The sequence below is a fragment of the Coregonus clupeaformis genome, unplaced genomic scaffold (genome assembly GCF_020615455.1).
Source record: "Coregonus clupeaformis isolate EN_2021a unplaced genomic scaffold, ASM2061545v1 scaf0897, whole genome shotgun sequence".
NCBI lineage: Eukaryota > Metazoa > Chordata > Actinopteri > Salmoniformes > Salmonidae > Coregonus > Coregonus clupeaformis.
The window spans coordinates 86,283-158,371 of NW_025534351.1; the positions used below are offsets into that span (position 1 = coordinate 86,283).

General features: G+C 46.1%; 1 protein-coding gene across 1 annotated transcript; it reads right to left on the reverse strand.

The window, feature by feature from the left end:
- Positions 1–33,235: 33,235 nt before the first annotated feature.
- On the reverse strand, positions 33,236–54,828 carry LOC121530688 (sorting nexin-18-like). The gene is made up of 3 exons (XM_041835846.2): positions 53,422–54,828; positions 52,452–52,921; positions 33,236–34,566 (listed from the first exon to the last, which is right to left on the reverse strand). The coding sequence occupies exons 1-3, from the start codon at positions 54,462–54,464 to the stop codon at positions 34,313–34,315; spliced, it is 1,767 nt and encodes a 588-aa protein (XP_041691780.1). The 5' UTR covers positions 54,465–54,828; the 3' UTR covers positions 33,236–34,312.
- Positions 54,829–72,089: the final 17,261 nt, after the last annotated feature.

The window sequence follows — 72,089 nt, forward strand, 5'->3', positions numbered from 1 at the left end:
AAAGAGAGACACCACAACACTACATAAAGAGAGACGCCACAACACTACATAAAGAGAGACACCACAACACTACATAAAGAGAGACACCACAACACTACATAAAGAGAGACACCACAACACTACATAAAGAGAGACACCACAACACTACATAAAGAGAGACACCACAACACTACATAAAGAGAGACACCACAACACTACATAAAGAGAGACGCCACAACACTACATAAAGAGAGACACCACAACACTACATAAAGAGAGACGCCACAACACTACATAAAGAGAGACACCACAACACTACATAAAGAGAGACACCACAACACTACATAAAGAGAGACACCACAACACTACATAAAGAGAGACACCACAACACTACATAAAGAGAGACACCACAACACTACATAAAGAGAAACACCACAACACTACATAAAGAGAGACGCCACAACACTACATAAAGAGAGACGCCACAACACTACATAAAGAGAGACGCCACAACACTACATAAAGAGAGACGCCACAACACTACATAAAGAGAGACGCCACAACACTACATAAAGAGAGACACCACAACACTACATAAAGAGAGACCCCACAACACTACATAAAGAGAGACACCACAACACTACATAAAGAGAGATGCCACAACACTACATAAAGAGAGACACCACAACACTACATAAAGAGAGACACCACAACACTACATAAAGAGAGACGCCACAACACTACATAAAGAGAGACACCACAACACTACATAAAGAGAGACGCCACAACACTACATAAAGAGAGACGCCACAACACTACATAAAGAGAGACGCCACAACACTACATAAAGAGAGACGCCACAACACTACATAAAGAGAGACGCCACAACACTACATAAAGAGAGACACCACAACACTACATAAAGAGAGACGCCACAACACTACATAAAGAGAGACGCCACAACACTACATAAAGAGAGACACCACAACACTACATAAAGAGAGACACCACAACACTACATAAAGAGAGACGCCACAACATTACATAAAGAGAGACACCACAACACTACATAAAGAGAGACACCACAACACTACATAAAGAGAGACACCACAACACTACATAAAGAGAGACACCACAACACTACATAAAGAGAGATGCCACAACACTACATAAAGAGAGACGCCACAACACTACATAAAGAGAGACACCACAACACTACATAAAGAGAGACACCACAACACTACATAAAGAGAGACACCACAACACTACATAAAGAGAGACACCACAACACTACATAAAGAGAGACACCACAACACTACATAAAGAGAGACGCCACAACACTACATAAAGAGAGACACCACAACACTACATAAAGAGAGACACCACAACACTACATAAAGAGAGACACCACAACACTACATAAAGAGAGACACCACAACACTACATAAAGAGAGACACCACAACACTACATAAAGAGAGACACCACAACACTACATAAAGAGAGACACTACAACATTACATAAAGAGAGACACCACAACACTACATAAAGAGAGACGCCACAACACTACATAAAGACACCACAACACTACATAAAGAGAGACACCACAACACTACATAAAGAGAGACACCACAACACTACATAAAGAGAGACACCACAACACTACATAAAGAGAGACACCACAACACTACATAAAGAGAGACACCACAACACTACATAAAGAGAGACACCACAACACTACATAAAGAGAGACACCACAACACTACATAAAGAGAGACACCACAACACTACATAAAGAGAGACACCACAACACTACATAAAGAGAGACACCACAACACTACATAAAGAGAGACACCACAACACTACATAAAGAGAGACACCACAACACTACATAAAGAGAGACACCACAACACTACACAAAGAGAGACGCCACAACACTACATAAAGAGAGACACCACAACACTACATAAAGAGAGACACCACAACACTACATAAAGAGAGACACCACAACACTACATAAAGAGAGACACCACAACACTACATAAAGAGAGACGCCACAACACTACATAAAGAGAGACACCACAACACTACACAAAGAGAGACGCCACAACACTACATAAAGAGAGACACCACAACACTACATAAAGAGAGACACCACAACACTACATAAAGAGAGACACCACAACACTACATAAAGAGAGACACCACAACACTACATAAAGAGAGACGCCACAACACTACATAAAGAGAGACGCCACAACACTACATAAAGAGAGACACCACAACACTACATAAAGAGAGACACCACAACACTACATAAAGAGAGACACCACAACACTACATAAAGAGAGACACCACAACACTACATAAAGAGAGACACCACAACACTACATAAAGAGAGACACCACAACACTACATAAAGAGAGACACCACAACACTACATAAAGAGAGACACCACAACACTACATAAAGAGAGACACCACAACACTACATAAAGAGAGACACCACAACACTACATAAAGAGAGACACCACAACACTACATAAAGAGAGACACCACAACACTACACAAAGAGAGACGCCACAACACTACATAAAGAGAGACACCACAACACTACATAAAGAGAGACACCACAACACTACATAAAGAGAGACACCACAACACTACATAAAGAGAGACACCACAACACTACATAAAGAGAGACGCCACAACACTACATAAAGAGAGACGCCACAACACTACATAAAGAGAGACACCACAACACTACATAAAGAGAGACACCACAACACTACATAAAGAGAGACCTAAGAACAACAACACAGCATGGTAGCAACACCACATGACAACACAGCATGGTAGCAACACCACATGACAACACAGCATGGTATCAACACCACATGACAACACAGCATGGTAGCAACACCACATGACAACACAGCATGGTAGCAACACCACATGACAACACAGCATGGTAGCAACACCACATGACAACACAGCATGGTAGTAACACCACATGACAACACAGCATGGTAGCAACACCACATGACAACACAGCATGGTAGCAACACCACATGACAACACAGCATGGTAGCAACACCACATGACAACAACATTGTAGCAACACAACATGGCAGCAGCACAAAACATGGTACAAACATTATTGGGCACAGACAACAGCACAAAGGGCAAGAAGGTAGAGACAACAATACATCACGCGAAGCAGCCACAACTGCCAGTAAGAGTGTCCATGATTGAGTCTTTGAATGAAGAGATGGAGATAAAACTGTCCAGTTTGAGTGTTTTTTTGCAGCTCGTTCCAGTCGCTAGCTGCAGCGAACTGAAAAGAGGAGCGACCCAGGGATGTGTGTGCTTTGGGGACCTTTAACAGAATGTGACTGGCAGAACGGGTGTTGTATGTGGAGGATGAGGGCTGCAGTAGGTATCTCAGATAGGGGGGAGTGAGGCCTAAGAGGGTTTTATAAATAAGCATCAACCAGTGGGTCTTGCGTCGGGTATACAGAGATGACCAGTTTACAGAGGAATATAGAGTGCAGTGATGTGACCTATAAGGAGCATTGGTGGCAAATCTGATGGCTGAATGGTAAAGAACATCTAGCCGCTCGAGAGCACCCTTACCTGCCGATCTATAAATTAGGTTGCCGTAATCTAGCATGGGTAGGATGGTCATCTGAATCAGGGTTAGTTTGGCAGCTGGGGTGAAAGAGGAGCGATTACAATAGAGGAAACCAAGTCTAGATGTAACCTTAGCCTGCAGCTTTGATATGTGCTAAGAGAAGGACAGTGGACAGTCTAGCCATACTCCCAAGGACTTGTATGAGGTGACTACCTCAAGCTCTAAACCCTCAGAGGTAGTAATCACACCGGTGGGGAGAGGGGCATTCTTCTTACTGAACCACATGACCTTTGTTTTGGAGGTGTTCAGAACAAGGTTAAGGGCAGAGAAAGCTTGTTGGGCCCTAAGAAAGCTTTGTTGTAGAGCGTTTAACACAAAATCCGGGGAGGGTCCAGCTGAGTATAAGACTGTATCATCTGCATATAAATGGATGAGAAAGCTTCCTACTGCCTGAGCTATGTTGTTGATGTAAATTGAGAAGAGCGTGGGGCCTAGGATGGAGCCTTGGGGTACTCCCTTGGTGACAGGCAGTGGCTGAGACAGCAGATGTTCTGACTTTATACACTGCACTCTTTGAGAGAGGTAGTTAGCAAACCAGGCCAAAGACCCCTCAGAGACACCAATACTCCTTAGCCGGCCCACAAGAATGGAATGGTCTACCGTATCAAAAGCTTTGGCCAAGTCAATAAAAATAGCAGCACAGCATGATGATTTCAGTTCAGGATTAATCAAAAGGAAGCAAATGTTTAAGGCATGATGTCAGCAGACTGATTTATGTTCAGAATATATTCAGGGCTAATGACGCATAATGATGAGGTTTAATCTGATATATGCAGATATATAAACAAAAACAAGCTCGATATAACACTATGTTGTCAAATTAGTGGATTCGGCTATTTCAGCCACACTCAATGCTGAAAACTGAATAAAATCAAGCACACAGCCATGCAATCTCCACAGACAAACATTGGCAGTAGAATGGCCCGTACTGAAGAGCTCAGTGACTTTCAACGTGGCACTGTCATAGGAAGCCACTGTAGTGTATTAGGATTATGTCTTTGTTAATGGTTTTAAGTGGAACTGAAAGAATGTTGTTTATGTTAGGTCAAAAGTAGCCATTTTTAGGGTGACGCCCCAGGGGAGACCGGTGATTGGACCGCAGAGGGAGCAACCCATATTTTTACATTGTTTATAAGTATATGCTGGAGGCACAGGGGGCCAGAGCAGCCATTACAATTGGAGGACACTGCTCTCCGGATGTCATGACATCTGTCACTTATGCTGAAGCTTGTGATATGAATAAACCTTATGATCCAAGTTCAGTATGAGCAGACTCCTTTGTTTATCAGCAATAATTGCCAGCATTTACTCGATACGACACCACCTTTCCAATAAGTCAGTTCGTCAAATTTCTGCCCTGCTAGAGCTGCCCCCGGTCAACTGTAAGTGCTGTTATTGTGAAGTGGAAACGTCTAGGAGCAACAACGGCTCAGCCGCAAAGTGGTAGGCCACACAAGCTCACAGAAACGGGACCGGCGAGTGCTGAAGCGCGTAAAAATCGTCTGTCCTCAGTTGCAACACTCACTACCGAGTTCCAAACTGCCTCTGGAAGCAATGTCACCACGATAACTGTTTGTCGGAGCTTCATAAAATGTGTTGCATGGCCGAGCAGCCACACACAAGCCTAAGATCACCATGCACAATGCCAAACGTCGGCTGGAATGGTGTAAAGCTCGCCGCCATTGGACTCTGGAGCAGTGGAAACGCATTCTCTGGAGTGATGAATCATCATCTGGCAGTCCGATGAACAAGTCTGGGTTTGGCGGATGCCAGGAGAACGCTACCTGCCCCAATGCATAGTGCCAACTTTAAAGTTGGGTGGAGGAAGAATAATGGTCTGGTGCTGTTTTTCATGGTTCGGGCTAGGCCCCTTAGTTCCAGGGAAGGGAAATCTTAAGGCTACAGCATACAATGACATTCTAGATGATTCTGTGCTTCCAACATTGTGGCAACAGTTTGGGGAAGGCCCTTTCCTGTTTCAGCATGACAATGACCCCCGTGCACAAAGTGGTTTGTCGAGATTGGTGTGGAAAAACTTGACTGGCCTGCACAGAGCTCTGACCTCAACCCCAATCAAACACCTTTGGGATGAAATGGAACGCCGACTGCGAGCCAGGCCTAATCGCCCAAAAACAGTGACCTACCTCACTAAATGCTCTTGTGGCTGAATGGAAGCAAGTCCCCTGCAGCAATGTTCCAACATCTAGTGGAAAGCCTTCCCAGAAGAGTGGAGGCTGTTATAGCAGCAAAGGGGGGACCAACTCCATATTAATGCCCATGATTTTGGAACGAGATATTTGACTAGCAGGTGTCCACATGCTGTACTACATGCAGTGTCGTACAGAATAGACTTCATACAGACCAAGTAGCCTGCCAATTAGCAAGCACGTACATCGATAGATATATGAATTATTTATGTTTAATTAAATATGAGTGAACTGCCTGGGGTAGTAGCAGATGCCAGACTGAGCTTTCTTCCTTTCTCTCTCTCTGTTCAGTTACATTCCAATATGGCTAATTAGCATAACTGGGCGAGATACAACAATATTGCACAAACAGTATTAGACAGTAGTAGTAAGACAATAGTAGTAAGACAGTAGACAGTAGTAGTAAGACAGTAGACAGTAGTAGTAAGACAGTAGTATTAAGACAGTAGACAGTAGTAGTAAGACATTAGTAGTAGTAAGACAGTAGACATTAGTAGTGAGACAGTAGACAGTAGTAGTAAGACAGTAGTAGTAAGACAGTAGTAGTAAGACAGTAGACAGTAGTAGTAAGACAGTAGACAGTAGTAGTAAGACAGTAGACAGTAGTAGTGAGACAGTAGACAGTAGTAGTAAGACAGTAGTAGTAAGACAGTAGACAGTAGTAGTAAGACAGTAGACAGTAGTAGTAAGACAGTAGACAGTAGTAGTAAGACAGTAGACAGTAGTAGTGAGACAGTAGACAGTAGTAGTAAGACAGTAGACAGTAGTAGTAAGACAGTAGACAGTAGTAGTAAGACAGTAGACAGTAGTAGTAAGACAGTAGACAGTAGTAGTAAGACAGTAGACAGTAGTAGTGAGACAGTAGACAGTAGTAGTAAGACAGTAGACAGTAGTAGTAAGACAGTAGTAGTAAGACAGTAGACAGTAGTAGTAAGACAGTAGTAGTAAGACAGTAGACAGTAGTAGTGAGACAGTAGACAGTAGTAGTAAGACAGTAGTAGTAAGACAGTAGTAGTAAGACAGTAGACAGTAGTAGTAAGACAGTAGACAGTAGTAGTAAGACAGTAGACAGTAGTAGTAAGACAGTAGTAGTAAGACAGTAGACAGTAGTAGTAAGACAGTAGTAGTAAGACGGTAGACAGTAGTAGTAAGACAGTAGACAGTAGTAGTAAGACAGTAGACAGTAGTAGTAAGACAGTAGACAGTAGTAGTAAGACAGTAGACAGTAGTAGTAAGACATTAGTAGTAGTAAGACAGCAGACAGTAGTAGTAAGACAGTAGACAGTAGTAGTAAGACAGTAGACAGTAGTAGTAAGACAGTAGACAGTAGTAGTAAGACAGTAGACAGTAGTAGTAAGACAGTAGACAGTAGTAGTAAGACAGTAGACAGTAGTAGTAAGACATTAGTAGTAGTAAGACAGTAGACAGTAGTAGTAAGACAGTAGACAGTAGTAGTAAGACAGTAGACAGTAGTAGTAAGACAGTAGACAGTAGTAGTAAGACAGTAGACAGTAGTAGTAAGACAGTAGACAGTAGTAGTAAGACAGCAGACAGTATTAGTAAGACAGTAGTAAGTAGTAGTAAGACAGTAGACAGTAGTAGTAAGACAGTAGACATTAGTAGTAAGACAGTAGACATTAGTAGTAAGACAGTAGACAGTAGTAGTAAGACAGTAGACATTAGTAGTAAGACAGTAGACAGTAGTAGTACGACAGTAGACAGTAGTAGTAAGACAGTAGACAGTAGTAGTAAGACAGTAGACATTAGTAGTAAGACAGTAGACATTAGTAGTAAGACAGTAGACAGTAGTAGTACGACAGTAGAGAGTATTAGTAAGACAGTAGACAGTAGTAGTAAGACAGCAGACAGTATTAGTAAGACAGTAGTAAGTAGTAGTAAGACAGTAGACAGTAGTAGTATGACAGTAGAGAGTATTAGTAAGACAGTAGACAGTAGTAGTAAGACAGCAGACAGTATTAGTAAGACAGTAGTAAGTAGTAGTAAGACAGTAGACAGTAGTAGTAAGACAGTAGACAGTAGTAGTAAGACAGTAGACAGTAGTAGTAAGACAGTAGTAGTAAGACAGTAGACATTAGTAGTAAGACAGTAGACAGTAGTAGTAAGACAGTAGACAGTAGTAGCAAGACAGTAGACAGTAGTAGTAAGACAATAGTAGTAAGATGGTAGACAGTAGTAGTAAGACAGTAGACAGTAGTAGTAAGACAGTAGTAGTAAGACAGTAGACAGTAGTAGTAAGACAGTAGACAGTAGTAGTAAGACAGCAGAGAGTAGTAGCAAGACAGTAGACACTAGTAGTAAGACAGTAGACATTAGTAGTAAGACAGTAGACAGTAGTAGTAAGACAGCAGAGAGTAGTAGCAAGACAGTAGACACTAGTAGTAAGACAGTAGACAGTAGTAGTAAGACAGCATACATTAGTAGTAAGACAGTAGACACTAGTAGTAAGACAGTAGACAGTAGTAGTAAGACAGCATACATTAGTAGTAAGACAGTAGACAGTAGTAGTAAGACAGTAGTAGTAAGACAGTAGACAGTAGTAGTAAGACAGTAGACAGTAGTAGTAAGACAGTAGACAGTAGTAGTAAGACAATAGACAGTAGTAGTAAGACAGTAGACAGTAGTAGTAAGACAGTAGACAGTAGTAGTAAGACAGTAGACAGTAGTAGTAAGACAGTAGACAGTAGTAGTAAGACAGTAGTAGTAAGACAGTAGACAGTAGTAGTAAGACAGTAGACAGTAGTAGTAAGACAGTAGACAGTAGTAGTAAGATAGCAGATAGTAGTAGTAAGACAGTAGTAGTAAGACAGTAGACAGTATTAGTAAGACGGTAGACAGTAGTAGTAAGACAGTAGTAGTAAGACAGTAGTAGTAAGACAGTAGACAGTAGTAGTAAGACAGTAGTAGTAAGACAGTAGACAGTATTAGTAAGACGGTAGACAGTAGTAGTAAGACAGTAGTAGTAAGACAGTAGACAGTAGTAGTAAGACAGTAGTAGTAAGACAGTAGTAGTAAGACAGTAGACAGTAGTAGTCAGACAATAGTAGTAAGATGGCAGACAGTAGTAGTAAGACAGTAGTAGTAAGACAGTAGACAGTAGTAGTAAGACAGTAGACAGTAGTAGTAAGACAGTAGTAGTAAGACAGTAGACAGTATTAGTAAGACAGTAGAGAGTATTTATTGGGGGTGGAACCAGGGATTTCATCATAGGTACACGTCAACTATGACAGACAAAATGAGAGAAAAAAATCCAGAAAATCACATTGTAGGATTTTTTATGAATTTATTTGCAAATTATGGTGGAAAATAAGTATTTGGTCAATAACAAAAGTTTCTCCATACTTTGTTATATACCCTTTGTTGGCAATGACACAGGTCAAACGTTTTCTGTAAGTCTTCACAAGGTTTTCACACACTGTTGCTGGTATTTTGGCCCATTCCTCCATGCAGATCTCCTCTAGAGCAGTGATGTTTTGGGGCTGTCGCTGGGCAACACGGACTTTCAACTCCCTCCAAAGATTTTCTATGGGGTTGAGATCTGGAGACTGGCTAGGCCACTCCAGGACCTTGAAATGCTTCTTACGAAGCCACTCCTTCGTTGCCTGGGCGGTGTGTTTGGGATCATTGTCATGCTGAAAGACCCAGCCACGTTTCATCTTCAATGCCCTTGCTGATGGAAGGAGGTTTTCACTCAAAATCTCACGATACATGGCCCCATTCATTCTTTCCTTTACACGGATCAGTCGTCCTGGTCCCTTTGCAGAAAAAACAGCCCCAAAGCATGATGTTTCCACCCCCATGCTTCACAGTAGGTATGGTGTTCTTTGGATGCAACTCAGCATTCTTTGTCCTCCAAACACGACGAGTTGAGTTTTTACCAAAAGTTCTATTTTGGTTTCATCTGACCATATGACATTCTCCCAATCCTCTTCTGGATCATCCAAATGCACTCTAGCAAACTTCAGACGGGCCTGGACATGTACTGGCTTAAGCAGGGGGACACGTCTGGCACTGCAGGATTTGAGTCCCTGGCGGCGTAGTGTGTTACTGATGGTAGGCTTTGTTACTTAGGTCCCAGCTCTCTGCAGGTCATTCACTAGGTCCCCCCGTGTGGTTCTGGGATTTTGTCTTGTGATCATTTTGACCCCACGGGGTGAGATCTTGCGTGGAGGTAACGAGTGGAGGACAGAGGAGCCTCTTAAAGAAGAAGTTACAGGTCTGTGAGAGCCAGAAATCTTGCTTGTTTGTAGGTGACCAAATACTTATTTTCCACCATCATTTGCAAATAAATTCATTAAAAATCCTACAATGTGATTTTCTGGAGAAAAAAAATTCTCATTTTGTCTGTCATAGTTGACGTGTACCTATGATGAAAATTACAGGCCTCTCTCATCTTTTTAAGTGGTAGAACTTGCACAATTGGTGGCTGACTAAATACTTTTTTTCCCCACTGTAAGTGCACCTTGTTAATATGGAAATGCAAATCTAGCTTCTATTACAAATCTACCAAGGCAAACCTCAATAACCCGACGAAATGATGGAAAACCATTAAATCCATGAACGCTAACACGGACTCCTCTGGTCTTCCGCTGAAATTGACCTCAAATTCAATGGATGACAAGAATAAACTGCTTGACATGTTTAAAACCTCTTAAGGATCGTACCTTTTTCTTTCAATTTTCGCCTAAAATGACATACCAAAATCAAACTGCCTGTAGCTCAGGACCTGAAGCAAGGATATGCATGTTCTTGGTACCATTTAAAAGGAAACACTTTGAAGTTTGTGGAAATGTGAAATTAATGTAGGAGAATATAACACATTAGATCTGATAAAAGATAATACAAACAAAAAAACATGCGTTTTCTATTTTATTTTTTGTTGCATCATCTTTGAAATGCAAGAGAAAGGCCAGACAGTGATGTAGGAATCTAGGTATAATTTAGATTTTGTCCACATGATGGCAGCATTGTTTGTGCAAAGTTTCAGACTGATCCAGTGAAAAATTACATTACTACACAACATTTTGAATCAAATCTGCCAGGAGTTTTCCCAAATTTTCAGAATTGGTCAATTTATACATTTTCAAGTACATAACTATAGAGAACATACTAAAAATGCTATGGTAATATAAAATGTATGTTTACACTCTCCCAGGAATGTCATAAATGATGGATCATAAGCTTCCCTACAGTAAATACACTAACCTTCACACATCTAGATGGCTGGAGCCAGAGACAGCAGGGGTTTCAACTGTAGAATCAGAGCAAGATTACTGAATGTAAGTACATTATTTACCTTCAGAGGTGAATGTATCAAACCAGTTGCTGTGGCAAAAGGGTTTTGTTGTTGTGCCCTCTCCTCAAACAATAGCATGGTATTGTTTCGCTGTAATAGCTGCTGTAAATTGGACACTGCAGTTAGATTAACAAGAATTTAAGCTTTCTGCCCATATGGTCACACCCTGATCTGTTTCACCTGTCTTTGTGATTGTCTCCACCCCCCTCCAGGTGTCGCCCATCTTCCCCATTATCCCCTGTGTATTTATACCTGTGTTCTCTGTTTGTCTGTTGCCAGTTCGTTTTGTTTCGTCAAGCCTACCAGCGTTTTCCCCCTTGCGCCTGTCTTTCTCAAGTTTTGACCATTCTGCCTGCCTGCCATTCTGTACCTTGTCACTCCACCCTGGATTATTGACCTCTGCCTGCCCTGACCCTGAGACTGCCTGCCGTTCTGTACCTTTTGGACTCTGATCTGGATTACTGACCTCTGCCTGCCCTTGACCTGTCGTTTGCCTGCCCCCTGTTTTTGTAATAAACTTTTGTTACTTCGACACTGTCTGCATCTGGGTCTTCTCCTGAAACGTGATATATATAAGACATGTCTATGTCCCGGAAAGTTGGCGTTGTTTACAATTCTAGTCACATATTGAGCAGCAACCGTCCTGATATAGGGACACCGATATTGAGGTTAATTAGCATTTTGCTAAAGCTGGGTATTTATTTGATAATGAACTCCTTCCTAACATCTCAAATGAAGCTGTGAATGAAACTGCCGCATGACGGCCTATGCTTAATCTATTTCATTTGACAGAGATTGAGCTTTCAGAAGTTGTAAAGGCACTCAAATCTATTGATATTAAGAAAACGGCTGGCCCGGATGAATTAAACCCCATATATTCAAAAAATTGGTGCAGTGATCATTGCTGCCCCTCTCACTCATATATTAGATATTTTATTAGTGAGTAATACCATTCCAAAAGTCTGGAAAGCAGCCTACGTCACCCCTTTACATAAGGCTGGAGATCCGTCCCAGTTGGATAACTATCTTCCCATATCTAAACTGTCTGCACTGGGAAAAGTTTTGGAAAAACCTGGTGAACTCACAGTTGAAAGACTTTCTTTACAATAACTCAGTTTTATCTCAATTCCAGTCAGGTTTTTAGAGCCAAGCATAGTACAATTACTGCAGTAAGTAAGGTTGTATGTGATATTCTAGATGCTCAGGACAAGAAACATCACTGTGTTTCACTTTTTATTGACTTATCGAAGGCCTTCGACACTGTTGACCATGCCCTGCTGTTGTATCGACTAAAAAAGGTTGGTTTAAGTGATCCTGCATTGGATTGGTTTCAAAACTACAATTCTGACAGAACACAGTGTGTAGCACAGGAGGGTATGAAATCTGAGTTTCGAAGGCTTACAAAAGGAGTTCCCCAGGGCTCAACTTTAGGTCCGAACCTTTTTACACTGTATATAAATTACATAGGGAAGACTGTTGACTCTGCAAATCTCCATCTGTTTGCTGATTACTCAATTATTTATTCTAGCGCATCTAATATTGAGAATGCTCTTCAGGACTTACAGTTGGATTTTGATGTTATTCAAAGGCAGCTTTTTTAATTGAAACCTGTGCTTAATGCAATGATTTTTAAAAAAAAATGGTTTTCTCTTCCCTGAAAGTAAACAGATGGAGTCACTTTCAGATTTAAACTATAAAAGGCCAGTAAATGTATAGGGTCACCTCCCATAAGTATCTTGGGATTTGGTTAGATGAAAAGCTGAATTTTAAACAGCACATTGATAACTTGACCAAGAAACTGAAGTTGAAATTGGGTTTCTATTTTAGGAACAAATCTTGCTTTTCAATGTTAGTCAGAAAGGTCTTGTTCAAAGCACTTTATCAGTGCTGGATTATGGTGATAGTGTCTATATAATAATAATAATAATAATAATAATAATAATAATAATAATAATAATAATATGCCATTTAGCAGACGCTTTTATCCAAAGCGACTTACAGTCATGCGTGCATACATTTTTGTGTAGGGTCAGGGCAGGCAGAGGTTTTTGTGTAGTTTGTGTTTTTATATGCCTAAGCAAGTGCCTTAACAACTCTGGACACAGTGTATCATTGTGCTATAAGATTTATTACAAAAGCTTTGATCACTCACCCATCACTGTGATTTGTGTGCTATGGCGCAATGGACCTCTCTCTACACCAAGAGGCTAAAGCACTGGTACACTTTTGTGTACAAAGCATTGATAGGACAACTCCCTTTGTATCTCCGTTCCTTACTGACCCGATCAGTCTCTCAATACAGTCTTTGTTCACAGTCGCTGCTGTCCTTGTCTGTTCCTAAGGCTACAACTGAGATGGGGAAACACTATTTTTCCCATAATGCCCCTTCATCCTGGAACATGCTTCAAAAGATATTAAAGTTCGGGGAGTTAGTGTCCTCGCCTGTTTTTAAGACTCTGATCGACAACACTGTTTGTGACAGCTGCAGTTGTTTCTAATCTTCAATTGTATCTGTAACTTTGTCTTTTGTATTTTGTATTTTTCTGTAATACTTTATGTACACGCTGCTATTTCCCTGTTTTGCCTTCTTGCCAGGTCGCCCTCGCAAAATAGGTTTTTAAGCTCAATGGGTCTTACCTGGTTAAATAAAGGTTAAATCAAAATAAAAAATTAAGACAGTAGACGGAGAGATCTATGAATATGAAACTATGAGTTACATTTAAATTATTTATGTTTAATTAAATATGAGTGAACTGCCTGGGGTAGTAACAGATGCCAGAAATGAGTTTTCTTCCTTTCTCTCTCTCTGTTCAGTTACATTCTAATATGGCTAATTAGCATAACTGGGCGAGATACAACAATATTGCACAAACAGTATTAGACAGTAGTAGTAAGACAATAGTAGTAAGACAGTAGACAGTAGTAGTAAAACAGTAGACAGTAGTAGTAAGACAGTAGACAGTAGTAGTAAGACAGTAGACAGTAGTAGTAAGACAGTAGACAGTAGTAGTAAGACAGTAGACAGTAGTAGTAAGACAGTAGTAGTAAGACAGTAGACAGTAGTAGTAAGACATTAGTAGTAGTAAGACAGTAGACAGTAGTAGTAAGACAGTAGACAGTAGTAGTAAGACAGTAGTAGTAAAACAGTAGACAGTAGTAGTAAGACAGTAGACAGTAGTAGTAAGACAGTAGACAGTAGTAGTAAGACAGTAGTAGTAAAACAGTAGTAGTAAGACGGTAGACAGTAGTAGTAAGACAGTAGACAGTAGTAGTAAGACAGTAGTAGTAAAACAGTAGACAGTAGTAGTAAGACAGTAGACAGTAGTAGTAAGACAGTAGACAGTAGTAGTAAGACAGTAGACAGTAGTAGTAAGACAGTAGTAGTAAAACAGTAGACAGTAGTAGTAAGACAGTAGACAGTAGTAGTAAGACAGTAGACAGTAGTAGTAAGACAGTAGTAGTAAAACAGTAGACAGTAGTAGTAAGACAGTAGACAGTAGTAGTAAGACAGTAGACAGTAGTAGTAAGACAGTAGTAGTAAAACAGTAGTAGTAAGACGGTAGACAGTAGTAGTAAGACAGTAGACAGTAGTAGTAAGACAGTAGTAGTAAAACAGTAGACAGTAGTAGTAAGACAGTAGACAGTAGTAGTAAGACAGTAGACAGTAGTAGTAAGACAGTAGACAGTAGTAGTAAGACAGTAGACAGTAGTAGTAAGACAGTAGACAGTAGTAGTAAGACAGTAGACAGTAGTAGTAAGACAGTAGACAGTAGTAGTAAGACAGTAGACAGTAGTAGTAAGACAGTAGACAGTAGTAGTAAGACAGTAGACAGTAGTAGTAAGACAGTAGACAGTAGTAGTAAGACAGTAGTAGTAAGACAGTAGACAGTAGTAGTAAGACAGTAGACAGTAGTAGTAAGACAGTAGTAGTAAGACAGTAGACAGTAGTAGTAAGACAGTAGACAGTAGTAGTAAGACAGTAGACAGTAGACAGTAGTAGTAAGACAGTAGACAGTAGTAGTAAGACAGTAGACAGTAGTAGTAAGACAGTAGACAGTAGTAGTAAGACAGTAGTAGTAAGACAGTAGACAGTAGTAGTAAGACAGTAGACAGTAGTAGTAAGACAGTAGACAGTAGTAGTAAGACAGTAGACAGTAGTAGTAAGACAGTAGTAGTAAAACAGTAGACAGTAGTAGTAAGACAGTAGACAGTAGTAGTAAGACAGTAGACAGTAGTAGTAAGACAGTAGTAGTAAAACAGTAGTAGTAAGACGGTAGACAGTAGTAGTAAGACAGTAGACAGTAGTAGTAAGACAGTAGTAGTAAAACAGTAGACAGTAGTAGTAAGACAGTAGACAGTAGTAGTAAGACAGTAGACAGTAGTAGTAAGACAGTAGACAGTAGTAGTAAGACAGTAGTAGTAAGACAGTAGACAGTAGTAGTAAGACATTAGTAGTAGTAAGACAGTAGACAGTAGTAGTAAGACAGTAGACAGTAGTAGTAAGACAGTAGACAGTAGTAGTAAGACAGTAGACAGTAGTAGTAAGACAGTAGTAGTAAAACAGTAGTAGTAAGACGGTAGACAGTAGTAGTAAGACAGTAGACAGTAGTAGTAAGACAGTAGTAGTAAAACAGTAGACAGTAGTAGTAAGACAGTAGACAGTAGTAGTAAGACAGTAGACAGTAGTAGTAAGACAGTAGACAGTAGTAGTAAGACAGTAGACAGTAGTAGTAAGACAGTAGTAGTAAGACAGTAGACAGTAGTAGTAAGACATTAGTAGTAGTAAGACAGTAGACAGTAGTAGTAAGACAGTAGACAGTAGTAGTAAGACAGTAGACAGTAGTAGTAAGACAGTAGACAGTAGTAGTAAGACAGTAGACAGTAGTAGTAAGACAGTAGTAGTAAGACAGTAGTAGTAAGACAGTAGACAGTAGTAGTAAGACAGTAGACAGTAGTAGTAAGACAGTAGTAGTAAGACAGTAGTAGTAAGACAGTAGACAGTAGTAGTAAGACAGTAGACAGTAGTAGTAAGACAGTAGACAGTAGTAGTAAGACAGTAGACAGTAGTAGTAAGACAGTAGTAGTAAGACAGTAGTAGTAAGACAGTAGACAGTAGTAGTAAGACAGTAGACAGTAGTAGTAAGACATTAGTAGTAGTAAGACAGTAGACAGTAGTAGTAAGACAGTAGACAGTAGTAGTAAGACAGTAGACAGTAGTAGTAAGACAGTAGACAGTAGTAGTAAGACGGTAGACAGTAGTAGTAAGACAGTAGACAGTAGTAGTAAGACAGTAGACAGTAGTAGTAAGACAGTAGACAGTAGTAGTAAGACAGTAGACAGTAGTAGTAAGACAGTAGTAGTAGTAAGACAGTAGACAGTAGTAGTAAGACAGTAGACAGTAGTAGTAAGACAGTAGACAGTAGTAGTCAGACAGTAGACAGTAGTAGTAAGACAGTAGACAGTAGTAGTCAGACAATAGTAGTAAGATGGTAGACAGTAGTAGTAAGATGGTAGACAGTAGTAGTAAGATGGTAGACAGTAGTAGTAAGACAGTAGACAGTAGTAGTAAGACGGTAGACAGTAGTAGTAAGACAGTAGACAGTAGTAGTAAGACGGTAGACAGTAGTAGTAAGACAGTAGTAGTAAGACAGTAGACAGTAGTAGTAAGATGGTAGACAGTAGTAGTAAGACAGTAGACAGTAGTAGTAAGACAGCAGACAGTATTAGTAAGACAGTAGACAGTAGTAGTAAGACAGTAGACAGTAGTAGTCAGACAATAGTAGTAAGATGGTAGACAGTAGTAGTAACACAGTAGACAGTAGTAGTCAGACAATAGTAGTAAGATGGTAGACAGTAGTAGTAAGACAGTAGACAGTAGTAGTAAGACAGTAGACAGTAGTAGTAAGACAGTAGACAGTAGTAGTAAGACAGTAGACAGTAGTAGTAAGACAGTAGACAGTAGTAGTAAGACAGTAGTAGTAAGACAGTAGACAGTAGTAGTAAGACAGTAGACAGTAGTAGTAAGACAGTAGACAGTAGTAGTAAGACAGTAGACAGTAGTAGTAAGACAGTAGACAGTAGTAGTAAGACGGTAGACAGTAGTAACAAGATAGTAGTAGTAAGTCAGTGAGGAGAGCTGAGGAGAGCTGATTCCTTTAGCTGTAAACACAGAGATACACTAAACTGGCAACGTCGCAGGATATGGGAGCTCCCATTTTCCCTTTATATCGTTTTGTTTCTCTGGAATTGTCTCATCTAACAAAATGTTTGGACTCATTTAACCTTTAACCTGCTCTTCATCTTGCAAAATCACTAAACCTTTAGATATGCCAGCTGGTGTGTACAGCTAAAGATCCTCATTTAAACCACGCTTTCGGTTGTCGGTGACACATATCGACTTGATTTACCCACAGTGACAGTAAAGTCAGACATCCACAATAAGCTGCCTGATCTGATGGATGTAAGGCATCTGAAATGCTCCAATGTGGTTTGAGCCACTATTTTCCCTCCATTACTTTGAAACTACACAGGCAAAGTATACCGAACAAAAAAATTAAATGTGACATGTAAAGTGTTGGCCCCATGTTTCATGAGCTTATATAAAAGATCCCAGAAATGTTCCATACGCATATTTTTTATCATATTTTGTGCACAAATCTGTTTACATACCTGTTAGTGAGCATTTCTCCTTTGCCAAGATAATCCATCCACCTGACAGGTGTGGCATATCAAGAAGCTGATTAAACAGCATGATCATTACACAGGTGCACCTTGTGCTGGGGACAATAAAAGGCCACTCTAAAATGTGCGGTTTTGTCACACAACTATAGTTTTGAGGGACTGTGCAATTGGCATGCTGACTGCAGGAATGTCCACCAGAGCTGTTGCCAGAGAATTTAATGTTAATTTCTCTACCATAAGCCGCCTTCAACGTCGTTTTGGGGAATTTGGCAGTACGTCCAATCAGCCTCACAATCGCAGACCAAATGTAACCACGCCAGCCCAGGACCTCCACATCCGGCTTCTTCACCTGCAGGATCGTCTGAGACCAGCCACCCTGACAGCTGATGAAACTGTGGGTTTGCACAATCAAAGAATTTCTGCACAAACTGTCAGAAAATGTCTCAGGGAAGCTCATCTGCATGCTTGTCATCCTCACCAGGGTCTTGACCTGACTGTAGTTATGGTTATGGTATGGGCAGGCATAAGCTCCGGACAACAAACACAATTGCATTTTATCGATGGCAATTTGAATGCATAGAGATACCGTGACGAGATCCCTCGGCCCATTGTCGTGCCATTCATTCACCGCCATCACCTCATGTTTAAGCATGATAATGCACGGCCCCATGTCCCAGTTCTTCTTTGGCCTGCATACTCACGAGACATGTCACCCATTGAGCATGTTTGGAATGCTCTGGATCAACGTGTACAACAACCTGTTCCTGTTCCCGCTAATATCCAGCAACTTCGCACAGCCATTGAAGAGGAGTGGGACAACATTCCACAGGCCACAATCAACAGCCTGATCAACTCTATGTGAAGGAGATGTGTCGCGCTGCATGAGGGGCAAATGGTGGTCACACCAGATACTGACTGGTTTTCTGATCCCACGCCCCTACTTTTTTTTTAAAGGTATCTGTGACCAACAGATGCATATCTGTATTCCCAGTCATGTGAAATCCATAGACTAGGGCCTAATGAATATTATTTCAATTGACTGATTTCCTTATATGAACTGTAACTCAGTAAAATCTTTGAAATTGTTGCATGTTGCGTTTATATTTTTCTTCAGTGTATAATTGACGCTGCTTGCTGAGCTGCTCCTCTTCGTCTTCCTCATACAGAGACTGGAACCTGACTGATGTCACGACCTCCACCGAGGCACACACACACACACACACACACACACACACACACACACACACACACACACACACACACACACACACACACACACACACACACACACACACTGTCACGACCTCCGCCGAGGCTGCCTCCCCTCCTGGTTCGGGCAGGTTTCGGCGTTCGTCGTCACCGGAGTACTAGCCACTGCCGCTCCATTATTCATCACTCCATTTGTCTTGTCTTGTCAATTACACACACCTGGTTCATATCCCCTCATTAGTCCGTGTATAAGTGTTCCCTCTGGCCCCCTTGTCTTTGTGGGTGATTGTTTTATGTGAGTTGAGTGTAGCTCGGTGGAGCTACCCGTACCTTGTATTGCCGGGGTAGATTGTTCCCCTGTGCCTATATTTTGTTGGAGCTATCCAGCGCAACCGTGTACGACGGAATACACTCTGTTATTCTGTGATTTACCCTCCTGCGCCTGACTCCTTCTAATCACACTCATCACAACCGCCCTCCTGAAAACAAAAGCTACATTTTCTTTCCTATTGTTTAGCCTCTATGACATGCCATTGCCTTCCTCGTGACTGAGAATGACAACAGAATAGGAAAATAGACTTGGACTTGTGACATTTTCTTGTGACAGGACATGGTTAAGACACAGCTGACCAAATTCCATTGGACCGGAGGTAGAAAGTGTGTCAAAATGCCCCCCCAAGTGTATTACAGGAAATGCCTTCCAGATGCCTTGCAACCGCAGGGAAACAAATGTGACACAATGCAACTATATAAAAGTTGGAGCCACAGAGAAGGGGGATGTTGATTCTGTACTGAATGCCAGTAGAAAGCAGTTTAGAGTACTTCAATCATAAATACCGGGCCCATGTAAGATTCAAGCAAGACTGATGGAATTGTTTAAACAGATTTTTCCAGTTGTCATGGCATTTCCTAAGAGTGTTGTTCAGTTTCTGTATGTTTCCTTTTGGGCTCAGAACTGCCCCTGGATTCTGGAATTTATGTGAAGATGCCCTAAGATAAGAACTTCTGTGAAAGCCCTTGGCCTGAATTCCTCCCCAGCCGCTCTTCTCTTCCTCTCTTCTTCTTCACCACACAACAACGAGACTAGAGCTATGTCAGTTTGCAGAGCCATGATAATCATGGTTGTAGTTTAGCCTGCTGTAGGTGTATAGAACCTCAGCTACAGTGAGGGAAAAAAGTATTTGATCCCCTGCTGATTTTGTACGTTTGCCCACTGACAAAGAAATGATCAGTCTATAATTTTAATGGTAGGTTTATTTGAACAGTGAGAGACAGAATAACAACCAAAAAATCCAGAAAAACGTATGTCAAAAATGTTATAAATTGATTTGCATTTTAATGAGGGAAATAAGTATTTGACCCCTCTGCAAAACATGACTTAGTACTTGGTGGCAAAACCCTTGTTGGCAATCACAGAGGTCAGATGTTTCTTGTAGTTGGCCACCAGGTTTGCACACATCTCAGGAGGGATTTTGTTCCACTCCTCTTTGCAGATCTTCTCCAAGTCATTTAGGTTTCAAGGCTGATGTTTGGCAACTTGAACCTTCAGCTCCCTCCACAGATTTTCTATGAGATTAAGGTCTGGAGACTGACTAGGCCACTCCAGGACCTTAATGTGCTTCTTCTTGAGCCACTCCTTTGTTGCCTTGGTCGTGTGTTTTGGGTCATTGTCATGCTGGAATACCCATCCACATGACCCCGTCCATCGTCCCTTTGATGCGGTGAAGTTGTGCTGTCCCCCTTAGTAATAATATAATAATAATAATAATAATATGCCATTTAGCAGACGCTTTTATCCAAAGCGACTTACAGTCATGTGTGCATATATTTTTACGTATGGGTGGTCCCGGGGATCGAACCCACTACCCTGGCGTTACAAGCGTCATGCTCTACCAATTGAGCTACAGAGGACCACCATAATGTTTCCACCTCCATGTTTGACGGTGGGGATGGTGTTCTTGGGGTCATAGGCAGCATTCCTCCTCCTCCAAACACGGCGAGTTGAGTTGATGCCAAAGAGCTCGATTTTGGTCTCATCTGACCATAACACTTTCACCCAGTTCTCCTCTGAATCATTCAGATGTTCATTGGCAAACTTCAGACGGCCCTGTATATGTGCTTTCTTGAGCAGTGGGACCTTGCGGGCACAGCAGGATTTCAGTCCTTCACGGCGTAGTGTGTTACCAATTGTTTTATTGGTGACTATGGTCCCAGCTGCCTTGAGATCATTGACAAGATCCTCCCGTGTAGTTCTGGGCTGATTCCTCACCGTTCTCATGATCATTGCAACTCCACGAGGTGAGATCTTGCATGGAGCCCCAGGCCGAGGGAGATTGACAGTTATTTTGTGTTTCTTCCATTTGCGAATAATCACACCAACTGTTGTTACCTTCTCACCAAGCTGCTTGGCGATGGTCTTGTAGCCCATTCCAGCCTTGTGTAGGTCTACAATCTTGTCCCTGACATCCTTGGAGAGCTCTTTGGTCTTGGCCATGGTGCAGAGTTTGGAATCTGATTGATTGATTGCTTCTGTGGACAGGTGTCTTTTATACAGGTCACAAACTGAGATTAGGAGCACTCCCTTTAAGAGTGTGCTCCTAATCTCAGCTCGTTACCTATATAAAAGACACCTGGGAGCCAGAAATCTTTCTGATTGAGAGGGGGGTCAAATACTTATTTCCCTCATTAAAATGCGAATCAATTTATAAAATTTTTGACATGCGTTTTTCTGGATATTTTTGTTATTCTGTCTCTCACTGTTCAAATAAACCTACCATTAAAATTATAGACTGATAATTTCTTTGTCAGTGGGCAAACGTACATCATCAGCAGGGGATCAAATATTTTTTTTCCTCACTGTATGTACTTGTGTTATTGTTTGCATTAGAAGTGTTATTTTGCTATGTGTGATGGGGATGTGAGGATGCAGATCTGGGAAGAGGAGACACACTTCCTGTTTGTTTGCACCTGTAAGTTCTTGTTCACATGTACATTTTTATATATGGTGTGAAAAAACATATTATTAAAAAAAATAAATATATATATATATATATATATATATATATATATATATATATATATATACATACACACAGTACCAGTCAAAAGTTTGGACACACCTACTCATTCCAGGGTTTTTCTTTATTTTTACTATTTTCTACATTGTAGAATAATAGTGAAGACATCAAAACTATGAAATAACACATATGGAATCATGTAGTAACCAAAAAAGTGTTAAACAAATCAAAATATATTTTATATTTAACATTCTTCAAATAGCCACCCTTTGTCTTGATGACAGCTTTGCACAGTCTTGGCATTCTCTCAACCAGCTTCACCTGGAATGCTTTTCCAACTGTCTTGAAGGAGTTCCCACATATGCTGAGCACTTGTTTGCTGCTTTTCCTTCACTCTGCCGTCCGACTCATCCCAAACCATCTCAATTGGGTTGAGGTCGGGGGATTGTGGAGGCCAGGTCATCTGATGCAGCACTCCATTACTCTCCTTCTTGGTAAAATAGCCCTTACACAGCCTGGAGGTGTGTTGGGTCATTGTCCTGTTGAAAAACAAATGATAGTCCCACTAAGCCCAAACCAGATGGGATGGCATATCGCTGCAGAATGCTGTGGTAGCCATGCTGGTTAAGTGTGCCTTGAATTCTAAATAAATCACAGACAGTGTCACCAGCAAAGCACCCCCACACCATAACACCTCCTCCTCAGTGCTTTACGGTGGGAAGTACACATGCAGAGATCATCCGTTCACCCACACCGTGTCTCACAAAGACACGGCGGTTTGAACCAAAAATCTGTTTTTGTTGTCTAATCAATCTGGTCCCAGTTCTGTTTGTCCTGCCTCGCCAACTCCTATCCTGGTCCCACGAGACAAACAGATCTGGGCCCAGGCTATTGATTAAACACCAACAGATCTGGGATCAGGCTAGAGAGAGAGAGGAACTGTGTCCTAATGAGCTGGCACGGAGGGTGCATTCTACCGCAGCATACATCTCATAATGACTGAATCAGTCTCGAGATCCCTTCCTTAGATTACTCTGAATTCCCGCCCCACCCTGCTATTCAATGGTCCTGCTGTGAGCCAGAGGAGGAAGTGGGGAAATAAGCTGAGAACAGGAGCTCAACTTTGGTAAGGGAGCGGGCCGTGGCTTTTACCGAATTGTAGACTAAACGCCTGTTTCGTGGTGTGAAGAGTGTACAAACATAACCTCTTGTGTGTGTGTGTGTGTGCGTGTGTGTGCGTGTGTGTGCGTGCGCGAGAATCGCACAAGCCCATTTTGTCGTCTCGGGTGTCTCTTTGCATCGAACCCTCACCACCTGCAGTAGTGCTGCTAGAACACACAGGAAAGGATTCCCCAATCTTCCTCTACGGCTCTCTACTCACTCCCTCAGAATGCCCTCAGACGTTTTAAACGCCAAAAGCCACTGTGATATTGTGACAGCCTTTTCCTGCCATCGCCAGAGATGATCAAGGCCTCCCAAGACTCATTATAGTCAGGAAGTGGAATGAGGAAGAAAACAGAGTCTTTGCATTCCAAATGGCACTCTATTCCCTTTATAGTGCACTACGACTAGGGTCCATAGGGACGGTAGGTAACTTAGTGGTTAAATGACTAAAATGTAAATGTAAATAGGGGTTCTGGTCAAAAGTAGTGCACTATGTAGGGAATAGGGTGCCATTTGGGACTCTAGAGCAAAGATATTTCATCATCCTCACTCTCATATCTATCTTGCTTTATTGAAAAGGGAGGAAGTAGTGATTTCCTTTTAAAAAGGAAGTCCTCAGTCGTTTAATGGAAGTGGTGTAGCATGTGTATTGTCAGTGAAGGTGTTACTGTATAAGAATATGATAGGCCTAACATATGGAGTTAACGCTGGGATAGAGGAGCTGTGTTGGAGCCAACAGACGGCTGCAGTGTTGGAGCCAACAGACGGCTGCAGTGTTGGAGCCAACAGACGGCTGCAGTGTTGGAGCCAACAGACGGCTGCAGTGTTGGAGCCAACAGACGGCTGCAGTGTTGGAGCCAACAGACGGCTGCAGTGTTGGAGCCAACAGACGGCTGCAGTGTTGGAGCCAACAGACGGCTGCAGTGATGGAGCCAACAGACGGCTGCAGTGATGGAGCCAACAGACGGCTGCAGTGATGGAGCCAACAGACGGCTGCAGTGTTGGAGCCAACAGACGGCTGCAGTGTTGGAGCCAACAGACGGCTGCAGTGTTGGAGCCAACAGGCGGCTGCAGTGTTGGAGCCAACAGGCGGCTGCAGTGTTGGAGCCAACAGGCGGCTGCAGTGTTGGAGCCAACAGGCGGCTGCAGTGTTGGAGCCAACAGACGGCTGCAGTGTTGGAGCCAACAGACGGCTGCAGTGTTGGAGCCAACAGATGGCTGCAGTGTTGGAGCCAACAGACGGCTGCAGTGTTGGAGCCAACAGGCGGCTGCAGTGTTGGAGCCAACAGACGGCTGCAGTGTTGGAGCCAACAGACGGCTGCAGTGTTGGAGCCAACAGACGGCTGCAGTGATGGAGCCAACAGACGGCTGCAGTGTGGTATGCTCCCACATCCTCTGGACTCCAGACCTGGGTTCAAATAGTATTTATTCTATTTCAAATACTTTAGTTGCTCTTGATTGAGCTTGCCTGGCACAAGGGAACCAATCGGATACTCTAAAAAGTGCAAACCCCGCCCATATGTCACGTTCAGGCAGGCTCCATCAAATGCTCAGTGTTTGAAAGATTTCAAATACTATTTAAACCCAGGTCCGCTGCACTCAGGGCAGACTGGGGCCATATCTACAGCTTCTCAGATAGTCTTGCTATTGTTATTTCAATAACATGTCCTATTGTTACTTCAATAACATGTCCTTTTGTTATTTCAATAACATGTCCTATTGTTATTTCAATAACATGTCCTATTGTTATTTCAATAACATGTCCTATTGTTATTTCAACGATGTGTCCTATTGTTATTTCAATAACGTGTCCTATTGTTATTTCAATAACATGTTCTATTGTTATTTCAAAACATGTCCTATTGTTATTTCAATGGCATGTCCTATTATTATTTCAATAATATGTCCTATTGTTATTTCAATAACGTGTCCTAGTGTTATTTCAATAACGTGTCCTATTGTCATGGCCTCTAAACCTTCCAGTCTAATGGACCCTATTCCAACTAAACTACTGAAAGAGCTACTTCCTGTGCTTGGCCCTCTGTTGAACATAATAAACCTCTCCCTATCCTCCGGACGTGAACCAAACTCACTAAGAGTGGCAGTAATAAAGCCTCTCCTGAAAAGGCCAAACTTTGACCTTTTTCTTTTTTTTCTTTTTCTACGAATTGGCCTATATCAAATCTCACATTCTTCTACTTATTTTTATTTTTTTACAGCTGTTGCTTCTGAAGACATGAAACGCTCCAGTCTGGTTTTTAGACCCCATCACGGCACTGAGACTGGCACCCGTGAAGGTGGTAAATTACCTTTTAATGGCGTCAGACCAAGGCTCTGCATCTGTCCTCGTGCTCCTAGGCCTTAAGTGGCACTTTCGAAACCATCGATCACCACCTGTGTTTCAGACATCAGGAAGTGGACGGCGGCAAATGTTTTACTTTTAAAAACTCGGACAAAACAGAGATGCTAGTTCAAGGTCGCAAGAAACAAAGAGATCTGCTGTCGGATCTGACAATGAATCTCGATGGTTGTACAGTCGTCTCAAATAAAAACTGCAGGGGCCTCGGCGTTACTCTGGACCCTGAACTCTCTGTTGACGAACATATAACAATTATTTAAAGAGCAGCTTTTTTTTCCCCATCTTCGTAATATTAAAAAAAAATCTGCAACTTTTGGTCCAAAAATGATGCAGAAAAACGAATCCATGCTTTTGTCACTTCAAGATTAGACTAGTATGTTTTCACGAACCCACTACACAAGGAAACTGACACCATGTAATAATGCTGCAGTATGACTCAACAGATAGTCATACTGATACCAATAAGATCTTAAAATACCAACAAATACCAGGTCAGGACCAAAACATCACAGTTTATGCCTGTCTTATTAAAGAAGACTTCCAAGCGCATATTATTATTTTTTTTCTTCTCTTTCTGCAGAGTTCATTCTGCTGGAATGTGAGGAGTTTGCTCGTACTCAGCAGATTCCTCACGGAAACAGGCTCTGGTCTGTTTTCAATTACTGCCCGTCTGTTGGGCCTCTGCTGCTCTTTGATGGGCCACTAGCCTCAGAGAGGTACCTTGGACAGATCTAGGATCATTCTGGGAGCTCCACACTACCCTTGGTCAGGGACGCTGGACACAGAGTCAGCAGATCTAGGAACCCAGGATTGTATTCATTAGGGCACACCAATAGCAAAACATTTTGCGGCGAAAAAAACGAGTGTTTCTTATTGGACAAGTTTAGCCACTCCCTCAGACACTGGGTTCATGTTTACGATCCAAAACGGCAGGCCACAATATCGGTACAGACCTTTCTTTGACCCCATTCTGTTTTATGGAAATTACACGCAAACTTTCTACTACATCAACACGTTGAGTCAACTTGGAGCAGTCCTACAAGAACTGAACACATGGTCACCGTGGCAAATAGCCCTTACAGCCAGACTAAACACACGGATTGACTGGACATTATCGCTCCTTCACTCGGTTTCCCCTGAGCTCTACTTACCATGTACCAGCCGGGACCGGGAGACTCATGGGCGGCGCACAATTGGCCCAGCGTCGTCCAGGGTAGGGGAGGGAATGGCCGGCAGGGATGTAGCTCAGTTGATAGAGCATGGCGTTTGCAATGCCAGGGTTGTGGGTTCGATTCCCACGGGGGGCCAGTATAAAAAAAATATGTATTCACTAACTGTAAGTCGCTCTGGATAAGAGCGTCTGCTAAATGACTAAAATGTAAAATGTACAGCAGTTTACTTTATGTTTTTGTGCGACACGCACCTGGAAACCATTTTATTTTCATAGGACAGTAAAGTATTTATCTACAGGAGGTCAACAAGAAGGCAGGGGAGGTCTGTCTGTCTGTCTGTCTGACAGTGTTGAACACATTTACAGAGCCTGCCACCAGCCCAGCTAAGGTCCAGGGGTGCTGAAAGGACTGTCTCTGATCAAAATGTCCTGCTGCCATCGCTCAGCCCCAACCCACCAGCACCGCCACCACCACATTCTTCATGCATGGATTTCTCCTCCAACCCAAACAAACACCCTTTCTCTCTCTCTCTCTTCCAAGACAAGGCTGAGGTTTATTTTTCCACAGCAAATGTGTCCATGACAAAGACTCAGGCATTAATAGGATTTCCTAGGGATAATGGATGTTTAATCAAATAACACACTTATTTAAGAGTATCACTCAATCTTCAGTCATTTAAGGGACATTATTTAATGAGATGATAAAACTGATACCAACACATTCAGTGAAAAGCTGTAGGCTAGTTCCATATTCCAAACATGTTGACCTTGGCTGCTTGGCAGATGCATCTTGTCATCTTCTCTGGCATCTTTAAAACACTGGACATATGTACCTGATGGCTAGCCTGATCCTGAGCCTGTCAGCAGGTCAGCAGTAGCCTATGTCGGGCTAGTTAGATTACGTGTGAAGAAGCAGGGAGCAATTGACACGTGGGACCAGACAAGACCTCTGGGAGTCCCTGAGCGGCATCAACACAACGTGACAGCAGACGACACGTGGGAACAGACAGCAGACGACACGTGGGAACAGACAGCAGACGACACGTGGGAACAGACAGCAGACGACACGTGGGAACAGACAGCAGACGACACGTGGGAACAGACAGCAGACGACACGTGGGAACAGACAGCAGACGACACGTGGGAACAGACAGCAGACGACACGTGGGAACAGACAGCAGACGACACGTGGGAACAGACAGCAGACGACACGTGGGAACAGACAGCAGACGACACGTGGGAACAGACAGCAGACGACACGTGGGAACAGACAGCAGATGACACGTGGGAACAGACAGCAGACGACACGTGGGAACAGACAGCAAACGACACGTGGGAACAGACAGCAGACGACACGTGGGAACAGACAGCAGACGACACGTGGGAACAGACAGCAGACGACACGTGGGAACAGACAGCAGACGACACGTGGGAACAGACAGCAGACGACACGTGGGAACAGACAGCAGATGACACGTGGGAACAGACAGCAGACGACACGTGGGAACAGACAGCAGACGACAAGTGGGAACAGACAGCAGATGACACGTGGGAACAGACAGCAGATGACACGTGGAAACAGACGACACGTGGAAACAGACAGCAGACGACACGTGGGAACAGACAGCAGACGACACGTGGGAACAGACAGCAGACGACACGTGGGAACAGACAGCAGATGACACGTGGGAACAGACAGCAGACGACACGTGGAAACAGACGACACGTGGAAACAGACAGCAGACGACACGTGGGAACAGACAGCAGACGACACGTGGGAACAGACAGCAGACGACACGTGGGAACAGACAGCAGACGACACGTGGGAACAGACAGCAGATGACACGTGGGAACAGACAGCAGATGACACGCGGGAACAGACAGCAGATGACACGTGGGAACAGACAGCAGATGACACGTGGGAACAGACAGCAGATGACACCAATATGAGGAGGAGGAGTTTATGTAGTTTATTTAATCCCTGCCACCACATTAAAACTGGCACATAAGTTCAAATAACAGTAGAGTGACGCTCGCTGAGGTGTCGAGATCAGATCTGTGGTACGATCATTAGACTGAATTAACAACAGGAGAGGAAGGATCTCTGTACCCATCAACCAGTCTACTGACTGACAGACAGTCTGATCTCTACCCATCAACCAGTCTCGAGGGGCGACCTGCCCCCCCTGTCGGCACAATGGCGCCGGAGGGGATGGTTGCCGTTTTACGGGCTCCTAACCAACTGTGCTATTTTGTTTGTTTCTTCGCATTGTTTGTAACTCATTTTGTACATAATGTTGCTGCTACCGTCTCTTATTACCGAAAAGAGCTTCTGGATATCAGAACAGCGATTACTCACCTTGAACTGGACAAAGATGTTTTCTTTAATGACAAAGATGTTTTCTTTAATGGAGTCCGACGCGAAGGATATACTGCTTTGTCGAGACAAGGCCCAAATCCCCGTCATCCACGTGAAGAAAAGACTGAGAAAAGACTGCCGTGCATCGGCAGGACAGAGCAGCTACGTCTGGTGAAGACGAGGGGCGGGGGTGTGTGTCTATTTGTCAATAACTGCTGGTGCGCAATGTCTAATATTAAAGAAGTCTCAAGGTATTGCTCGCCTGAGGTAGAGTACCTCATGATAAGCTGTAGACCACACTACCTACCAAGAGAGTTTTCATCTATATTATTCGTAGCCGTCTATTTACCACCACAAACCGATGCTGGCACTAAGACCGCACTCAACGAGCTGTATAAGGCCATAAGCAAACAAGAAAATGCTCATCCAGAAGCGGTGCTGCTAGTGGCCGGGCACTTTAATGCAGGCAAAGATAAATCTGTTTTACCTAATTTCTACCAGAGGGAAAAAAAACTCCAGACCACTTGCCCTCGCCCTCCATTTGGCAAATCTGACCATAATTCTATCCTCCTGATTCCTGCTTACAAGCAAAAACTCAAGCAGGAAGAACCAGTGACTCGCTCAATACAGAAGTGGTCAGATGACGCAGATGCTAAACTACATTACTGTTTTGCTAGCACAGACTGGAATATGTTCCGGGATTCTTCCGATAGCATTGAGGGGTACACCACATCAGTCACTGGCTTCATCAATAAGTGCATCGACGACGTCATCCCTACAGTGCGTACAATCCGTACGTACACATCCCAACCAGAAGCCATGGATTAGAGGCAACATCCGCACCGAGCTAAAGGCTAGAGCTGCCGCTTTCAAGGAGTGGGACACTAACCCGGAAGCTTATAAGAAATCCCGCTATGCCCTCTGATGAACCATCAAACAGGCAAAGCGTCAATACAAGACTAAGATTGAATCCTACTACACCGGCTCTGACGCTCGTTGGATGTGGCAGGGCTTGAAAACTATTATGGACTACAAAGGGAAACCCAGCCGCGAGCTGCCCAGTGACGCGAGCCTACCAGACGGGCTAAATGCCTTTTATGCTCACTTCAAGGTAAGCAACACTGAAGCATGCATGAGAGCACCAGCTGTTCCGGACGACTGTGTGATCACGCTTTCCGTAGCCGATGTGAGCAAGACCTTTAAACAGGTCAACATTCACAAGGCCTCAGGGCCAGATGGATTATCAGGACGTGTACTCAGAGCATGCGCGGATCAACTAGCAAGTGTCTTCACTGACATTTTCAACCTCTCCCTGACAGAGTCTGTAATACCTACATGTTTCAAACAGACCACCATTGTCCCTGTGCCCAAGAAAGCGAAGGTAACCTGCCTAAATGATTACCACCCCAGCACTCACGTCGGTAGCCATGAAGTGCTTTGAAAGGCTGGTCATGGCTCATATCAACACCATCATACCGGAAACCCTAGACCCACTCCAATTTGCATACCGCCCCAACAGATCCACAGATGACGCAATCTCAATCACACTCCACACTGCCCTTTCCCACCTGGACAAAAGGAACACCTACGTGAGAATGCTGTTCATTGACTACAGCTCAGTGTTCAACACCATAGTGCCCTCAAAGCTCATCACTAAGCTAAGGACCCTGGGACTAAACACCTCCTGCAACAACACATCTGCCATGCTGATCCTCAACACGGGGGCCCCTCAGGGGTGCGTGCTCAGTCCCCTCCTGTACTCCCTGTTCACCCATGACTGCGTGGCCAAGCACGACTCCAACACCATCATTAAGTTTGCTGACGACACAACAGTGGTAGGCCTGATCACCGACAACGATGAGACAGCCTATAGGGAGGAGGTCAGAGACCTGGCAATGTGGTGCCAGGACAACAACCTCTCCCTAAATGTTAGCAAGACCAAGGCGCTGATCGTGGACTACAGGAGAAAGAGGGGAGAGCACGCCCCCATTCACATCGACGGGGCTGAAGTGGAGCGGGTCGAGAGTTGTGTCCACATCACCAATCAACTATCATGGTCCAAACACATCAAGACAGTCGTGAAGAGGGCACGACAACACCTTTTCCCCCTCAGACTGAAAAGATTTGGCATGGGTCCCCAGATCCTCAAAAAGTTCTACAGCTGCACCATCGAGAGCATCCTGACCGGTTGCATCACCGCCTGGTATGGCAACTGCTCAGCATCTGACCGTAAGGGGCTACAGAGGGTAGTGCGTATGGCCCAGTACATCACTGGGGCCAAGCTTCCTGACATCCAGGACCTCTATACCAGGCGGTGTCAGAGGAAGGCCCAAGTCATAGACTGTTCTCTCTGCTACCGCACAGCAAGCGGTACCGGAGCGCCAAGAATCCTTAACAGCTTCTACCCCCAAGCTATAAGACTGCTGAACAATTAATCAAAATGGCCACCCGGACTATTTACATTGACCCCCCCCCCCCCACCTCAAATAACCTTTAACCCCGCACATTGACCCTGTATATAGCCTCATTATTGTTATGTAATTTTCTTGTGTTACTTTTTGATTATATATATATATATATATATGCACACATGACTAAGTCGCTTTGGATAAAAGCGTCTGCTAAATGGCATATTATATATATTTTTTTACTTTAGTTTATTTAGTTAATATTTTCTTAACTCTATTTCTTGAACTGCATTGTTGGTTAAGGGCCTGTAAGTGAGCATTTCACAGTAAGGTCTACACCTGTTGTATTCAGCGCATTGTGACAAATAAAATGTGATTTGATTTTGATTTGATTTGACAGACGGCGTGATCTCTGTCTACACATCAACCAGTCTGACTGACAGACTAACATCCATCCAACTGATCTAACCTACCAACCTCTAAAAGAAACAACCTGAACATTGCGCAAGAATAATATTTAGAGATTATTTTTCAAATAACTTTTTAAAAAATGTGATTTTCAGGGGAGGGCTAAAATGTCCAGTTTAGTTTCAGTCTGAGCCAACTGTCCAGTCCAGTCCATTTCGGTCTGTGTTAATCCATTTCAGTCTGTGTTAATCCATTTCAGTCTGTGTTAATCCATTTCAGTCTGTATTAATCCATTTCGGTCTGAGACATGTTCCCTGGCTCTGGACCCTAAACAGGCATAGTTCACGGTCCCATGATGTCCACAGAATGGAATCTGCAGTAAGAACAGAACAGGTTATCCCACTGTGTCGCTGTCTTCCTCCCTGTGCTCTGTAAATCAGCCTTGTCCCAGTCAGAATGGTCCATTTGTGTGCTCTACTTCGATCCCCAAATCAGGCTTCAGTATCTGAAGGGAGAATCAGCACTCCAAGCAGTCCGACCGACTCTGCTCCCCAACAAACACTAGTCCAGGTCCAAAAGCGTTCTGTGGTTCTTGATAACCTTTCTATAAAAATCTGCAACAAGCAAGCCTCTTAAAAACAAAATATGAGAATATATTTATATTATTACATAAACCTTTATAGAAGTAAGTTACAAAAAAAATTGACCATCAAGAGACACAATCGAAAAAAGGCACAAGTCCGGTTGGCTGCTCTGCTAGGAGACTAGCCCCTACGTCCGTTTCCCAAATGGCACCCTATCCCTTATGTAGCGCACTTCTCATAGGGCTCTTGATCAAAAGTAGTGCACTATGTAGGGAATATGAAGCTATTTTGGGACGCACCCTACGAGGAGCTCGAGTGTTACCAGAAGGCAGCGTTTTAACAGTTAAAGCCACCAACAGCACTGCTATTCAGTAGAGAGACTCCCTCTGAACAAGTCACTGTCACTGGACAGTGGAACTTTACATTAACTATACTCCCGAGTGGCGCAGTGGTCTAAGGCACTGCATCGCAGTGCTAGCTGTGCCACTAGAGATCCTGGTTCGAATCCAGGCTCTGTCGTAGCCGGCCGTGACCGGGAGACCCATGGGGCGGCGCACAATTGGCCCAGCGTTGTCCAGGGTAGGGGAGGGAATGGCCGGCAGGGATGTAGCTCAGTTGGTAGAGCATGGTGTTTGCAACGCCAGGGTTGTGGGTTCGATTCCAGTATAAAAAATAATAAAAATGTATGCACTAACTGTAAGTCGCTCTGGATAAGAGCGTCTGCTAAATGACTTAAATGTAAATGTTAACTAGTCACTGTATACCACTTTACATTAACTAGTCACTGTATACCACTTTACATTAACTAGTCACTGTATACCACTTTACATTAACTAGTAACTTGGTCACTTTGTTAAAAGGTTAAGGCTACACAGTGTGATCTACAAGGTTAAGAACGCCATACCTTCTAATGTTTAACATAAGGTAGTTTAAGAAGCAGCAGCAGGGATATAACTTCACACACCATATATTGTTTTCCCATCTGTCTTAAGTCACGATTCCGATAATAGCACTTCCACCCACTCGCTAGACTACTACACCTACCAACCAATCACGATGAGGATAGCCCTCGTTAATCAATAAATACAACCAAACATATAGAAGCTTTGTAACCTTCTGCTTTGCAGTCTCACGTCTGAGTTTCTCAAATACTATACCACCCCAGTGTTTCCTCTGCATAGAAAAGTATTGGGCTGGCCGCCTCAGTGTTTTTGTTCGGTCCGCCTATGTCCAAACAGTAAAAATTGATTTTGTTAGAATGTTTGAGTCACTCAGATAGCATAAGCCATGGCAAAAATGTGTAGAATTACAGGAAATTAGCTTTAAACTGCAAATGTTCTCTCAGCCACATGGCAAAATGTGTAGAATTACAGGAAATGTGCTTTAAAACAGATACAGTTTGTCACGCCCATGGCCACGCCCCTGCCACGCCCACCACCTAAACAAAGCCAAATGTCAACTCAAGCCCCTTAAACTGTAGCCACCATCCATGGAATCAACATCCAGGCTTCAGGAAACAATCCAGCCTTCAGGTTTGTCAGTGTTGTCTGTGTTTTCTCACAGTGGATTGTATTGCTGTTTGGCGGTTGACGGTAATGTCTAACTGGGGCTTCGATGATTGGCTGACTGAGGGAAGTCAAGGGTCAGATCTGGACCAATCATGGGGGGGGGGGGTTCTCGGTTCTGAGATCTCGACCAATCAGAATGTGGTCAATCAGATCTAGACCAATCAGGGATGTTCCTCCGTCCCCCCCTCTGCTCTAAGCGTTGTCATACTTCTGCAGGGCCTCCTCCAGCTTGCCGGTGACCTTCTGGAAGAAGCCAATCTGCTCTGTTAGATACTGCTGCATCTGGGCCTTGAAGTCCCTCACCCTGATCTGGTGGAAGTGCTGGATCTCTGCCAGCGTGGCAAAGGAGATGATGTTGCAGCGTTCGTTGACGCCTTCCGCCTGGGCAGCGTCCATCTTGCCTTCCTCAACGTGCTTCTGGGATTCCTTCACCTTGGTCAGTGCTCCTGGAGACAGAGGAGAGAGAGGTGAGGGTTAGTGTTCATGGAGAGAGAGGTGAGGGTTTGTGCTCCTGGAGAGGGTCAGTGCTCCTGGAGACAGAGGAGAGAGAGGTGAGGGTTAGTGTTCATGGAGAGAGAGGTGAGGGTTAGTGCTCCTGGAGAGAGGGGAGAGGGTTAGTGCTCCTGGAGAGGGTTAGTGCTCCTGGAGAGGGTTAGTGCTCCTGGAGAGAGAGGAGAGGGTTAGTGCTCCTGGAGAGGGTTAGTGCTCCTGGAGAGAGAGAAGAGGGTTAGTGCTCCTGGAGAGAGGGGAGAGGGTTAGTGCTCCTGGAGAGGGTTAGTGCTCCTGGAGAGAGGGGAGAGGGTTAGTGCTCCTGGAGAGAGGGGAGAGGGTTAGTGCTCCTGGAGAGAGAGGAGAGGGTTAGTGCTCCTGGAAGAGAGAGGAGAGGGTTAGTGCTCCTGGAGAGAGAGGAGAGGGTTAGTGCTCCTGGAGAGGGTTAGTGCTCCTGGAGAGGGTTAGTGCTCCTGGAGAGAGGGGAGAGGGTTAGTGCTCCTGGAGAGAGAGGAGAGGGTTAGTGCTCTTGGAGAGAGGGGAGAGGGTTAGTGCTCCTGGAGAGAGGGGAGAGGGTTAGTGCTCCTGGAGAGAGGGGAGAGGGTTAGTGCTCCTGGAGAGAGGGGAGAGGGTTAGTGCTCCTGGAGAGAGAGGAGAGGGTTAGTGCTCCTGGAGAGAGGGGAGAGGGTTAGTGCTCCTGGAGAGAGGGGAGAGGGTTAGTGCTCCTGGAGAGGGTTAGTGCTCCTGGAGAGGGTTAGTGCTCCTGGAGAGAGGGGAGAGGGTTAGTGCTCCTGGAGAGGGTTAGTGCTCCTGGAGAGGGTTAGTGCTCCTGGAGAGAGGGGCGGAAACAACAGAATAGAGGGTTAAGTCTCAATTGACAGCCAGTTCACATATGTGCATAGTGTGGGAAAATAGTCTGTGAGTCGCCATTTTTATCGACTTTATAAAAGGGATTACAAAATTACATATTGGTTTCCTTACCCTGTAAATTGTCTTTGGACAAGGTATGACAGCAATTCATGCTTTGATTTAGTTTCCCTGACACGTTTTCCACATGCTAACATTTTAGCATTTGGGGCACAATATCAGGATTTAAATTGCACATCATGTTCAAAACATCTATAAGAAACTTTGTTGAGCTTCACAATGAATTTGAGATACTTTCGGATGATTTGGAGATGATGCGCGAAAAAATGCCATTATCGGTCCCATGACTTGAATGGGATTTGTGCCACAAATGCTAAAACATTAGCATGTGGAAACAGTGCCAGTGAAAACTAAATCCGAAGCATGGGATTGCCGTCATAGAAACCAATGTGCCATTTTGTAATTTGGGTGATCTATCCCTTTAGGAGGAAGAGGCTGGGTTCCAAAGTCAACATAACAACATAACGTTACCATTACACAGACATATAATACTACATAGCCTCACATATAAAAGACACTTCCATTAAAACCTCTCATAGCAGAGGAGATCATTGTAGATCTAAAACGGTCCAGATGACGTGGAGGGCTCGACCAAAAATAGTCTCCAGATTCCTGGCGGGAACAACCTGTTCCCATCGGCCTGAGATCTGACTAGGCCTGAGTCTATGGGCATTATTATTTTTGGCTATGAGAATGGGTCTGAAAGGGGGGGGGGACTAAAGCTTAAAAATACCAATGTATTACCGCACAGACCTGGTCTATAGCCATGGGAGGGGATTTAAAGCACAGGCATGGCTTTTCAAACAATAAATATAGTCCAGGGCACTGACAGAAGCCAACAGAACAAGGGAAGGGGAATTCATTTGTTTGTTTTTTTGTTACTTTGGGATATTCTTTATTTACGTGCATAAGCAATGCTACTTCATTAACCGAAACAAACAATATTGTGAATATTAAGCTAGTCAACCAATATAGCTGGCTAAACAAGACCTTACTGAACCTCTCTTTTGGAAAGGAGGAGTAGGTTTTGGTTCTCACCATTACACAACTTCACCCCTTTCATTTCCAACTTGTATGCCTAAACAATGTGTGACCCAGCTGACCAGACAGCTGCATCCGACTTAGCTTCTGCTCGACTGAAGCGTGCACAAATAATTAGCACAAAATCAGAGGAAGAAACAAAGTACATTAGATACCAACTAGCCAAGCTCTGTTTCCACACGTCTGACTGTCTAATCTAGTCTGGACTAAACTCTCCCCCTAACCCTACTCTCTCTCTCTCCCCCTAACCCTACTCTCTCTCTCCCCCCCTAACCCTACTCTCTCTCCCCCTAACCCTACTCTCTCTCTCCCCCTAACCCTACTCTCTCTCCCCCCTAACCCTACTCTCTCCCCCCTAACCCTCTCTCTCTCCCCCTAACCCTACTCTCTCTCTCTCCCCTACTCTCTCTCTCTCTCTCCCCCTACTCTCTCTCTCTCTCCCCCTAACCCTACTCTCTCTCTCTCTCCCCCTAACCCTACTCTCTCTCTCTCCCCCCTAACCCTACTCTCTCTCTCTCCCCCTACTCTCTCTCTCTCTCTCTCTCTCTCTCTCTCTCTCTCCCCTACTCTCTCTCTCTCTCCCCTAACCCTCTCTCTCTCTCTCTCCCCTAACCCTACTCTCTCTCTCTCTCCCCTAACCCTACTCTCTCTCTCTCCCCTAACCCTACTCTCTCTCTCTCCCCCTAACCTACTCTCTCTCTCCCCCTAACCCTACTCTCTCTCTCTCCCCTAACCCTACTCTCTCTCTCCCCTAACCCTACTCTCTCTCTCCCCCTAACCCTACTCTCTCTCTCCCCCTAACCCTACTCTCTCTCTCTCCCTCCCCCTACTCTCTCTCCCCCCTAACCCTACTCTCTCTCTCCCCCTAACCCTACTCTCTCTCTCCCCCTAACCCTACTCTCTCTCTCTCCCCCTAACCCTACTCTCTCTCCCCCTAACCCTACTCTCTCTCTCCCCCTAACCCTACTCTCTCTCTCCCCTAACCCTACTCTCTCTCTCTCCCCCTAACCCTACTCTCTCTCTCCCCCTAACCCTACTCTCTCTCTCCCCTAACCCTACTCTCTCTCTCTCCCCCTAACCTCTCTCTCTCTCTACCCCTACTACTCTCTCTCTCCCCCTAACCCTACTCTCTCTCTCTCCCCTAACCCTACTCTCTCTCTCCCCCTATATCTCTCTCTCTCCCCTAACCCTACTCTCTCTCTCCCCTAACCCTATCTCTCTCTCTCTCCCCCTAACCCTACTCTCTCTCTCCCCCCTAACCCTACTCTCTCTCTCCCCCTACTATCTCTCTCTCCCCCTAACCCTACTCTCTCTCTCCCCCTAACCCTACTCTCTCTCTCTCCCCTAACCCTACTCTCTCTCTCTCCCTAACCCTACTCTCTCTCTCTCCCCTAACCCTACTCTCTCTCTCTCCCCTAACCCTACTCTCTCTCTCCCCTACTATCTCTCTCTCCCCTAACCCTACTCTCTCTCTCCCCTAACCCTACTCTCTCTCTCCCCCCTAACCCCTACTCTCTCTCTCCCCCTAACCCTACTCTCTCTCTCCCCCTACTATCTCTCTCTCCCCCTAACCCTACTCTCTCTCTCCCTACCTACTCTCTCTCTCTCCCCCTAACCCTACTCTCTCTCCCTACTACTCTCTCTCTCTCCCCCTAACCCTACTCTCTCTCTCTCCCCTAACCCTACTCTCTCTCTCCCCCTAACCCTACTCTCTCTCTCTCCCCCTACTATCTCTCTCTCCCCCTAACCCTCTCTCTCTCTCCCCTAACCCTACTCTCTCTCTCCCCCTACTCCCTACTCTCTCTCTCCCCCTAACCCTACTCTCTCTCTCTCTCCCCTAACCCTACTCTCTCTCTCTCTCCCTACTCTCTCTCTCCCCCTAACCCTACTCTCTCTCTCCCCCTACTCTCTCTCTCTCTCCCCCTAACCCTACTCTCTCTCTCCCCCTAACCCTACTCTCTCTCTCTCCCCCTAACCCTACTCTCTCTCTCTCCCCCTAACCCTACTCTCTCTCTCTCCCCTAACCCTACTCTCTCTCTCTCCAACCCTACTCTCTCTCCCCCTAACCCTACTCTCTCTCTCTCTCCCCCTAACCCTACTCTCTCTCTCCCCTAACCCCTACTCTCTCTCTCTCTCCCCCTAACCCTACTCTCTCTCTCCCTCTAACCCTACTCTCTCTCTCTCTCCCCCCTAACCCTACTCTCTCTCTCTCCCCTAACTCTACTCTCTCTCTCTCTCTCCCCCTAACCTACTCTCTCTCTCTCTCTCCCCCTAACCCTCTCTCTCTCTCCCCTACTCTCTCTCTCTCTCCCCCTAACCCTCTCTCTCTCTCTCCCCCTAACCCTACTCTCTCTCTCCCCTACTATCTCTCTCTAACCCTACTCTCTCTCTCTCCCTACTCTCTCCCTCTAACCCCTACTCTCTCTCTCCCCTCTAACCCTACTCTCTCTCTCCCCCTAACCCTACTCTCTCTCTCCTCCCTACCCTCTCTCTCTCTCCCCTAACTCTCTCTCTCTCTCCCCCTACTCTCTCTCTCCCTAACCCTCTCTCTCTCTCCCCTAACCCTACTCTCTCTCTCCCCTAACCCTACTCTCTCTCTCTCTCCCTACTATCTCTCTCCCTACTCTCTCTCTCTCCCCTAACCCTACTCTCTCTCTCTCCCCCTACTATCTCTCTCCCCCCTAACCCTACTCTCTCTCTCCCCCTAACCCTACTCTCTCTCCCCCTAACCCTACTCTCTCTCTCCCCTACTCTCTCTCTCCCCTAACCCTACTCTCTCTCTCTCTCCCCTAACCCTACTCTCTCTCTCTCCCCTAACCCTACTCTCTCTCTCTCTCTCCCTACTCTCTCTTCTCTCCCCCTAACCCTACTCTCTCTCTCTCCCTAACCCTACTCTCTCTCTCTCTCCCTAACCCTACTCTCTCTCTCTCCCCCTAACCCTACTCTCTCTCTCTCCCCTAACCCTACTCTCTCTCTCTAACCCTACTCTCTCTCTCTCCCTACTCTCTCTCTCTCTAACCCTACTCTCTCTCTCCCCCTAACCCTACTCTCTCTCTCCCCCTAACCCTACTCTCTCTCTCCCCCTAACCCTACTCTCTCTCTCCCCCCTAACCCTACTCTCTCTCTCCCCCTAACCCTCTCTCTCTCTCTCCCCCTAACCCTACTCTCTCTCTCTCCCCCTAACCTACTCTCTCTCCCTAACCCTACTCTCTCTCTCTCTCTCTCCCCCTAACCCTACTCTCTCTCTCTCTCCCCTAACCCTACTCTCTCTCTCTCCCCTAACCCTACTCTCTCTCTCCCCTAACCCTACTCTCTCTCTCTCTCTCTCTCCCCCTAACCTCTCTCTCTCTCTCCCCCTACTCTCTCTCTCTCTCCCCTAACCCTACTCTCTCTCTCCCCCTAACCCTACTCTCTCTCTCTCTAACTACCTCTCTCTCTCCCTAACCCTACTCTCTCTCTCTCCCCCTAACCCTACTCTCTCTCTCTCTCCCCTAACCCTACTCTCTCTCTCTCTCCCCCTAACCCTCTCTCTCTCTCCCCCTAACCCTATCTCTCTCTCTCTCTCTCTCTCCCCTAACCCTACTCTCTCTCTCTCCCCCTAACCCTACTCTCTCTCTCTCCCCCTAACCCTACTCTCTCTCTCTCCCCCTAACCCTACTCTCTCTCTCTCTCTCTCTCTCTCTCCCCTAACCCTACTCTCTCTCTCTCCCCCTAACCCTACTCTCTCTCTCCCCCCTAACCCTACTCTCTCTCTCTCTCTCTCTCTCTCTCTCCCCCTAACCCTACTCTCTCTCTCTCTCCCCCTAACCCTACTCTCTCTCTCTCCCCTAACCCTACTCTCTCTCTCTCCCCTAACCCTACTCTCTCTCTCCCCTCTAACTCTACTCTCTCTCTTCCCTAACTCTCCTCTCTCTCTCCCCCTACCCCTACTCTCTCTCTCTCTCTAACCCTACTCTCTCTCTCTCTCCCCCTAACCCTCTCTCTCTCTCTCCCTCTCTCTCTCTCTCCCCCTACTCTCTCTCTCCCCCCCCCTACTCTCTCTCTCTCTCCCCTAACCCTACTCTCTCTCTCCCCTCTAACCCTACTCTCTCTCTCTCCCCCTAACCCTACTCTCTCTCTCTCCCCCTAACCCTACTCTCTCTCTCTCCCCCTAACCCTCTACTCTCTCTCCCCCTAACCCTACTCTCTCTCTCCCCCTAACCCTACTCTCTCTCTCTCTCTCTCTCTCTCTCCCCCTAACCCTACTCTCTCTCTCCCCCTAACCCTACTCTCTCTCTCTCCCCTAACCCTACTCTCTCTCTCTCCCCCTAACCCCTACTCTCTCTCTCTCTCTCTCTCTCTAACCCCTACTCTCTCTCTCTCTTCCCTAACCCTACTCTCTCTCTCCCCCCCTAACCCTACTCTCTCTCTCCCCCTAACCCTACTCTCTCTCTCCCCCCTAACCCTACTCTCTCTCTCTCTCTCTCCCTCTAACCCTACTCTCTCTCTCCCTAACCCTACTCTCTCTCTCCCCCTAACCCTACTCTCTCTCTCCCCCTAACCCTACTCTCTCTCTCCCCCTAATCCCTACTCTCTCTCTCTCCCCCTAACCCTACTCTCTCTCTCTCTCCCCTAACCCTACTCTCTCTCCCCCTACTCTCTCTCTCTCTCCCCTAACCCTACTCTCTCTCTCCCCCTAACCCTACTCTCTCTCTCCCACCCTACTCTCTCTCTCTCCCCTAACTCTCTCTCTCTCTCCCCCTAACCCTACTCTCTCTCTCTCCCCCTAACCCTACTCTCTCTCTCTCTCCCCTAACCCTCTCTCTCTCTCTCCCCCCTAACTCTCTCTCTCTCCCTCTCTCTCTCTCTCTCCCCCTAACCCTACTCTCTCTCTCTCCCCCTACCTCTCTCTCTCCCCCCCTAACCTCTCTCTCTCTCTCCCCCTAACCCTACTCTCTCTCTCCCCCTAACCCTACTCTCTCTCTCTCCCCCTAACCCTACTCTCTCTCTCCTAACCCTACTCTCTCTCTCCTAACCCTACTCTCTCTCTCTCCCCCTAACCCCTACTCTCTCTCTCTCTCCCCTAACCCTACTCTCTCTCTCACCCTACTCTCTCTCTCTCTCTCTCCCCCTAACCCTACTCTCTCTCTCCCCTAACCCTACTCTCTCTCCCCCTAACCCTACTCTCTCTCCCCCTAACCCTACTCTCTCTCTCTCCCCCTAACCCTACTCTCTCTCTCTCCCCCATAACCCTACTCTCTCTCTCTCCCCCCAAACCCTACTCTCTCTCTCTCCCATACTCTCTCTCTCCCCCTAACCCTACTCTCTCTCTCTCCCTAACCCTACTCTCTCTCTCTCTCTCTCTCCCCTAACCCTACTCTCTCTCTCTCCCCTAACCCTACTCTCTCTCTCTCCCCCTAACCCTACTCTCTCTCTCTCTCTCTCTCTCTCCCCTAACCCTACTCTCTCTCTCTCTCTCTCCCCCTAACCCTACTCTCTCTCTCTCTCCCTACTCTCTCTCTCCCCCTAACCCTACTCTCTCTCTCCCCCTAACTACTCTCTCCCCTAACCCTACTCTCTCTCTCTCTCCTCCCCCTAACCCTACTCTTTCTCTCCTCTACTCTCTCTCTCTCCCCCTAACTCTACTCTCTCTCTCCTCCCTAACCCTAACCCTACTCTTTCTCTCCCTAACCCTATCTCTCTCTCTCTCCCCTAACTCTACTCTCTCTCTCCCCCTAACCCTACTCTCTCTCTCCCCTACTCTACTCTCTCTCCCCCTACCCTCTCTCTCTCTCTCCCCTAACCCTACTCTCTCTCTCTCTCCCCTAACCCTCTCTCTATCTCTCCCCTAACCTCTCTCTCTCTCTCCCCTACTCTCTCTCTCTCTCCCCTACTTCTCTCTCTCTCTCCCCCTAACCCTCTCTCTCTCTCTCCCCTAACCCTACTCTCTCTCTCTCCCCTAACCCTACTCTCTCTCTCTCCCCCTAACCCTACTCTCTCTCTCTCCCTAACCCTACTCTCTCTCTCTCCCTAACCCTACTCTCTCTCCCTAACCCTACACGCGCCGAATACAACAGGTGTAGACATTACAGTGAAATGCTTACTTACAAGCCCTTAACCAACAATGCAGTTTTAAAAAAGTGTTAAACAAGCAAAGGCAAGAAGTGTCTGATGTAGGATGTGTTTAACATTTAGGACTAGTTAGAGACTACTGTTTGATTGAGAGAGAGAGAGAGACAGAGAAAGAGAGAGAGGCAGAGAGAGAGAGAGAGAGAGAGAGAGAGAAGGAGGAAGAGAGAGAGAGAAGGAGGAAGAGAGAGAGAGAGAAGAGAGAGAGAGAAGGAGGAAGAGAGAGAGAGAGAGAGAGAGAGAGAGAGAGAGAGAGAGAGAGAGAGAGAGAGAGAGAGAGAGAGAGAGAGAGAGAGAGAGAGAGAGAGAGAGAGAGAGAGAGAGAGAGAGACAGAGAGACAGAGAGACAGAGAGAGAGAGAGAGAGAGAGAGAGAGAGAGAGAGAGAGAGAGAGAGAGAGAGAGAGAGAGAGAGAGAGAGAGAGAGAGAGAGAGAGAGAGAGAGAGAGAGAGAGAGAGAGAGAGAGAGAGAGAGAGAGAGAGAGAATGAGGAAGAGAGACAGAGAGAGAGAGAGAGAGACAGACAGAGAGAGAGAGAGACAGACAGACAGAGAGACAGAGAGAGAGAGAGAGAGAGAGAGAGAGAGACAGAGAGAGAGAGAGACAGAGAGAGAGAGAGAGAGAGAGAGAGAGAGAGAGAGGCACTCAGACTCATGGAGCAGGTTTGGTTGATTCGACCTACTGCTAAAGGCACTATTCTACTTCCTGTTCAGTTGGTGGGGCTGGGGCGGAAGCATAGCTTAGGCCTACATTAGCAAATTTAAATATAGCTGGGAGTATTTAGCCTACACAAATATTCATGGGATTGTCATGGGATTGTTGACATACAGTAGGTGTAGGGTTGTACCATTCTGGAAACTTTCCACAAATACGCTTTTATTCCACTTCAGAAAACCCAGGTTGGATGATCCCAGGTTGGAGGATCCCTCCCAGTTTAAGCCTATTCCCTCATTATTCCAGAAACCCTCCAACTAGGCTTTCTGATCAAACAGGTAATTTGGGGAAAGTTTTGGAATATCCGCAACCCTACACAGGTCTGTTCTAAAACATTAAAAGATAGGGGGGAAACTAGTGAAACCCCAGTCATGGTACAGCCATCTCAGAGCCAGTGAAACCCCAGTCATGGACTAGCCATCTCAGAGCCAGTGAAACCCCAGTCATGGACTAGCCATCTCAGAGCCAGTGAAACCCCAGTCATGGACTAGCCATCTCAGAGCCAGTGAAACCCCAGTCATGGACTAGCCATCTCAGAGCCAGTGAAACCCCAGTCATGGTACAGCCATCTCAGAGCCAGTGAAACCCCAGTCATGGACTAGCCATCTCAGAGCCAGTGAAACCCCAGTCATGGACTAGCCATCTCAGAGCCAGTGAAACCCCAGTCATGGTACAGCCATCTCAGAGCCAGTGAAACCCCAGTCATGGACTAGCCATCTCAGAGCCAGTGAAACCCCAGTCATGGACTAGCCATCTCAGAGCCAGTGAAACCCCAGTCATGGACTAGCCATCTCAGAGCCAGTGAAACCCCCAGTCATGGACTAGCCATCTCAGAGCCAGTGAAACCCCAGTCATGGACTAGCCATCTCAGAGCCAGTGAAACCCCAGTCATGGACTAGCCATCTCAGAGCCAGTGAAACCCCAGTCATGGACTAGCCATCTCAGAGCCAGTGAAACCCCAGTCATGGACTAGCCATCTCAGAGCCAGTGAAACCCCAGTCATGGACTAGCCATCTCAGAGCCAGTGAAACCCCAGTCATGGACTAGCCATCTCAGAGCCAGTGAAACCCCAGTCATGGTACAGCCATCTCAGAGCCAGTGAAACCCCTCATGAGTTCAGACATGTTGTTGGCCTTTCAGGGGGAGGGAGTGAAATTCTCTTCACCTTTCTGGCATGCAGCCAACCTTCCTGCATGACTCTGCCCTGGGATTTGGTGTCATTTAGTGAACTCAGTCACCATGAGTAATGGCCTCTGTCAAAATAAAGAGCTGGGATTGGTCTGTCCCTGACATAAAGACCTTTCATTGGCCAATCATCAAATTGTAAGAGAACGTAAATACACTGACATTGCACTCTGTTGTCTACTCTCCCACAGAGAACTCACAAGAAACAGGAAATGCCTGTTTTTGCAATAGAGGTCTAATGGTCATTTCTCCATGTGTAACAAACCTAACATAGGCTATATCACGTCTGGGTGATGTTGGTTTGGTGTTTGTGTAAAGTTTATGAGCCTGCGGGAAATAATTACCTTCTCCTAGGACATACATCTACTCAATTCCATTCTATTCAGACCTAACATACTTGCATTATAATCTATTCTACTCTATTCCAGACTCCACAGAAAAACAGGAAATGTCTGTTTTTGTAATAGAAGTGCAATGGTCCCTTCTCAATGCCATGTGCAACAAAGCTAACGTCTCTCTCTTTAAAGTGGAACTGACAGCGTTTAAACTACTTTGCAGATATGAAACAAACAGACAATAATAATAATCAGTCAAAAATACAAAAATTTCCAGTTTATGCTTCAAAACCAACTTTATAAGAGGTTTTAAAAATAGGTTATATTTGAAACATCGTTCCATAACGTACACTAAGACATTGTTGGCAGAATAGATACAGTGGGGGAAAAAAAGTATTTAGTCAGCCACCAATTGTGCAAGTTCTCCCACTTAAAAAGATGAGAGAGGCCTGTAATTTTCATCATAGGTACACGTCAACTATGACAGACAAATTGAGAAAAAAAATTCTCCAAAAAAATCACATTGTAGGATTTTTAATGAATTTATTTGCAAATTATGGTGGAAAATAAGTATTTGGTCACCTACAAACAAGCAAGATTTCTGGCTCTCACAGACCTGTAACTTCTTCTTTTAAGAGGCTCCTCTGTCCTCCACTTGTTACCTGTATTAATGGCACCTGTTTGAACTTGTTATCAGTATAAAAGACACCTGTCCACAACCTCAAACAGTCACACTCCAAACTCCACTATGGCCAAGACCAAAGAGCTGTCAAAGGACACCAGAAACAAAATTGTAGACCTGCACCAGGCTGGGAAGACTGAATCTGCAATAGGTAAGCAGCTTGGTTTGAAGAAATCAACTGTGGGAGCAATTATTAGGAAATGGAAGACATACAAGACCACTGATAATCTCCCTCGATCTGGGGCTCCACACGCAAGATCTCACCCCATGGGGTCAAAATGATCACAAGAACGGTGAGCAAAAATCCCAGAACCACACGGGGGGACCTAGTGAATGACCTGCAGAGCGCTGGGACCAAAGTAACAAAGCCTACCATCAGTAACACACTACACCGCCAGGGACTCAAATCCTGCAGTGCCAGACGTGTCCCCCTGCTTAAGCCAGTACATGTCCAGGCCCGTCTGAAGTTTGCTAGAGTGCATTTGGATGTTCCAGAAGAGGATTGGGAGAATGTCATATGGTCAGATGAAACCAAAATATAACTTTTTTGGTAAAAACTCAACTCGTCGTGTTTGGAGGACAAAGAATGCTGAGTTGCATCCAAAGAACACCATACCTACTGTGAAGCATGGGGGTGGAAACATCATGCTTTGGGGCTGTTTTTCTGCAAAGGGACCAGGACGACTGATCCGTGTAAAGGAAAGAATGAATGGGGCCATGTATCGTGAGATTTTGAGTGAAAACCTCCTTCCATCAGCAAGGGCATTGAAGATGAAACGTGGCTGGGTCTTTCTGCATGACAATGATCCCAAACACACCGCCCGGGCAACGAAGGAGTGGCTTCGTAAGAAGCATTTCAAGGTCCTGGAGTGGCCTAGCCAGTCTCCAGATCTCAACCCCATAGAAAATCTTTGGAGGGAGTTGAAAGTCTGTGTTGCCCAGCGACAGCCCCAAAACATCACTGCTCTAGAGGAGATCTGCATGAAGGAATGGGCCAAAATACCAGCAACAGTGTGTGAAAACCTTGTGAAGACTTACAGAAAACGTTTGACCTGTGTCATTGCCAACAAAGGGTATATAACAAAGTATTGAGAAACTTTTATTATTGACCAAATACTTATTTTCCACCATAATTTGCAAATAAATTCATTAAAAATCCTACAATGTGATTTTCAGGATTTTTTTCTCATTCTGTCTGTCATAGTTGACGTGTACCTATGATGAAAATTACAGGCCTCTCTCATCTTTTTAAGTGGGAGAACTTGCACAATTGGTGGCTGACTAAATGCGCAAAAAAAATGTTTATAGTGCAGGACATTTTCTTTCCATTCGAGAACTTGAAGAAAAAAACATGTGAGTACTCCAGCAGTCGAAACATTTCAAATGCCCATCCCCTGATTGATGAGCTGTTGGTTTGAGGTTTGTGTAAAATGTACAAGCAATTTCCTGCTCAGAGGACAATAAATCTATTATATTCTACAGTATTCTATACAGACATACCACAGACAGACTTGTGCACAAAGCAAGGAAAACATGCTGACATTCCCTAAAAGACGCCCCCCCCCCCCTACCCATTCTGCATCCTAGCAACATCTCTGCTCCACCGCGGTTTAACCCAGATCTGTGGAATTCCTCTAATGCAGAACAGTCGAATACAGATACACAGACAGACAGACAGACAGACAGACGAGAGAGAGAGGTAGAGGGAGACAGGGAGAGAACAGAGAGACGGGGAGAGAGAGAAATATAAAGAGAGAGAACAGACAGACAGGGAGAGAGAGAACGACAGACAGGGAGACAGAGAACGACAGACAGGGAGAGAGAGAACGACAGACAGGGAGAGAGAGAACGACAGACAGGGAGAGAGAGAACGACAGACAGGGAGAGAGAGAACGACAGACAGGGAGAGAGAGAACGACAGACAGGGAGAGAGAGAACGACAGACAGGGAGAGAGAGAACGACAGACAGGGAGAGAGAGAACGACAGACAGGGAGAGAGAGAGAACGACAGACAGGGAGAGAGAGAGAACGACAGACAGGGAGAGAGAGAACGACAGACAGGGAGAGAGAGAGAACGACAGACAGGGAGACAGAGAACGACAGACAGTGAGAGAGAGAACGACAGACAGGGAGAGAGAGCGACGAGACAGGAGAGAGAGAGCGACAGACAGGGAGAGAGAGAACGACAGACAGGGAGAGAGAGAGAACGACAGACAGGGAGAGAGAGAGAACGACAGACAGGGAGAGAGAGAGAACGACAGACAGGGAGAGAGAGAATGACAGACAGGGAGAGAGAGAGAGAACGACAGACAGGGAGACAGAGAACGACAGACAGGGAGAGAGAGAGAACGACAGACAGGGAGAGAGAGAACGACAGACAGGGAGAGAGAGAGAACGACAGACAGGGAGAGAGAGAGAACGACAGACAGGGAGAGAGAGAGAACGACAGACAGGGAGACAGAGAACGACAGACAGGGAGAGAGAGAGAACGACAGACAGGGAGAGAGAGAACGACAGACAGGGAGAGAGAGAACGACAGACAGGGAGACAGAGAACAGACAGACAGGGAGAAAGACAGGGAGCCAGACAGGGTGAGAGAAAGAGACAGACAGGGAGAGAGAGAGAACGACAGACAGGGAGAGAGAGAGAACGACAGACAGGGAGAGAGAGAACGACAGACAGGGAGAGAGAGAACGACAGACAGGGAGAGAGAGAGAACGACAGACAGGGAGAGAGAGAGAACGACAGACAGGGAGAGAGAGAACGACAGACAGGGAGACAGACAGGGTGAGAGAAAGAGACAGACAGGGCTGAACTCTACTCTGCTGCGCTGAACTGTGATGTCCAATGATCGGTACAGATTTGGTCTGGATCAACCAAATGTGGTCTCGTTTGGGGGCGGAGCTCATTAGAATAATAGTCAGTGTGTAGAATAACACCCAAACATGCAAAGGAGGATATTACACGTTCCTACATTTGTACCTATTCAGGATACGTCGCCATGAAGAGCACAACAGCCATAGTAATGTATTTCTGTATAGTACAGATCAGGGACCCATGATGTCATTATGTTACCGGGTGTTAATCCACTTCACTTACTGTAGGTCAATAACCAAAAGAGACTCAAGGTGTCATATCATAGCTGACACCCCATTCTTATTTGCAGAAATCTTTGAATCTGAAATTGGAGAAGATATTTAACAGAGTTTTCCCGAAAACGTGGTCACAAACTGAGGGAGATATTACTGTCATATTTGTTACCAAACTTTGCATCTGCACTGTCCCTCAAGTAAATGTGTTTAAGTTAAATGTTTCAGCGGCAATTGTTAAAAGTAGACTTCTGCAAAGGTAGCTTAGTGGTTAAGAGCGTTGTGCCAGTAACCGAAAGGTCGCTGGTTCTAATCCCCGAGCCGACTAGGTGAAAAATCTGTCGATGTGCCCTTGAGCAAGGCACTTAACCCTAATTGCTCCTGTAAGTCGCTCTGGATAAGAACGTCTGCTAAATGAATAAAAAAAACAACAACAAAAAAAACATTAGAAATAAACATTTCTAAAAATATTTAAGAAAAAAAAAAATAGGTATGGATATTGAACTTGGTAATAAATGGTTTTGTTGGCATACATTTTAAAGTTAAAAAAGTGAGTCTCAGTGTCATTATGTAAAGCTTACCGTGTGCTTCCCAGTCGAAACGGTTCGCGATATATATTATGACAAAAATGTTGTTTGTTTTGGTGTTCGGCAGCGATCGGCAGGTTTTATTTTGGGGCTGTTCCAGCACACAACATTTTTTCTTGAGGCAAACCGAACTTCGGTAGCCAAAGTCTACGCCCCTTCGTCCGTGATTGGTCGTCAGGGATTCTTCAATTAAGTGTTTGTTGTCATCTAACGAGAGACGACAAGTTGATGAAATTTTTTTTGGGGGGAGAAACACTGCAACAGACATCTTCGTTAGATGTAAAATTGCGCGACTAAGACCTCCTCGGCAAAAACTTCAACACTAATTACAAATTTCTTGATTTATTTTAGATTAATTCAGGCTATTTTGAGGAAGTGTTATGGCTATGTTGTTGTACGGGGTCTCAAGAGGGACAAACAGCAATATTGCCAGTGTGCTCGTTTTTTTCAAGCAAATGTATTTTTAAAGGGAGTATGCGAGGCACAGGCGTTCACGTCGCCTAGCGGAGTTCTGCTAGCCGTTCGAATATTTATAAATAAAATAAAATGTAAAAACATTTAGACACATTTTCTCCTCGCCTCCACTCCCGACAGCATGTGCTGCCATATAAATAGATTGAGTAGCGTCCCCATTCAAGTCAATTATGGCATAATGGAAGGCCAGGTGGGAATTGCGAGGGTACCCACAGCAGAGATGGAAGAGGAAGCGAGACATCCTCACTCCCTCATTTTCTCTGTTTCAATGGAAGTCAATAAACTAGGTAGACTACACCCAGGTGCTATCACATTGGGAGAGAACTGACCATTTTTTCAATGATAAAACGGCCTGAGTGAACTTGTATTTATTTATTTATTTAAGGGATAGATCAGCTTTAATATTACATATAGATTGTGGCTTCTATCAAGGTCATTATCTGCATCATTTCCAATCCCCCATATATTTTTGGGTAAATACACACACATATACATATATATTTTTAATATATATATATTTTCCTTCTTTCTTTTTTTCCCCCTAACCCTACCACCCCTCCCCTAATGGGAGTAAACTAATGGACAACAATACTTAGGCTTCTACTTCCAGCTTATAAATACTATATACACAGTACAAAAGTTTGGACACACCTACTCATTCAAGGGTTTTTCTTTATTTTTACTATTTTCTATGTTGTAGAATAATAGTGAAGACATCAAAACTATGAAATAACACATATGGAATTATGTAGTAACCAAAAAAAAGTGTTAAACAAATCAAAATATATTTTATATTTGAGATTCTTCAAAGTAGCCACCCTTTGCCTTGATGACAGCTTTGCAAACCCCCCCCCCCCCAAAAAAAAAGCTTATTATGGTGACCGTGGTCATTTGGCTGGCCAATTACCGCCATTTATCCAAAATGTCCACGACCGTCACAGCCCCAGATACTACTGTAGGTCATGGGTGATAGACTGACTGGCTTTCCTGGCAAACCCTGTGGCATTTTCCGTTGTTCCAGGCTTTAGAAAAAGTGTGTAATGGGCACACTTTTGCACCACAATGACAGCACACACAACCAGCCGTGGAAACACAACGCATCAGCTAAACCACAGGCTGCCTCCCATGTGACTCAGCAGTCAAATGAAACCTGTGTGTGTGTGTGTGTGTGTGTGTGTGTGGTTGTATGGGAGGGCGTGTGGTGTGGGTCAATATCCCATCTCTCATGCAAAGCTGAAGTCCCCTCCTCTCAGTGATAATGGTGAAGACTGCTGCAGAGCTGATAAAGCGACTACGGCCACCATGACAGGTTGAGAAAAAGAAGAAGGCTAGAGGGAGGTACCTTATCAGAAACAAGACATGAAGAAGGCTAGAGGGAGGTACCTTATCAGAAACAAGACATGAAGAAGGCTAGAGGGAGGTACCTTATCAGAAACAAGACATGAAGAAGGCTAGAGGGAGGTACCTTATCAGAAACAAGACATGAAGAAGGCTAGAGGGAGGTACCTTATCAGAAACAAGACATGAAGAAGGCTAGAGGGAGGTACCTTATCAGAAACAAGACATGAAGAAGGCTAGAGGGAGGTACCTTATCAGAAACAAAACAAGAAGAAGGCTAGAGGGAGGTACCTTATCAGAAACAAGACATGAAGAAGGCTAGAGGGAGGTACCTTATCAGAAACAAGACATGAAGAAGGCTAGAGGGAGGTACCTTATCAGAAACAAGACATGAAGAAGGCTAGAGGGAGGTACCTTATCAGAAACAAAACAAGAAGAAGGCTAGAGGGAGGTACCTTGTCAGAAACAAGACATGAAGAAGGCTAGAGGGAGGTACCTTATCAGAAACAAGACATGAAGAAGGCTAGAGGGAGGTACCTTATCAGAAACAAGACATGAAGAAGGCTAGAGGGAGGTACCTTATCAGAAACAAAACAAGAAGAAGGCTCTTAAGCCATTGTCAATTGTTGTTGCTGTCTGACAGCCCATTGGTTGCAACAAAGTCATTTGATCCCTGATGAACCAATATTTACACTCAGTTGCACCCATTCAACTGTTATCACACACATATTTGCAATCAGTGAAGTTAGTAGGACTGAGCCTAGTAGTATGATGATATCAGGGTAGTATAATGACATTACCTTTCTGTACGTGGATGATATCAGGGTAGTATGATGACATTACCTTTCTGTACGTGGATGATAGATATCAGGGTAGTATGATGACATTACCTTTCTGTACGTGGATGATATCAGGGTAGTATGATGACATTACCTTTCTGTACGTGGATGATATCAGGGTAGTATGATGACATTACCTTTCTATACGTGGATGATATCAGGGTAGTATGATGACATTACCTTTCTGTACGTGGATGATATCAGGGTAGTATGATGACATTACCTTTCTGTACGTGGATGATATCAGGGTAGTATGATGACATTACCTTTCTGTACGTGGATGATATCAGGGTAGTATGATGACATTACCTTTCTGTACGTGGATGATATCAGGGTAGTATGACGACATTACCTTTCTGTACGTGGATGATATCAGGGTAGTATGATGACATTACCTTTCTGTACGTGGATGATATCAGGGTAGTATGACGACATTACCTTTCTGTACGTGGATGATATCAGGGTAGTATGATGACATTACCTTTCTGTACGTGGATGATATCAGGGTAGTATGACGACATTACCTTTCTGTACGTGGATGATATCAGGGTAGTTGGCCAGATGTCCCTGGTAAAGCTGTAGCAAATCCATTAACGGGTCCACATCATGTCTGGGCTGCTCTGCAAAGTAGTCTCCGATAGCATCGTATGCCTCTCCGGTGTACGCTATCGCCTGGTTCAACCCCACCGAGTACGCCTGCTGGTCCAGCTCAAACGCCTGCCCCAGGACTTTAAACGCCTGGCCCACTTTCTGGTACTCCTTCTTAAACCCTGTGATCTGTTTCCGGGCGAACTCGTTGGTGGTGGCGTTGACTTGGACCACGCTGTCGTCCATTTTCTTGGTGAAAGCTTTGAAGCCGTCGATCTTGGACTCGACCTCGACCAGGTCCGGGGGGGGTCCGGAGGGGGAGGAGATAGTGAGGAAGAAGTTGGCCCCCACCATCTCGTCCTTCTCCGCTTTCCTCTTCCCCTGCTTCCATGACTTCTCATCTGTACTGTTGAAAATAATAATAATAATAATAATAATAATACATAGGTTTTACATAGCATTTTATTTTGTTTCACAGAGACAGTGAAGAGTGACAGGAAACTAAGAAGGGACACGGTTGGCGTGGGCCAGATTCAAACCCATACCAACACAGGCCAAGCCTACGCGTCTGCTCCGAAGGCAGCAGCAGTTACCACCAGACCATCCCCAGGCTAGCGCTTTTCAATGACCCAAAGACGCTTTACAATAGCCTGAGGGCCAGTCTGTTTGTGCTCTCATGCTAACTCCATTGCTGTCATTATCAAGCCAAACATTACAATTCTATAAAGGAGTATGACATTATTTTATTTTTTGTAATAACTAACTGTAAGTCGCTCTGGATAAGAGCGTCTGCTAAATTACTCAAATGTAAAATGAGTTGGCGAGAGAGCAAAAAAACTGAGTGGCACTCAGGCTAGCTTTACAGAGCAAAGAAACAAGGAGAGGGGAGAGAGGGGAGAGGCCTACCTGTTGCAGGTGAGGAAGTGTTGAAAGACATCACACTTGGACAGGACCGGGTGGCTGGTCATGTGATTCATCCACCATATCAACCCCTTCCTCCGTTTAGAGATGAAGTCCTCCTCAAACCGCCCCGCCGCCTGCTTCTCTGGGATGTGGGGCACCGAGATGACAGGGAACTTCTCCACCAGCCGGGCATAGAGCCAGTCAAAGTGTTTATACCTCCTGTTTACCTGCGTCTGTGTGTGGGTGGGCGTCAGCTTGTAGGCAATGTAACTCTTCATTCCTTTGAACTTGGTCTGCTTGGTGGGGTCGTCGATGGTACAGGCGAAGGGGTACGGGTTTTCCTGCCATTCTGGGCCGTACTGTCCTGTTACAACACAGATCTTATCCCCGTCTTTCACAAACCCAGCTGCCTCACCTAACACGAACGCTTCCCCACCCGATTTCACAAATGTTGAAAACCTATTGAGGTTTCTACTGACCGTTGCAGAGCTCTTGGCTTGTTGAGCGTTGCCACCTCTGGACGTAGACGTTGACACTCTGTATGTAGACGGTCCGTTGCCATCGAAGTCCCCTTGGTAACTACCCCCAACAACCCCGGGCTCGTCCGCCACTGTCGAGCTGTCATCCCAGTCATCGTCCCAGTCTTCGTCGCTGCCCTGGCTGGCTTGATAAATGTGCTGCTGCTGCGGTGCTGGGGCAGGCGGTGAGAACGCTGTAAACCCGGGCGATGTTGCTGATGTTTTGGACAAGTTGTCAGTTTGATTCTGGATTTTATAAGAGGAGGTGTCCCCGAAGCCTCCGGTTGGAATATTGGCGTATCGGGATCCAGATGTGCTGTTGTTGTTAAACGTGGACGCAGTATCGTTCTTCAGGATCTCGACGTAGGACGCGGGGAAGAGTCCTCTCTCGCCTTTGCTGTTGGACCCTTCTAGCCATCCTTCAATGTCCTGTTCGCTGTACAGACTCACTATTTCATTTTCTTTCACTGATATCTCACCGGGGTTTTCGGAATTGAAGTCGTATAAAGCCCTCGCCTTGAGCGCCATAGTTCAACAACAACTGGAGCGCCCAGCGCGCAACAAAATAACCAGCTAGAGCTAGCCAGCAAACTCTCGCAGGCAGGCTAGCCTATCCAAACTACTACAACTCTGTGTACGAAGTTGAGAAGGCACACTGCTTGAAAACTCCCACCGAAATGTCCCTTCTTCAAGCGACCTACTATACAATCCAATTTTATTTTGTTAACGTTAAAATGTGCAATAAAATTCGTGTTATTTCGTCCAGGTTTACCCCGTTTAGACGTGTCGCCTCCTTACCGCCTGTCGCTCTCTCCTCGCAGACTCCCTTCGCCGCGCGTCAACCACACATAATCAGTCTGAATAATCAAGGGTGGAGCTAGGAGGATGAACAATCACCAGGCACACCAATCAAACGCCTCCGCTTTAGTTGATGGGTGGGTGTGGAATTACATTTTACATTTTACATTTTAGTCATTTAGCAGACGCTCTTATCCAGAGCGACTTACAGTTAGTGAGTGCATACATAAAAATAAAAAAAATGTTTTCATACTCATTCAAGTGATGTGATGTGATGTGATTTTCTATAACAGATCAATTCATAGATGGTATCAGAATCCTACTGTCTTTACATGTATTTATTTTATTATCAGAATGTAGCATGGATGTAACAAAACAGTAAACAAATAAAATAGCAATTTAACTATGTAATAACGTTTGTGATTATAATGTAACAATGTATCACTTTTTAATCACATTTGTATCTTCTTTCAAGTCTCTATTTATGGTCTCAGTCAGCCCTCAATGTACAGAACATCTGTTCATACATGTCAGATATCATAAGAGCTACAGTGAAGGGAAAAAAAGTATTTGATCCCCTGCTGATTTTGTACGTTTGCCCACTGACAAAGAAATGATCAATCTATAATTTTAATGGTAGGTTTATTTGAACAGTGAGAGACAGAATAACAACAAAAAAATCCAGAAAAAAACGCATGTCAAAAATGTTATAAATTGATTTGCATTTTAATGGGGGAAATAAGTATTTGACCCCTCTGCAAAACATGACTTAGTACTTGGTGGCAAAACCCTTGTTGGCAATCACAGAGGTCAGACGGGATCAAATACGTTTTTTCCCTCACTGTATGTTCATACATGTCAGATATCATAAGAGCTATATATCAAGTTCTCAATGACTGCCTAGTGACCAACCTCATATGTCTATTTACAATTTAAAGCAAAGTGAACACTTACATTTTGATTTAAATACAGCCTTTATGCTGTTAAGTACTTCAGTAACATTAGTACCCAATAGCATGATATAGCAAAGTAAAATCAGATAGAAATGTAACAATAACTATGGTTAGAGAAATAGTTGAATAACATAATTAATTTCACAAAACATAATACAATCAATCACTTATGTTAGCGGTATTGTAGTATCTGTTCAGGTCTGTGTGTACTTTAACTCACATTCTTACCTAATCAATAGAGTCATAATCAATAGTCTATAATTAATAGTTCTCCTCCTCCTCCTCCTCCTCCTCCTCACTTGGTATCCTAACAGGTGTCCTCTGTTTAGACTCCACCCCCAGTATCCCAGCATGGCACAGCAGAGCCCTCAGATCCCCCGCCTGCTGCAGTTTCCTCAGGCAGAGGGTGCTGGCGGGTGAAGCTGCGGGTAACAAACCCATGTTCGTCCATTCTGGCTCCGTGTTGAGCCTTGATCAGGAGCCAGCCGTCAAACACCTGTATCATGATGTCCTGGGGTCTGAACTGGGACTAGTGGTACCTGATAAACAGCCCCTGTATGCTGGGTGGTGGAGGAGGCCCCTTCTAGATTCACCACCCCCACCCCAGGTCGCGGCCTCACTCCTGGGTCAGGGTAGGTAGGTAGGCCTGGGCAGGGCGAACAGATTATGGTCCACACAGTCGTCCAAGTCACTTCCTATATTAAGGACTGCCTGTGAAACCCCTGGCTGCTGGTCTCTGGCTGGGGGTGGGGGCCCGGGGATGGAGGCCTGGGGATGGGGGGTGGGGGATGGGGGCCTGGGGATGGGGGCCTGGGGTGAGGGCCTGGAGGTGGGGTCCAGGGGGTGGGGGCCTGGGGTGAGGGCCTGGAGGTTCGTCTCAAGTCCTAATAGTGGGAGTGGATCAGACCTGCATTCAAATTGCTATTTAAAATATTTCCAAAACTTTTAGCATTTGCTTTAGCCTGCCTGGAGTAGCAGATAGGCGGGGTTCACCCTTTTGCAACTGTTTTCTTTCGGTTGAATTTGGCCAGGCAAGTATTTGCAATGATTTCAAATAGTATTTGAACCCAGGTCTGGACCTGGTGGGGATATGAGAGGGCTGTGTTTAGAGCTGGCAGATATGCAGCAGGAGATAAGATTGCATGTGGACACCGGGCCGGGGAGTCCCCATAGAGATACAATATTATTATCTCACTCTGTGGGAATCCCTTGGTCCTTGTAATAGCTTGTCATGATGAGAAAGTCGTGGATCTTGTTTGTTTTGGGTGATGTCATGTGAATTGATCATTTGTCATGTTGATGTGTCATTTGAGACCGTTGAGTTCACTACTAATGTTAACTGCCAACACAGTTAATGGCTCATGTGAGCCATATGTTTCTTTACACACTAAATATAATATATCCATTAGACTAACAAACAAAATAACTTAATGAATAAAAGCCCATACAAAATGTAATATAACTATTTCTAAATGTTTTTGAGCTCAGAAAATGTGTTTCTCTGGCGCACAATTGGCCCAGCGTCGTCCAGGGTAGGGGAGGGAATGACCGGCAGGGATGTAGCATGGCATTTGCAACGCCAGGGTTGTGGGTTCGATTCCCACGGGGGGCCAGTATGAAAAAATAAAATAATGTATGCACTCACTAACTGTAAGTCGCTCTGGATAAGAGCGTCTGCTAAATTACTTAAATGTGTAAATGTACAACAATATCATCTTTGTTTAATTTGAAGCATATTATTGTTTTGCCAAATCAAGTATTTTTGGGAAGAATGTACTTGTTTATGTTGAAGGAAGCAGCAACATTTGGAGAACAACGGGCTGAGGATTGGCAGCAATACCTCCTCCACACTGACTCTAAACACAGAGCGCCCCCAGGGGGGTCTCCTCAGCCCTCTGGACCCATGGCTGGCAGCAATACCTCCTCCACACTGACTCTAAACACAGGGGCCCCCCCAGGGGGGTGTCCTCAGCCCTCTGGACCCATGGCTGGCAGCAATACCTCCTCCACACTGACTCTAAACACAGGGGCCCCCAGGGGGTGTCCTCAGCCCTCTGGACCCATGGCTGGCAGCAATACCTCCTCCACACTGACTCTAAACACAGGGCGCCCCCAGGGGGGTGTCCTCAGCCCTCTGGACCCATGGCTGGCAGCAATACCTCCTCCACACTGACTCTAAACACAGGGGCCCCCCCAGGGGGGTGTCCTCAGCCCTCTGGACCCATGGCTGGCAGCAATACCTCCTCCACACTGACTCTAAACACAGGGGCCCCCCAGGGGGTGTCCTCAGCCCTCTGGACCCATGGCTGGCAGCAATACCTCCTCCACACTGACTCTAAACACAGGGGGCCCCCAGGGGGGTGTCCTCAGCCCTCTGGACCCATGGCTGGCAGCAATACCTCCTCCACACTGACTCTAAACACAGGGCGCCCCCCAAGGGGGGTGTCCTCAGCCCTCTGGACCCATGGCTGGCAGCAATACCTCCTCCACACTGACTCTAAACACAGGGCGCCCCCAGGGGGGTGTCCTCAGCCCTCTGGACCCATGGCTGGCAGCAATACCTCCTCCACACTGACTCTAAACACAGGGCGCCCCGCCAGGGGGGTGTCCTCAGCCCTCTGGACCCATGGCTGGCAGCAATACCTCCTCCACACTGACTCTAAACACAGGGGGCCCCCCAGGGGGGTGTCCTCAGCCCTCTGGACCCATGGCTGGCAGCAATACCTCCTCCACACTGACTCTAAACACAGGGGCGCCCCCAGGGGGGTGTCCTCAGCCCTCTGGACCCATGGCTGGCAGCAATACCTCCTCCACACTGACTCTAAACACAGGGCCCCCCAGGGGGGTGTCCTCAGCCCTCTGGACCCATGGCTGGCAGCAATACCTCCTCCACACTGACTCTAAACACAGGGCCCCCCCAGGGGGGTGTCCTCAGCCCTCTGGACCCATGGCTGGCAGCAATACCTCCTCCACACTGACTCTAAACACAGGGAGCCCCCCCAGGGGGGTGTCCTCAGCCCTCTGGACCCATGGCTGGCAGCAATACCTCCTCCACACTGACTCTAAACACAGGGGGCCCTCCCAGGGGGGTCTCCTCAGCCCTCTGGACCCATGGCTGGCAGCAATACCTCCTCCACACTGACTCTAAACACAGGGGCCCCCCCAGGGGGGTGTCCTCAGCCCTCTGGACCCATGGCTGGCAGCAATACCTCCTCCACACTGACTCTAAACACAGGGCGCCCCCCAAGGGGGTGTCCTCAGCCCTCTGGACCCATGGCTGGCAGCAATACCTCCTCCACACTGACTCTAAACACAGGGCGCCCCCCAGGGGGGTGTCCTCAGCCCTCTGGACCCATGGCTGGCAGCAATACCTCCTCCACACTGACTCTAAACACAGGGCGCCCCCAGGGGGGTGTCCTCAGCCCTCTGGACCCATGGCTGGCAGCAATACCTCCTCCACACTGACTCTAAACACAGGGCGCCCCCAGGGGGGTGTCCTCAGCCCTCTGGACCCATGGCTGGCAGCAATACTTCCTCCACACTGACTCTAAACACAGGGCGCCCCGCCAGGGGGTGTCCTCAGCCCTCTGGACCCATGGCTGGCAGCAATACCTCCTCCACACTGACTCTAAACACAGGGAGCCCCCAGGGGGGTGTCCTCGGCCCTCTGGACCCATGGCTGGCAGCAATACCTCCTCCACACTGACTCTAAACACAGGGCGCCCCCAGGGGGGTGTCCTCAGCCCTCTGGACCCATGGCTGGCAGCAATACCTCCTCCACACTGACTCTAAACACAGGGCGCCCCCAGGGGTGTCCTCAGCCCTCTGGACCCATGGCTGGCAGCAATACCTCCTCCACACTGACTCTAAACACAGGGCGCCCCCAGGGGGTGTCCTCAGCCCTCTGGACCCATGGCTGGCAGCAATACCTCCTCCACACTGACTCTAAACACAGGGCGCCCCCCGGGGGGTGTCCTCAGCCCTCTGGACCCATGGCTGGCAGCAATACCTCCTCCACACTGACTCTAAACACAGGGCGCCCCCCAGGGGGGTGTCCTCAGCCCTCTGGACCCATGGCTGGCAGCAATACCTCCTCCACACTGACTCTAAACACAGGGCGCCCCCAGGGGGTGTCCTCAGCCCTCTGGACCCATGGCTGGCAGCAATACCTCCTCCACACTGACTCTAAACACAGGGCGCCCCCAGGGGGTGTCCTCAGCCCTCTGGACCCATGGCTGGCAGCAATACCTCCTCCACACTGACTCTAAACACAGGGCGCCCCCAGGGGGTGTCCTCAGCCCTCTGGACCCATGGCTGGCAGCAATACCTCCTCCACACTGACTCTAAACACAGGGGGCCCCCCAGGGGGTGTCCTCAGCCCTCTGGACCCATGGCTGGCAGCAATACCTCCTCCACACTGACTCTAAACACAGGGCGCCCCCAGGGGGTGTCCTCAGCCCTCTGGACCCATGGCTGGCAGCAATACCTCCTCCACACTGACTCTAAACACAGGGGGCCCCCCAGGGGGTGTCCTCAGCCCTCTGGACCCATGGCTGGCAGCAATACCTCCTCCACGCTGACTCTAAACACAGGGGCGCCCCCAGGGGGTGTCCTCAGCCCTCTGGACCAATGGCTGGCAGCAATACCTCCTCCACACTGACTCTAAACACAGGGCCCCCAGGGGGTGTCCTCAGCCCTCTGGACCCATGGCTGGCATCAATACCTCCTCCACACTGACTCTAAACACAGGGGGCCCCCCAGGGTGTCCTCAGCCCTCTGGACCCATGGCTGGCAGCAATACCTCCTCCACACTGACTCTAAACACAGGGCGCCCCCAGGGGGGTGTCCTCAGCCCTCTGGACCCATGGCTGGCAGCAATACCTCCTCCACACTGACTCTAAACACAGGGGCCCCCCCAGGGGTGTCCTCAGCCCTCTGGACCCATGGCTGGCAGCAATACCTCCTCCACGCTGACTCTAAACACAGGGCGCCCCCAGGGGGGTGTCCTCAGCCCTCTGGACCAATGGCTGGCAGCAATACCTCCTCCACACTGACTCTAAACACAGGGCGCAACCAGGGGGGTGTCCTCAGCCCTCTGGACCCATGGCTGGCAGCAATACCTCCTCCACACTGACTCTAAACACAGGGCCCCCCCAGGGGGGTGTCCTCAGCCCTCTGGACCCATGGCTGGCAGCAATACCTCCTCCACACTGACTCTAAACACAGGGAGCCCCCAGGGGGTGTCCTCAGCCCTCTGGACCCATGGCTGGCAGCAATACCTCCTCCACACTGACTCTAAACACAGGGGGCCCCCAGGGGGGTCTCCTCAGCCCTCTGGACCCATGGCTGGCAGCAATACCTCCTCCACACTGACTCTAAACACAGGGCCCCCCCAGGGGGGTGTCCTCAGCCCTCTGGACCCATTGCTGGCAGCAATACCTCCTCCACACTGACTCTAAACACAGGGAGCCACCCCAGGGGGGTGTCCTCAGCCCTCTGGACCCATGGCTGGCAGCAATACCTCCTCCACACTGACTCTAAACACAGGGGGCCCTCCCAGGGGGGTGTCCTCAGCCCTCTGGACCCATGGCTGGCAGCAATACCTCCTCCACACTGACTCTAAACACAGGGGCGCCCCCAGGGGGGTGTCCTCAGCCCTCTGGACCCATGGCTGGCAGCAATACCTCCTCCACACTGACTCTAAACACAGGGCGCCCCCAGGGGGGTGTCCTCAGCCCTCTGGACCCATGGCTGGCAGCAATACCTCCTGGCTGCGTGGCTTTTCACGAAACAAACTCCATCATGAAGCTTGCTGACGACACCACGGTTGTAGTCCTGATAACCAAACAACGACGAGTCAGCCTATCGGGAGGAGGTACAGTACCATTCAAAACTTTGGACACACCTACTCATTCAAGGGTTTTTCTTTATTGTTACTATTTTTTACATTGTAGAATAATAGTGAAGAAATCAAAACTATGAAATGACACATATGGAATCATGTAGTAAAAAAGTGTTCAACAAATCAAAATATATTTTATATTTGAGATTCTTCACAGTAGCCACCCTTTGCCTTGATGACAGCTTTGCACACTCTTGGTATTCTCTCAACCAACTTCATGAGATAGTCACCTGGAATGCATTTCAATTAAAAGTTAATTTGTGGATTTTCTTACCTTCTTAATGCGTTTGAGCCAATCAGTTGTGTTGTGACAAGGTAGGGTTGGTATACAGAAGATAGCCCTATTTGGTAAAAGACCAAGTCCATATTATTGCAAGAACAGCTCAAATAAGCAAAGAGAAATGACAGTCCATCATTACTTTAAGACATGAAGGTCAGTCAATCTGGAACATTTCAAGAACTTTGAAAGTTTCTTCAAGTGCAGTCGCAAAAACTATCAAGCGCTATGATAAAACTGGCTCTCATGAGGACCGCCTCAGGAAAGGAAGACCCAGAGTTACCTCTGCTGCAGAGGATAAGTTCATTAGAGTTAACTGCACCTCAGAAATTGCAACCCAATTACTTCAAGAGTTCAAGTAACAGACACATCTCAACGTCAACTGTTCAGAGGAGACTGTGTGAATCAGGCCTTCATGGTCGAAATGCTGCAAAGAAACCACTACTAAAGGACACCAATAATAAGAAGAAGAGACTTGCTTGGGTCAACAAACACGAGCAATGGACATTAGACCGGTGGAAATCTGTCCTTTGGTCTGATGAGTTTAAATTTGAGATTTTTGGTTCCAACCGCCATGTCTTTGTGAGATGCAGAGTAGGTGAACGGATTATCTCTGCATGTGTGATTCCCACCGTGATGCATGGAGGAGGAGGTGTGATGGTGCTTTGCTGGTGACACTGTCAGTGATTTATTTAGAATTCAAGGCACACTTAACCAGCATGGCTACCACAGCATTATGCAGCGATACGCCATCCCATCTGGTTTGCGCTTAGTAGGACTATCATTTGTTTTTCACCTCCAGGCTGGGTAAGGGCTATTTGACCAAGAAGGAGAGTGATGGAGTGCTGCATCAGATGACCTGGCCTCCACAATCACCCGACCTCAACCCAATTGAGATGGTTTGGAATGAGTTGGACCGCAGAGTGAAGGAAAAGCAGCCAACAAGTGCTCAGCATATGTGGGAACTCCTTCAAGACTGTTGGAAAAGCATTACTCATGAAGCTGGTTGAGAGAATGCCAAGAGTGTGCAAAGCTGTCATCAAGGAAAAGGGTGGCTACTTTGAAGAATCTCAAATATAAAATATATTTTTGATTTGTTTAACACTTCTTTGGTTACTACATGATTCCATATGTGTTATTTCATAGTTTTGATGTCTTCAATATTATTCTACAATGTAGAAAATAGTAAAAATAAAGAAAAACCCTTGAATGAGTAGGTGTGTCCAAACCTTTTGACAGGTACTGTAAAAAAAACTGTCATTGTTGTGCCAGGACAACAACCTCTCCCTCAACGTCAGCAAAACAAAGGTGTTGATTGTTGACTTCAGGAAACAGAGGAGGGAACACACGCCAAGACGGACCAGTACATCACTGGGACCGTGTTCCCACCCATCCAGGATATCTACTTGAAACGGTGCCTGGGGAAGTCCTGCAGCATCATGAAAGACCCCACGCACCCCCAGCCTCGAATGGAAATAGACATCTGTTTACAAAACACCAAAACGTGTGCCTAATGACATTCCACGATTGCCATTGAATAGGCCTACATGAATTATAAATTATATACATAGATATTGTGATTTATTTGATAATGTAAAACACAATACAACCACACATGTGGATAATGTATTTAAAAATCATTGAGGATGACACAAACAAGTTTGAAAACATATTTCCATTGTGGTTCTCTTAAGTAAATGGTTAAAAAATGAACACACTACATAGCCTCCTAGGCATACTTGGGTAACACTGTCACGCCCTGGCTCTAGGGACTCTTTTATGTTGAGCCAGGGTGTGTAGAGTGTATGTTTTGTGCTCTTTGTTTTCCATTCTAGTATTGTATTTCTATGTTGGCCAGTGTGGTTCTCAATCAGAGGCAACGTGTATCAGCTGTTGCTTGTTGTCTCTGATTGAGAACCATACTTAAGCAGCCAGTTTTCCCACAGTGTTTGTGGGATCTTGTTCCAAGTAGGTTGTGTTTGATCCAAGGACGTCACATTATCGTTTTGTTGTTTTTGTTCGTGTGATCTTTATTTAATAAATATTTTCGCAAATAACGCTGCGCATTGGTCCTCTGTTCCCGACGATCGTGACAGAAGATCCCACCAAAACTGGACCAAGCAGCGTGTCCAGGAGCCATCACCAGGGGAATCGCTAGCGGATCTCCGTGGCAACCTCGACTGGGTCAAGCCTAGTGAAGAGCAGAGAGGGTGGACTTGGGAGCAGTGGAGGAAGAGTCTCGACTGGGTCAAGCCAAATGAAGAGCAGAGTGGTTGGACTTTGGAGCAGTGGAGGAAGAGTCTGGCGAGAGATAGGGAGGCTTGGTCCACGGGGAGGAGAGACACCCAGAATTTTTTTAGGGGGGGGCTCACGCCGTGGACGACGGGGCAGCAGGAGGCCACGATGGAGCGGTCCAGCGGGTTTGCAGAGGAGGCCGCCAGGTTAAGGGGGCCACTAGTCACAGAGGAGAGGGAAAGTGTAGAGGCACGGCGAGAGGTACTGGGGTGTGTAACCAGTCCGGTCCGGCCCGTTCCTGATCCCTGCGTAGGGCCAGTGGTGTGTGTCCCCAGTACGGTCCGGCCTGTTCCTGTTCCTCGCATCGAGCCTGTGGTGCGTGTCGTCAGCCCGGCCTGTTCCTGCTCCCCGCACCGAGCCTATGGTGCGCGTCGCCAGCCCGGCCCGGCCTGTTCCTGCTCCCCGCACCAAGCCTATGGTGCGCGTCGCCAGCCCGGCCCGGCCCGCTCCTGCTCCCCGCACCAAGTCAGTGGTGCGCTTCGTCAGCCCGGTCCGGCCTGTTGCTGCTCCCCGCATCAAGTCAGTGGTGCGCTTCGTCAGCCCGGTCCGGCCCGTTCCTGCTCCCCGCACCAAGCCTATGGTGCGCGTCGCCAGCCCGGCCCGGCCTGTTCCTGCTCCCCGCACCAAGCCTATGGTGCGCTTCGTCAGCCCGGTCCGGCCTGTTCCTGCTCCCCGCACCAAGCCTAGGGTGCGCGTCGCCAACCCGGCCTGGCCTGTTCCTGCTCCCCGCACCAAGTCGGTGGTGCGCGTCGCCAGCCCGGCCCGGTCCATTCCTGCTCTCTGCACCAAGTCAGTGGTGCGCTTCGTCAGCCCGGTCCGGCCCGCTCCTGCTCCCCGCACCAAGCCTATGCTGCACGTCGCCAGCCCGGCTCGGCCTGTTCCTGCTCCCCACACCAAGCCAGTGGTGTGCGTCGTCAGTCCGGCACAGCCCGTGCCTGTTCCACCGGTGCCTGGTCGGTACCGGTCAGCTGCTCCACTCGGAGCTAGAGCAATCCGCTCCACCAGTGTTCAGTCCAGCTCCGGTCAGCAGGGCCAGACCGGACCAGGGGTACTTTGGGGGGTTAGAGAGGGAGTGGGGATCATGCCCGGAGCCGGATCCGCCGCCAAGGCGGAGTGCCCACCCGGTCCCTCCCCTGTGGTGTTTGGTTGGCGCGGTCGGAGTCCGCGCCTTTGGTGGGGGGGTACTGTCACGCCCTGGCTCTAGGGACTCTTTTATGTTGAGCCAGGGTGTGTAGAGTGTATGTTTTGAGCTCTTTGTTTTCCATTCTAGTTTTGTATTTCTATGTTGGCCAGTGTGGTTCTCAATCAGAGGCAACGTGTATCAGCTGTTGCTTGTTGTCTCTGATTGAGCACCATACTTAAGCAGCCAGTTTTCCCACAGTGTTTGTGGGATCTTGTTCCAAGTAGGTTGTGTTTGATCCAAGGACGTCACGTTATCGTTTTGTTGTTTTTGTTCGTGTGATCTTTATTTAATAAATATGTTCGCAAATAACGCTGCACATTGGTCCTCTGTTCCCGACGATCGTGACAAACACATATAACACATAAAACAAAGTACAGGACGACGTCGTCATAGAGACTCCCTCAGTACATCAGCCATCTCAGGCTCCTAAACGGAGTTAGATGATTGGTTTGATGATGTCAGGTGACGCCAGATGATTGGTTTGATGATGTCAGGTGATGCCAGATGATTGGTGATGCAGTTTGCAGCTTGCAGACTCTGACGTTAACCTCGAGTAACCTCCTGTAGCTTGCTGGCCCTGATGTCGCCCTTACAAAAAAAGATAGCAGTTTTGAAACTGCAGTAAAAGTGCAGTAACTGCAGTCGACTGTGGTATTTTGGACGCCGTAATTGTAGAATAACTGCAGTGTACTGCACTCTAACTGCAATCTTTTTTCGTAAGTGCGTCCTGTAGCCTGGACTTCATACTCCTCCACAACCCACTTGGTTGATGCCTGCACTAACAGACATCAGCAGTAGTCATCCTCACTACAAGCAGGATTGCCATGTTCACCGTTTCCGAGCAAATTGGGCTACTTTGAAAAACTGTAATATCTTATGTTTCACCGAGTCGTGGCTGAACGACAACATGGATAACATACAGCTGGCGGGGTTTTTCGCTGCATCGGCAAGATAGAACAACGGCCTCCGGTAAGACAAGGAGTGGCGGTCTGTGTATATTTACAAACAACAGCTGGTGCACAAAATCTAATATTTAATATCTAATATTAAGGAAGTCTCAAGGTTTTGCTCACCTGAGGTAGAGTATCTCATGATAAGCTGTAGACCACACTATTTACCAAGATAATTTTCATCTATATTTTTCGTAGCTGTCTATTTACCACCACAAACCTCCCGAGTGGCGCAGTGGTCTAAGGCACTGCATCGCAGTGCTAGCTGTGCCACTAGAGATCCTGGTTTGAATCCAGGCTCTGTCGTAGCCGGCCGCGACCGGGAGACCCATGTGGCGGCGCACAATTGGCCCAGCGTCGTCCAGGGTAGGGGAGGGAATGGCCGGCAGGGATGTAGCTCAGTTGGTAGAGCATGGCGTTTGCAACGCCAGGGTTGTGGGTTCGATTCCCACAGGGGGTATGAAAAAAATATATATATATAATGTATGCACTAACTGTAAGTCGCTCTGGATAAGAGCGTCTGCTAAATGACGTAAATGTAAAACCGATGCTGGCACTAAGACTGCACTCAATGAGCTGTATGAGGCCATAAGCAAACAGGAAATTGTTCATCCAGAGCCGGCGCTCCCAGTGGCTGCGGACTTTAATGCAGGGAAACTTAAATCCATCTTACCTCATTTCTACCAGCATTTCAAATGTGCAACCAGAGGGAAAAAAACAACTCTAGACCACCTTTACTCCACACACAGAGACGTGTACAAAGCTCTCCCTCGCCCTCCATTTAGCAAATCTGACCATAATTCCATCCTCCTGCAAAAACTAAAGCAGGAAGCACCAGTGACTCGGTCAATAAAGAAGTGGTCAGATAACGCAGATGCTAAGCTACAGGACTGATTTGCTAGCACAGACTGGAATATGTTCCGGGATTCCGATGGCATTGAGGAGTACACCACATCAGTCACTGGCTTCATCGATGATGTCGTCCCCACAGTGACCGTACGTACCTACCCCAACCAGAAGCCATGGATTACAGGCAACATACCGCACAAGGGTAGAGCTGCCGCTTTTAAGGAGCGGGACTCTAACCCGGACGCTTATATGAAATCCCGCTATGCCCTCCGACGAACCATCAAACAGGAAAAGCGTCAATACAGGACTAAGATTGAATTGTCCTACACCGGCTCCGACGCTCGTCGGATGTGGCAGGGCTTGCAAACTATTACAGACTACAAAGGGAAGCACAGCCGCGAGCTGCCCAGTGACACAAGCCTACCAGACGAGCTAAATCACTTCTATGCTCGCTTCGAGGCAAGCAACACTGAAGCATGCATGAGAACATCAGCTGTTCCGGACGACTGCGTGATCAAGCTCTCCGTAGCCGACAAACTCAATGATGGTGTTGGAGTCGTGCCTGGCCATGCAGTCATGGGTGAACAGGGAGTACAGGAGGGGACTAACCACGCACCCCTGAGGGGCCCCCGTGTTGAGGATCAGCGTGGCAGATGTGTTGTTACCTACCCTTACCACCTGGGGGCGGCCCGTCAGGAAGTCCAGGATCCAGTTGCAGAGGGAGGTGTTTGGTCCCAGGGTCCTTAGCTTAGTGATGAGCTTTGAGGGCACTATGGTGTTGAACGCTGAGCTGTAGTCAATGAATAGCATTCTCACGTAGGTGTTCCTTTTGTCCAGGTGTGAAAGGGAAGTGTGGAGTGCAATAGAGATTGTGTCATCTGTGGATCTGTTGGGGTGGTTGCAAATTGGAGTGGGTCTAGGGTTTATGTGATGATGGTGTTGATGTGAGCCATGACCAGCCTTTCAAAGCACTTTATGGCTACAGACGTGAGTGCTACAGGTCTGTAGTCATTTAGGCAGATTACCTTAGTGTTCTTGGGCACAGGGACTATGGTGGTCTGCTTGAAACATGTTGGTATTACAGACTCAGTCAGGGACAGGTTGAAAATGTCAGTGAAGACACTTGCCAGTTGGTCAGCGCATGCTCGGAGTACACGTCCTGGTAATCCGTCTGGCCCTGCGGCCTTGTGAATGTTGACCTGTTTAAAGGTCTTGCTCACATCGGCTACGGAGATGCAGGTAGCCTATAGCCCCTGATAAGATAGTCTAGACAGTAGCCTAGGCAAAATGTAGGCAAGATATAAACTGAACGATTTAGCAGCTTGCTTAGTTCAAATTAACAGACTAATTTATTCAACATGAAAAGTTTAGAGATTTCGCAATAAGAAGTTCTTGTGTTTCCCAATAGCCTGCTGGAACAGGATGCGGTTATAATTTCAATCACTGAATTAAATATTAATAATATGTTCTGTATAGGAACTGAATATGGTTGTCAACAACAGCCAGTGTTTATTTTTTGAAATTCTAATCTGAATGGCTGTTACCGTCAATCTAATGCGTTCTAACAATTGATCAGCAACTGCGATAGAGCTTTAATAACTTCCAATTTAATTAACTAAACATGGGCATTAATAATTGCATAATAACACAAGGCTACAACAACAATACACTGAAGTCACAGGCTATTTGATAAATCCGTTTGCCAGCTCCAGGTAGGCTACGTAAGTGGCACCAATTGATTAGTGATATAGTCATTTCAACATATTTATTGTATCAAATGGCAGCCTACAGTCGGAGGAGATGACTCCTAACCAATCGTTCTATTTTGTATGTTTTTTCGCGTTATTTGTCACTTATTTTGTACATAATGTTTCTGCCACCGTCTCTTACGACCGAAAAGAGCTTCTGGATATCAGGACAGCGATTACTCACCTCCTACTGGACGAATATCTTTTCTTCAACGCGTCGGACGCGAAGGATTTACTTCAGACACCCGACAAGGCCCAAATCCCCGTCATTCGCAGGAGAAAGAGACGGAATTATATCGGGGACGTAGGTCGGGGTGCCTTGAAAGGATCCGACGGCGAGCGAGTAAACTGCCTCTTCCATCAGTCCTATTAGCCAACGTACATTAATTGGATAACAAAATTGACGAGCTACGATCACGAATATCCTACCAACAGGACATTAAAAACTGCAACTCCATGGGTAAAAACAACCAGATATATCCAATCAACAACTCAATGACTTATCAAAAACAAAAAGACGGATTAAACAATTTACAGAGCTCTCTGTTTAGGCTCCTTTACAGCGCCATAGCTAACCCTTCCACTAACCCTAACCCTAACCTTAAGCCTTTAACCTAACTCCTAAACTTAACCCTAACCCCTAACCCCTAACCCTTAGCCTAGCTAACGTTAGCCACCTAGCTAGAATTCGTATCATATCATACGTTTAGCAAATTCGTAAAATCATACGTTTAAAAATGTGTAACATATAACACATTTTGCTAATTCGTAACATATTGTATGTTTTTCAGATTCGTAACAAATCATAAGTTAAACAATTTTTTACATATAACATGTTTTGCAATTCGTAACATTTGGTACTTTTTGCAAATCATTACATATAATACGAATTGTAATGTGTAACATATCATATGAAATGGGTGCTGGACATTCACAAATTAACACATACCATACGAAAGGTTGTCCGGATTTACCAGAATAGTACAAAATGCTCTGAGACCAGGTTGGACTAGGCTACAATGTGTATTACTATGAACTTCAAACAGGCCTACCAGTAGTCAGTGATGTAGTGGTAAAAAAATAGGTGAGTAAAATCTGATTGCTGGTCGCGGTGACAAAAGTAACGCTTCCTATACTTTCAATAAATTTTTCTGAAAATGGAGGGTAGGTCCTACTGTCACGATCGTCAGGGAGAGACCAAGGCGCAGCGTTGAATGCGAACATTATATTTATTAGAATGATCACACGATCAAAATAACAGACGAAAACGTGATGTCTCTGGTTACATAAACAAACCAAATAAGAACAAGAAACCACAAACACAAAGTGAAAGACAGACAGTTAAATATGGCTCCCAATCAGAGACAACCAGCTGACACTCGTTGCCTCTGATTGGGAGTCACTCAGGCCAACATAGAAATACAAACATAGAATTACACACCCTGGCTCAACATAACAGTGTCCCCAGAGCCAGGGCGTGACACCTACCCTCTCAGCCGAGGCAATTTTACACACATGAGCACACGCAGAACAGTCAGTATTCAATATAATAGGCCTACAAGAGATGAATCAAAACATGTTTACACCCTAGTTCACGAGTTGTCCATAATTCATGAGTTGAATGCTTGGAGTCTTCACGGATCGTGTGATATAAAAGACTACCTTTCTTTCCTTACATGAATGACATGAATGACAGTGTTACTTGTCACTATTAAAGCATTTAACAATTGATTTAGAACGCTGCACTTAAACCATGTATGAATCCTGGATCTTTGACATCTCGGAAAGTGCACTGTAAGTGTAACTATGCCTAAGTAACATTTCATTATGTTTCGCCTTGAAAACATGAGCACACAAATCCAAAAATAATGTAGGTCATTTGCAAAATCGAATGCTTCTAACCGAAAGAGTCGCTGAACTATAGGCCTACTGTCATTAAGGTCTACTTGTTGGATAGATTGGATGCGCATTGGTGTCTAGCTATTGGTTAGTTGTCTAGTGATATTGTTGACCATCATCAGCTGATCCAGGAAAGAAAACAAATATTGATAGAAAATAATAAAGCTAAATAAATGGTCTACTTCTTCTGGCCACGTATGGCACAGAGAACACCAATAACAGCGCGCACCTGAAAAACAAAGCAATGAACGCTCTAAACAGCTGACTGACAAAAGCAAACAATTATAAATCAACGGATAAATCTAATGCATTTTAATAAAGGCTGTAAAACATATTTAACACTGCATTTTAAACAAATATGATAATGGTTTAATTATCATTATTTAGAGACCCACAAAAGTTTTACTTTTGTTGCATTCTGGGGAGATAACGTCCCCCCGGCTCTCCCCCGAAAAAAAAGCGTCTGCTAAATGGCATATTATTATTATTATTATTATTTTAACGTATGGGTGGTCCCGGGGATCGAACCCACTACCCTGGCGTTACAAGCGCCGTGCTCTACCAGCTGAGCTACAGAGGACCACTACTTGTAGTAGCAGGGGACTTTAATGCAGGGAAACTTAAATCCGTTCTACCTAATTTCTACCAGCATGTTAAATGTGCAACCAGAGGGGAAAAAACTCTAGACCACCTTTACTCCACACACAGAGACGCATACAAAGCTCTCCCTCGCCCTCCATTTGGCAAATCTGACCATAACTCTATCCTCCTGATTCCTGCTTATAAGCAAAAACTGAAGCAGGAAGCACCAGTGATTCGGCTAATAAAAAAGTGGTCAGATGACGCAGATGCTAAGCTACAGGACTGTTTTGCTAGCACAGACTGGAACATGTTCCGGGATTCTTCAGACAGCATTGAGGAGTACACCACATCAGTCACTGGCTTCATCAATAAGTGCATCGATGATGTCGTCCCCACAGTGACCGTACGTACATACCCCAACCAGAAGCCATGGATTACAGGAAACATCCGCACTGAGCTAAAGGGTAGAGCTGCCGCTTTCAAGGAACGGGACTCTAACCCGGACGCTTATAAGAAATCCCGCTATGACCTCCGACGAACCATCAAACAGGCAAAGAGTCAATACAGGTCTAAGATTGAATCATACTACACTGGCTCTGACGCTCGTCGGATGTGGCAGGGCTTGAAAACTATTACAGACTACAAAGGGAAGCACAGCCGCGAGCTGCCCAGTGACACAAGCCTACCAGACGAGCTAAACCACTTCTATGCTCGCTC

Excerpts from the sequence above, each read along its gene's own strand:
- LOC121530688 (XM_041835846.2), bottom strand. The coding sequence starts at position 54,464 with ATGGCGCTCAAGGCGAGGGCTTTATACGACTTCAATTCCGAAAACCCC. Across the intron at positions 52,922-53,421 it reads CACTTCCTCACCTGCAACAG|TACAGATGAGAAGTCATGGA; the intron begins GTAGGCCTCTCC and ends TATTTTCAACAG. Across the intron at positions 34,567-52,451 it reads TATCATCCACGTACAGAAAG|GAGCACTGACCAAGGTGAAG; the intron begins GTAATGTCGTCA and ends CTCTGTCTCCAG.